Genomic DNA, 57,669 nt, shown 5'->3' on the forward strand with positions numbered 1-57,669 from the left:
TGGAAAGGCAGACTTGGAGCAAGAGTCTCTCTTCCTGATAAAGGAGTTGTTGTACCTTGCATCCACTTCCTGTGGAAAGTAGACCTCAGGCCTGAGATCCTGGAAGTAACTGAGAGAGAAGAACCCCACTGGTGTGGTGTGACCAGTCACAGCAACTGTACAGCCTGTCAGTCTTTTCTCGCTTCTGTGCTAGCTCAAATCATCCTCCCATAAATATCTTAAGAGAAGAGCACAAGTCTGTCAGCTCCCACTGCATTAGCTTACAGTATCCTTCTATTAGAAATCGTTTCAAGTCACCAGCCCCCAGATAGGAACTGTTGCGCATGAAACCTGTTGCACACAGCCCACCTCCTTGCCTCAGTGACCTAACGGGGGTGGACCCCTTTTCTGTACACGACCCTCTACTACTGTGCATGGCCCAGCCTCCTGCTGTGCACGGCCCACCTCTCTGCCCACATGACATAATGGGGTGGCCCCCTCGCTTGTAACTCATGTGATTATGTATGCCCTATTACTAAACCTATAGATGAGGACCTCACTCACAGCCCTGCCTCCTGCTTCTATCTAATAAATACAGATGCTCTTGGGCATTTGGAGGCCTCCGCTGATCTCCACTCACAGGTGATGTGGCCCCCCGAGTCCAGATGCTCTTCACCAGTTCTTCAGTGTCCTGTCTCTTTAATTCTTGGATCCTGTACCTCACCACAGCATAAGGGACTCCCCACGACGCTGTGGGGCCTCCACAGCCCTACATGCAGTCCAGGAATCTGTGCTTTAATAGCTCTCTGAGATTTCTGTGTGTGTGCTTATGTTTGACGAGCACATGGTCTCTGTAGAGTAGTGGCCCTTGGAGCTCCCTATGCCACCACGTTCTCTGCAGTCACTTCCCTCAGCTGCTTTTGAGTTGTGCATATGCATCACAATTCCTGGTCTGCTAATTATTTCCAGGTAACGTATTCATTTGGTAAAGATTCATCAAGCACTTGTCTTATTCTGGGTACTGTTCTCTATGGACCAGTTTCAGAAAAAAGAATGAAACTTCCTTGGACCGCATGGATAGCACAGCCTAGGTGGAGGTGGGAAGATGAATAAGCAAAGTGCAACATAACAAATGAAGTATTTGACATTATTTATTTCCTTTGAAGTCTATATTATTATTTTATAATAACAGTATTAATTTCCATATGTCTATGATTACCAATTAATTTTCTGGTTTTTCTTCCTTCCTTTCATTTTTTGGTTTTCCTTTCTTCCTTTTTATATTTTTTTTGAGAGGGAGTTTCACTCTTGTTGCCCAGGCTGGAGTGCGATGGCATGATCTCAGCTCACTGCAACCTCTGCCTCCCGGGTTCAAACAATTCTCCTACCTCAGTCTCCCGAGTAGCTGGGATGACAGGCATATGTCACCATGCCCAGCTAATTTTTTGTATTTTTAGTAGAGAAGGGGTTTCTCCATGTTGGTCAGGCTGGTCTCCAACTCCCGACCTCAGGTGATCTGACCGCTTCAGCCTCCAGAAGTGCTGGGATTATCGATGTGAGCCACCGAGCAAGGCTTTATGTCTTTTTTAATATATCTTAGTGACATTCTAAATATTAGTAGAGGAAGTATTTTGCTGAAAAACCAACAATTTTATTTATATAAAAAGTCTTTGTTTTATTCTTTTTTTGCTTTCTTTTTGTTTTTGAGATAGAGTCTTGCTGTGTAGCCCAGGCTGGAATGCAGTGGAGCCATCTCTGCTCACTGCAACCTCTGCCTCCCGGGTTCAAGCGATTCTCCTGCCTCAGCCTCCTGAGGAGCTGGTATTGCATGAGCCCGCCACCATGCCCGGCTAACTTTTGTATTTTAAGTAGAGACAGAGTTTCACCATCTTGGCTGCTCTGGTCTCAAACCCCTGACCTCAAGTGATCCGCCCATCTCGGCTACTAAAGTGCTGGGAATACAGACGTGACCACCGTGCCTGGCCTTTTGTTTTATTGTTGAAAGGTGGGTTTGCCGGCCACAAATTCCCAGTTTGATGTTGGTTTTTTCCTCAGCTGGTGAATGCTGATGTTTCTTCTGGCTACTGTGGCTGACAGGGAGAGATGTCAGCTACATTACAATCCATATGCATGTTAAACGATCTGTGTTTCTTCCATGGCTGCTTTCAAGATCACTGTTTGTCTTTACCGTCTGAAGTTCCAGTGCAGTCTGAGCCAATGTGGATTTCCTTTCATTCATGAGGCTGTGTAGACCTTTACTTAATCGTTTGCCATCACCTCGTTAAATACCTCCTTTTAGTCACTCTCCTTTCATCTTCTAGGAGTTTAATTAGACTGTTAAACCTCATTCAGCCACCGTATAATTGTAGTAGGCAGAATAATGGACCCACAAATATATTCAAACCCTAAGCTCCAGAACCTTTGGTTGCATAATCTCACATAACAAAAGGAACTGCAGACATGGTTAGGGTGTGGACACTGAGAGGGGAGATTATCCTGGATTATTTAGGTGGGCTCAATCTGATAAGGAATTCTTTTTTCTTTTGTCTTTTCAAGTTTTATTTTAGGTTGAAAGGATACACATTCAGGTTTGTTACATGGGTAAATTGCGTATCACGGGTGTTTGGTGTGCAGATAATTTTGTTACTCAGGTAATCAGCACAATACCCGATGGGTAGTTTTTTAATCCTCCCATCTTCCCACCCTCCCCACTAAAGTAGGCCGCCGTGTCTGCTGTTCCCGTGTGTACACAATGTCTAGCTCCCACTTATAGGTGTGAATATGTGGGATTTGGCTTTTGATTCCTGCATTAATTTGCTTAGAATAATGGTCTCCAGCTCCACCCACGTTGGTATGAAGGACGTGATTTCGTTCTTGTTGCTGTGGCTGGGTAGCACACCATGGTGCACACGTACCACATTTTCTTGATCCAGTCCACTGTTGAGGGGCATCTAGGCTGACTCCTTGTCTTTGCTGATTGAACGGTGCTGCACTGATCACGAATTCTTAAAAATGGAGATAACTGAAGAAATGTAGGGCAGACGTAGTGTGGAATTTCATCTGCAGTGATTTCTGATCTAGGGAAATATGATTGTCTCTTTTTAAATTAGTGGATTAAGTGCTAAAATGCATTAAAAGATTTAAATATTCTTGCAATCTTGGGATACATAACTTGGTCAAGAAATTTAATTAGTTTATAGCACACTGATGGACACGGTCTACTGTTTTTCTCATCTATGTTCACCTAATTATTAATAGTGATTTTTCTATTATGTTTCTTTGTTTTTTGTTCCCTAACTGGCTTTAGAATGAGCACTATTCATTTCTAATAAAGTGAATTTTCTAGCTTTCCATATATTGGCCCATTCTCTTGAATATGTTAAATAAGTCCAATAACCTTCCCTGAAGGTTTAGTAGAAATTCCCTGTGAAACAGTCTTGATATGGCTGAACAGTAATAGGATTTTACAACTGTTTTAACTTCTTTGTTTGTAGTATGTATTTTCTTTGATGTAATTTGTTTTTATAAATTCAAAATTGTTTACATCTCCATTATAGCTGCAGTGGCATATTTATCTGTCATAATACTATTTTGTCATAACATATGTTTATCATGTGTATTTATTAGTGTGTTTTGTTATAACATATTTATCTGTCATAACACTGTCTTGCTCCTAATTGACATTGCCTGTTTTTTCCCCTGTTCAAAAGAAACAACTGCCTTTGGTAGGCTGGGTCCTCAGCAGTGGCAGCTGCCCGGTCAGCCTTGGTGAATGGTGAGTCAATTGCTGTGCCCATGCAGGGTCCACCCCAGCCACCGTGATCACTTCGTGCAGGGACCCTATGAGCAAGCCCCGTGCACCTGAGAGTCATCATCCATCAAGACATCTCGCCCACCTGGTTATAGGGAGCCCCAGCCCCTTTGAGATCCTCTGGCGTGTATTCACTTGCAACCTCTGTCTTCACACGCTCTTCACATGGAAAGAGCTCAGTGCACACTTCACTCTTCCACCCCCTAATTCTCCAACTTTAATTTCCCCAAGTTCCAGACTGGCCAGGGAACCCACGTGCCACTGCCCATGATTCATTCATTCAGGCACTACTGGGGCATCATTTCACATCCTTCACCTCCTGTGATTCTGTTTGGGTTTGATTCCTAGTTCCTGGCTCGACAGCCATTTCCAAAGCTGTTCTGGTGTCAGTTCCCAAGCTGACTGCTCTTGCTGTAGATTCTCTTCTTCATACCTGAGTCATGGGCATTTATTTCCTGGAATTTAAAAAAATGTCACTGATATTTTCAATGCAGCATTTTAAAGGACTTGTAGTAGGAGAAATTCTATATTAGCTTAGAGGTATTTGTTTCAAAACACCAGAAAAGTATACTTGAATGGACAACATGCATGGAGGAAGGGGGACAAATCATAGGTGGGCAGTGGGTTTTGACCAAGTGAAAACTCAGGTAAACAACATCTTCATCAAGCCACAGGATTTACTGCCTCCAAGAAACACCCGAGTCCTACTTACTCATAAACCACCCTCCTCACCCTACAGTAGCCACTCTCTTGATTTGTAACACTGTAGATTAGTTCTGCAGTTCTGAGTGAATGGAATCATACGTGGTTTTCATGTCATCGGCCTCATCATCTTTGTTGGGCTCATCATCGTGCTGTGTGTGGTCACAGCCTGTTCACTCCCATGGCCGTCAAGTGCTCCACTTTGTACATGGCTCATCCTCTTGTCCCTTCACTGTCGATGGACATCTGTGTTGTATCTAGGCTTTACAACCTGTGCTGCTATGAATAATTTTTCATATATTTTGGCAAAACACATGCATTTCGACTGGTTTTAACTAAGAGTGCTATTGCTGGGTCATAGGTGAGTGGATGCTTGACTTCTTCTCTCAAAAAACAACTTTCTAGCTGGACGCGGTGGCTCACGCCTGTAATCCCAGCACTTTGGGAAGCCAAGGTGGGTGGATCACCTGAGGTCAGCAGTTTGAGACCAGCCTGACCAACACGGAGAAACCTCGTCTCTTCTGAAAATACAGAATTAGCCAGGCGTGCTGGCACATGCCTGTAATCCCAGCTGCTCATGAGGCTGAGTCAGGAGAATCGCTTGAACCTGGGAGGCAGAGGTTGTGGTGAGCTGAGATTGCATCACTGCACTCCAGCCTGAGCAACAACAATGAAAGTTTGTCTCAATTAAAAAAAAAAAAGTTTCTATTGAGTGATTAAATAGTAGAAGAGGGTAAATCTCTTCTTTTGGAAATTATTCAGCTAGTAAGTTAGGAAGGAATCAGAGACTGAGAGTATAATTCTTTTGCAACACATAATGAATTAACAGATTTAGCCATTGAACAGCAATGGCAATTAGAGTACAGTAAAAATAGATAACCATCAGTAAGTTCTTCTTCCTGATGGAAGAACAATACAGTGCCATAAATAAAGTAGTCAAGAAAAATATCTAGCTTGCCTATAAGCAAATCTCTGCAGTCAACTACCAATTTATAGAAAGTACAGATAAAAATGGTCCACATCAAACTACGCCTTGGGGTGCAGCCAGCAAAATGCAAACTGTGGAAAACTCAGGCAGACAGTATAAATTTCAAGGAGGAACAACAAAAAAAAGAACAAAAATTATATATTCCAAAGTAAAAGTAAACCACAATTTTAGATGATGAAAATATAAAATAGAACAAAGAAGTGATGATCATTAAAGTTAGGCTGTGATTTTCTGTGGGGGAGGGAAGAGTTTATCACTGAGCTGGGGCAGATGATGGGGTTTCTGGGCTGGCTGACAAACTTCTATCTCTCTGGTGGTTAAAGTGTGTTTCCCTTTTATTGAAGGGCAACATTTTCAGACAAGTTTTCTTTTTTGGTACCTGTTTCATTTTATGACAAAAAAGCTAATGAAGCATAAAATAATTTATAGGTCATGGTTATGTTTTGCACAAAGCCTAATCTCCACAACCCTCTCCACACACTGAGCTCCCAAAACAAGTGGCAGCCCCAGGACCCCCTGGCAGGGCCACCTCACTCCTGGGTGTGTTCATGTCACAGAAAGGCAATGTCCCGGGTCTATTCCGTGATGCCTGGAAGAACCTGATAGGACACACTGAGCGGAAGCTTTGCTTGTCACCTGCAGGTTCTTGGCCATCACTGTAGAGGGAGCAGGTCCTCATCTCTCCACAGGTCCAATCACAGCCAGAGCCTCCTCTCTGCATGGGGAGTGAGGCTGGTCCGTTCCCTGAACACAGTGACGGAGATCTCTCCAGAGGTGAAGATGACACCATTCTTCCTCCAACATGGTCCAACTTCATGTTTTTCTGCTTTACTGGAAAGTTGACTCTGGGTGACGTTCAATGCAGAAATCCCAGATAGGAAAGATGGGCAGATCTCAGGGCTGTATGTGATCTGGGACAGGGAGAGCATGGATCATGCTGCCCTTGCACACAGGAGGTGGGTGCTGGGGCTCTGCTTCAGGGTGGAGAGAGGTTATTGCTTATCCTCCAGGTTACAAATAAAAACCATTCTGCCTAGTCTGTCTTGTTCTCCCTGGATCCTGAATTCTAACAGGGACTGTCATTTTGTCAACTCCCTGGGAAGGACTTTTGGACACAAGAAAGTGGATGTGATTTCTAGGTTCACTGTGTTCTGGTTTATTGTGCTGCCAATAAAATACAGTCAAAATACATATTTAATAAATAATAAAATAACCTGTAATGAGTAAATGTCTCTCATGTACTGACACCATCGAGGTTTCCTCCAAGTGTGGGCACAGCTGCAGATACACCTTGTCTCTTTGGTCAGGACACAGGGTCAAGTGAAATAGGAAACCACCACAGTCACTGCAGAAAGGACCCTCATGGAAGAGGTGTGACAGGGAAGGTCTGTGGTCCCAGGGCCACCACATACAGGACTGACTCCCATTCTGGGAAGGACCTTTTTTTATTTTGTATTCACAGTAGTTCTGAACTTGCAGGATGCTGAGACTCAGCACTGGCCAGTTATACTGTTTCTTTCTTTACCATTAAACACTGTGTCAACGAGCCCCTGAATACATTTTTTTTTTCTCTTCCTGGAGAGAGGCAACATAATAGCAGATATGTTGAATCACACAAACCTACTTTCAGCATGTGCTTTCAGAAAAAGCTACTGAAAGATTAATTGCCCCAAAATGAGAGGGATACAAAAGTAAAAAGAAAGATTATATGTCCATGTTCATAGTGGCGTTATTCACAACAGGCAAGAAATGGAAGCAACCTAAATGTCTATCAATAGATGACTAGATCAAGAAAATGTGACTATACGCAGACAATGGCATATTATTCAACATTAAACACAAGAACATTTTGTTATATGCTGCAACATATATTAACCTTGAGGTCATTGCTAAGTGAAATATGCCAATCAAAAAAGCCTCCAAATACTGCATACTTCCATTTATGTGAGGTGTCTCAAACAGTCTAACTTGATGAACGTGAAAGTAGAATGGTGGTTGCCAGGGAAAACTTCTATAGGCAACGAGGCGTTTTTGTGTAATGGGCACCGAGTGTCAGCTTTCAAGGTGAAATGTTCTAGAGATCTGTTGCACCACAATGTGCTTACAGTTAATACTGTTATAGTACTGCATGCTTTTATTCATTTTTTGGGGGGGTTTAGATGACGTCTCACTACTTTCCCCAGGCTGGTCTTGAACTCCAGGCCTCCAGTGATCCTCTTGCCTCAGTCTCCCAAATTGCTGAGATTACAGACATGAGCCACCACACCTGGCCTATGGTACTGTATGCTTAAAAATGGTTATGATAGTAAATTTTTTGTGATGTATTTTTTGCCACAATGAAAAAATGCTTAGCCCTGTTACTAATTTAGAAAAAAAAGTGCATCACTAGTTAAAAATAAGTTAGGATGTGGCCTGTGGTCATTGCTACCCAGGAGGATGATGAGGTGGGAGGGTCACTTGAGCCTATGAGGTGGAGCCTGCAGTAAGCCATGATGGCATCGCTGCACTCCAGACTGGCTTAGAGAACAAGATTCTCTCTCTTTCTCTCTCTCTCTCTCTCTAAACACACACACATGGCCGGGCGTGGTGGCTCACACGTGTAATCCCAGCACTTTGAGAGGCTGAGGCGGGTGGATCACATGAGGTCTGGAGTTTGAGAACAGCCTGGCTAACATGATGAAACCCTGTTTCTAGATAAAAATCAACAGTAACAACAACAAACAAACAAACACACACACACAAACACAAAAACACACAGACACATCCATGAAGCAGCAAAATCAGCACCTCCTGAAACTGCACAAAAGACTCATACACCCCAGCTTGACATCTTGAATCAGTCTGCATTTGGCAGGACCCCAGGTGGCTCCACTGCATGTAAAGCACCACCCCAGATGGTGGTGGAGGGAGATCCTAGGATGGTGACTATGTTCCATAGGTAGAAGCCTCCAGTCCAGATGGGAACTGCCGGAAGGCCCAGGAGGGACATTTCCAGGAAGGTAAAGTGGAATATCCAAAGTCTGTAACTTCTTTAAAGAGTAATACGAATAGAAGAAATATCAGATTTAATGAGTGCTGTCTATAAAACAAACAAAAACAAAGGCAAGTATTAACTACAGGAAGAACAAATTGTTGTTCAGGAAGAGAAAAGTGGTGAAGCGGACATGAGAAAAGTAGTCGTGGAAAAAGAAACAAGGAATGGCTGAACTAGACATAATTCCTATAGAAATACATCGGGAAGATGAAAGCACGGGAAGAGTGCAAGGGAACAGGTGCGACGAACTACTGCATTTGCCACTGTGCTGTGCAACAGTCAGTGGCTGCAACTGAAAACCAAGCAGTGTTAATGAAGGAGTTGTATTTAGACATATGGAAGTAAAAGTTGGAAGACTTAGCTAAAAAGGTGGAAAATGGTTGCCTCTAGGAAGGCAGAAATTGAGAAGATGCAGAGAAGAATCATTTCTCTAGAGAAATCCTTTGCAAATATTTGACGTTTTAAATTATGGGCAATTAAACTTTGATTAACAAAAACTGGAATGAATATGAAAATTTATACCCAGTGAGAACAGAATTCGACAAGTGATGTGTAAGAGTTATTTAAAATATACGACTATTAGTTATATGTCATAAATGCATAAATGTGTGAATGACATCAACCCTGAATAAAAACATAGAAGAAAATGTCAATAAACACATCTCTGGATAAATAGCACATGAATGAATTCCGTACCCCAGCTCCCTTACTGGTTACCTTGGGAACCCAGGCAGTGGGAGGAAACAGGACCAACTAGAGTCCCTCATCCTTCTCTTGCTTCCAGGCAGGTCCTGGATCCACTCCTGCTGCAAGGAGGACTCCCATCTCTACGTTGATTTCACAGGCGTCACCCTCACACTCTCTGCCAGGACTGCCTTACGTGGGTGGGTCTGAGGTTGCCTTGAGCAACAAGTGCAGCACTCATCTGTGAGCCCCAAGACCAGCAGTCAGGAGGCATCAAGAAACAGGGTGGGGAATACCCCACCTCTTACTCATCTACTTTCCTGGTTCATTTATTCTTCATTAATTCAGTCCACACCTCCCCAGCAGTCACTTTACACCAGAACCTGACTGACCCAAATTCTTCAAAGTCAGAAAACCTGGAAGAACTCTCTATCCCCTCCCTGATGTCACACTTCAGCTCTGTGTCATCACATGAAGGCTCCAGCTCTTCAAGGCAGATGTTCCCCCACAGGGTCAGCCCCTGAATGTTGGCGCCAGATGTCCCACCTCCATCATTTCACAGCCCTTTCTGTTCTGCTGTGAATCTGTGGGTCATTGGAAACTAGCAGGGACAGGGGATGAGGACGGGAGACTGTTTTCACGCTGTGTCAAGGCGTTGAGACAGACCTCTCCTCCCTTGAACCTCATGCTTTATCCACTCCCAGACGCATGAAATAAAATACAGACCAGAAATGTCTATTTAAAGAGTAAACATCTATAGCATAAAATTTTGCACACAGAGTAGACATGAAGTAATGCATAAGACTGTGACGGGGGGTGAGGGGACCTCAAGGTGACAAGAAAGCTGGTCCTAGGCTCCTCAGGAGGAGTCATCACCAAGACACTCATGAAGCTCACCTATGACATTCTAATTACTGTACATGTAATATATTAAAATATAATAAGAGTCTGGGCCCAGTGGCTCAGGTTTGTAATCCCAGCACTTTGGGAGGCTGAGATAGGCAGATCACCTGAGGTGGGGAGTTTGAGACCTGCCTGGTTAACATGGCGAAACCCGGTCTCTATGAAAAATACTAGAATTAGTTGGATGTGGTGGTGTGTGTCTGTAATCCCAGCTACTTGGGAGGTTGAGGCACAAGAATTGCTTGAGCTGGGGAGGCAGAGGTTGCAGTGAGCTGAGATCACGCCACTGAACTCCAACCTGGGTGACAGAGTGAGACTTCCTCTCAAAAAAAATAATTATAATAATAGAAAAACAACGGAAATGATGATACCAACTAATATGGCACAGCTGCAAACACCTCATGCCTACTAACAGTTTGCGGCCTCCGACAACAAGAAATAAATGGTGTTATGTTCTCTGCTTCATAGGTCAGGAAACTGAGGCACCAAGAGGGAAAGTGCTGGTGAGATCCAGGCAGGGAGCTGAATCCCAGCCGCCTGGCTGCAGAGTCTAGGCGCCCTAAGTGGAGCCAGTGGGCCCAGGAGCTGACATCAGAGGCTGAAATCCCAGCTGTGCGGCATCCCTGTGGTCTCCTGTCCCAACCACGTGTTGATCCAGGACCTGCAGACTCATGAGCTCTGGAGAAAAGAGAGAAACCGGTGAACGCTCCACTGGGCGCAGAGTATTGTGTTTCTTCCCTGAGGACTTTTCTCTCTTCAGTTGCTCCAAAATCAGATTCTCCCTTTCTCAGAGGGAAAATTAGGCCCTTACATTTTTCTTCCTTCCACCTAGCTTTTCCCAGCCCCTGCCAATTCCCTCCCATCACTCCATCAACATCAGCACCTGCCCTGTGCCCACCACCCAACAGGCAGGGAGTGAAAGGGCCCCAAGACTAAAGGACAAAACGCAAGATGGAACCCAGTGCCCTCCCCTCCTCTCAGGCCTGACCAGTCCTGTCAGAGTGAGAGCCCTCCCCAAAGAGAAGCCCTGACCCTTGCCCTCAGTCCCCAGGCCCTCCTCTCCTGCAGAGGCACCTGCACACCAGGGCAGGCCCTGCCAAACGTGGACTCTGCCCTATACCTGTGGCTCAGCGTTCCTCCCCTCCCAGTCCAGAGCTGGCAGCTCTTAACTGGGGACCTCATCAAGAAGCCTGAGGGTGCCCAGCAGCCTCAGCATGGAAAGACGTGGCTGCCACAGGATCTGCACCTGACCCTTGGACCTCCCCACTTGCCTCAGGAGGCCCAGCCTCCCCTGACCCTCAGCACCACCCAGGCCTGTGATCTACTCTTGAGTCACCACTGCTCCTGCCTGGTCCACTTACCCGTGGAAATGCAGCTCCACCCCAGGGCTGCTGCTTGGTGAGGCTGCGAGGCCTTCCTGCTGTGTCCCTAGCAGGGATTCCACCCAGGACACTGCCCTTGCAACCTGCAAGGGATTTTCTCCATGTGGAGTAGGGGGACCCCTTAGCCTGAGGCTGCCTCTGTCCACCCGCTGCACCTGGGAACTGCCACTGCCACAGCCACCATCTCCCACACAGACCCTCCTGGAGAGGGAGCTCCAAATTTGAGTTCTTGTTTCATTTAATATGCTTTACAACATCAGTATTAGAGGAAATTCTATCAGGATCATAGAGCTGAAATTATATACGTCTTTATGGGACATCAACATTGAAAGCAGGAAGTTTGAGACATTGGCACATGACTTTCATACCCTTTTCCTGGCCAAACCCCCAATGACCTGTGAGGAAACCAATTAAGCTCACAGAAAACCGGAACTGACAATCCCTCTACAGGAGACACCGCAGGTGAGAGCAGGAGCCACTACACACCTGCTCTGCCCCTGCTGCGGGTGCCTCCTGGACGGGGCCCTCTTGCTGCAGGGCAGGGCATGAACCTTCCCATCTGCCCAGGGCTCAGGGGCAAACAGACAATGCAATTAGGTTGAACAATGAGAAACCACCACGCCTACCGCCACGTACACAGAAGTGGGGAAATGATAGAAAGACCCAGAAAGACCCAGGTCTCCTGGACTACCCAGCCCCGCACTGTCCCCTGCACTGCCTCTGTCTTTGCAGAAACACAAAACTTCCTGCTTTCTCTTTTCATCTCCTGTCAAACAACCTGACTGTGGGGGAAATGATCCTGATCGTCCCTTACTCCAAACTTACCAGGCAGTGAGTGACCACCTTGAGCAAGGGAAATAGCCTCAGGGAGGGCAAGGTCAGGCCACAGAGCACAGAACAAAGCCCCAGAAACATGGTCCCCAGGACTGGAGAAGAAAACACTTGAGGTAGGATGAGAACAGGGACCGCAGCTGCCCCGATGAGAGGCTGGGTCCCACTCCTCAAATGATCCACTAACATCTGCTTATCTACTTGTCTATATCATCTGCATGGAAACTCAGGGAGGCCAGGTGGCGAGAACCTGGAAACAGCATGGCCTTGAGTGACCCAGAGTACATGACACCCCCGACGCAGCTCCTGGAGGAGGCGCACGGGGAGCTGCAAAGTGGACAGAGATGGCTGTGTGCCACCAGGACCCTCCATGTTACAAGAGAGCCTCCAAGGGCCTGCACAGGCAGGGCCCCCAGTCCGGGCCTCATGTATCTCTTCCTTGGTGTCTCCCCCACCAAATGGCTGGAGAAACAGGGGAGAGGGATGCAGAGAGGAAGGGACTAGGGGCACCGCCTCCCCTCAGATTCCTCTCCAGTTTCTAGCCCTCCCCAGATCACAGCTGTCTTTACTATTTGCTCCCTCTGAGGCTGTGATCATCCAGGCCCTCAGCACTCCGCATGTGATTCCCAACTCACCCCTCCTGGATGTGCCCTAGTGAGCCCGAGAGACAGAGAGACTGGGATGAGGACAGAGCAGGCACCATCCTGCTTCCCACTGCTCACCTGCAGCAGGAAGAGGCCACAGCTAGACATTCGATGGCATTCCCTGGCCCTCACTTGGGAAGGATTTAGGGGTGTAGATGGAGATGTGGCTCCTGTTCCCCTCCCAAATACCTCAACTTCCAACACCTGTTCCAGAAGCCTGGTAACCTAAATGCCTATCTGTGCAGGAGCAATGAGGGGACCATAGTGCCCACACAGGAGCCCTCCTATCTCCAGCCACTGCCCCTTTTCTCACCTGGACCCTCTGCAGGTGATGCTCTCTTATTGCAATGACAGACACAGAGAAGAATAATAACAGCAGCAACAATAACAATAACAGCACCAATAACAGCACCAATAACAGCAGCAATAATAGCAGTAACAGCAGCAGCAGGAACATGTGGATTGGTTGTCCATTGACTATCGAGCACCAGCACCTTCCCTGAAAAAAGGCACTTGTTACACACTGGGCAGAGAGCCACAGCTGACCCTCTCCAGGGTCACCCAAGGCTCACAAGGGGGCACAGGGTGTGTGCTGTGATTACCACTGTGTTCCATGTAGCAGGTGAGCCTCTGCTCCTCTCCTTGGCGAATCCTGATGGTCACCCAGGTCTGGTAGGTTCCATTCCCATCAGGCAGGATGCCCTCTGACTGCTGGGCATCATGGCTCAAAGCTTCCCTATTCTGATGCCAGGTCAGTGTGATATTTGGGGGATAGAAGCCGGAAGCCGAGCATGTCATGTTGATGTTGCCCTCTGAATCCTCACTGCGGGTGACATTCACCATGGGGGGCACTGGTGAAGAAAGCGTAGAGTCGGTGAAGCCCTGCTCCCCTCTAAGGGAGATGAAGGGAACAGGGCTGGTCCTCTCCACTGTTCCCACTCTGGCTGAAGCACTCACAGACAGTGGACCTTCTGTAAGTCTGTCCTCACCCTGGGGCCCAATTCCTCTAGGGCTGGCAGGAGGATGGGCCTTGGGACTGCAGACTTAAGTTCTGGGATCCCCACAATGATGCTGAGGAGGGGCATGTTAGGGGTGGACTCCTGGGTCTGGGGCCAGGAGGGAGGGAACTCTTCGGGATGGGCAGGGTGGGAGGCAGATGGGGCAGCCCTGGTCCCTGAAGGCTTCCTCTCCTGCCTGCCACCCATCCCAGACTCAGGATTCTGTCAGAGGACCCCCTGCTTTCCCAGATTCCAACACTGGATGGTTCAATCCCAGACCCACTGGCTCTGACAGGAGAGGAAAATCAGGACACAATATACCAACAGGAAACGCCTGCATCCATAGCACTGGGCAGGTTTTCCTGTTCAGAGCTGGGGAGTGAGGCAACTCTAGCAGAACTGTAGGGAGAGGAGAGCCCCTGCCCAGGGTCGGTACCTGTTCTCCCGACGCACACCCGGGATTCCAGATATCCCTGTAGTTTCTGCCGGCAGTCTGCCAGCACAGCGCCAGCTTTCTTTGCATTTTCCTTCAAGACATTTGTGATGTTTATAGGGAAGATCTGAGCTCCAGAGGACTGGGGCACTTTCCATTTCTGAGTGCTCAGGTTTTGGGAGAGGAAGAGCTCCCCATCATAGTAGAAATGCCGGAAGCCCCTGGTGCTGCCGTCTTCATGTATCTCACAGCGTCTAATCTCCTGGAGGGAATGCAAGGCTGCCCCCACCCAGCAGTGACTTCTCCATTTCTTAACCCCTCACCTTCCTGCCCAAGTGAGGAACTCAGCCCAGCCAGGATCCCTCCCTGGGTCTCCTCTGTGCCTCCCTGTGCTGGCTGAGTGCTGGCTCACCTTCCTGCTTAGCTCCACTGATCCCCCTTTCCCACCTCCAGCCCCAGCCAGATCCAGTGGCAAGAGACAGGTCCCTGCTCTCTGCCCCTAAATTTTCTGGAAAAGGCCTCTCCCATCACTCTTGCCCCTCCCTGCCCACTCTTACCTCCTTTCTGTCCCTTTTTATGAGCCAGGATCATCTTGAGGTCCTTCTCATTCTCTCTCAAGTCCTCGATCTCTGTGTTTGAGGTCTCAGCTCTCAGGACTGCTTCTGCCCAGTGTCCCTGGCGCCCTGCAGGGCATTTCTGCCTGTCACAGTGCAGGAAGAGCTGACCATCCAGATGTCCCTCAGCGAGAAATCCTGACTGCACAGATCCATCCTGGGACAGCACTGTGAGGTTATAACGAAGGCTGTGGGGCTCTGGGGAAGAGAAAATCACAGATGAAACTTCTATCTGGAAGTAACTTCACATCGATGCTTAACACACAGGTCTGCTGTCCCGACCTTCCTGAGGAGGCAGGAAATGCACATGGGCAAAGGGACAAGAATGAGGGTTTCATATACAAGGAAAACTGGGAAGCTGGTAGGATAGAGGAGGGGTCTGAGGATTGGAAGAAGGGGGAATGGAGATGGCAAACTTGTAGGCCAGGTGCCAGGGCAGGGTGGCCACAGGCCCCCTAAGGGTATAAGGGGCCACAGGGAGAGGTTCTTCTGCAGGGGTAATGAAGGAACATGAAGGCAGTGGTGGAAGGAAGGTCTTGCCAGAGGGGAGGTGTGGAATGGGAAGGGACTCAGGCTCAGAGCAATCCATGTCCAGTGTGGCTGTGGTGCACAGGTGACAGTGAGATGGAGACAAGGGGAGCTGCCTCGAGAAAAGACTCATCATGGACAAGGTGGGGCAAGGGAGGGGGTGGTCATGAGGCACAAGGGGCAAGAAGGTTGTAGCCCCAGGGAAGTTTATAGTGGGGTCAGTATCCCAGAGGGAAGTAATGGTGTGGGCTTGGGTCCAAGTGGAAGAGTGGCATGACAGCATGACAAGGCCCCAGGACAGCAAGTGCATGAACCCGCTAGTGTCCACTGGGGTGGGTAGGTGGCAGGGTCTCAAACAGTCCATCTTTTCAGCAAATAGTGCTGGGGGAACTGGATGTTCAAATAAAATAAAATGGCATCTTTAATTTGCACTCTATACAAAAATTAACTCAAAATGAATGAAAGACCTAAACTCTAAACTCGAGAACTAAACTTTAAAAAGTCTTAGAAGAAAACATTGGGGATAATCTTCATGACACAGGATTTGACAGAGCTTTCGTGGATATGACACCAAAGCACAGACAGAATAGAAAGAACTGACAAACTGGACTCAAGAAAATTAAAACATCTATGCATTAAAGGGCACGAGTAGAGTGAAAAAGCAATCAACCCCTGAAATGAAATAAATACTGCAAATCACATATCTGATAAGAGATTAGTTTCCAGAATACATAAAGAAGTCTGACAAAAACAACAAAACAGTCAACCCACTCAAAAATGGGCAAAGTAGCCAAGAGAGGCTTTGTGGCGGAAAAATGGACAAAAGGCTTGAATGGCCAATTCTTCAAAGAAAATATACAAATGATCAATAAACACATGAAAAGATGCTCAATATCAGTAGTCATTAGGAAAATGCTAATCAAAACCACAATCAGATACCACTTCAAACCAATGAAGATGACTATTATCTAACACACCCACACACACACACACACACACACACACACATACACACAGAGAGAAAGCTTGGCAAGGAGATAGAGAAACTGAAGCCCCTGTGTAATGCTTCTGGAAATATAAAATGGCACACTTGCAATAGAAGATACTATGGCGATTCCTCTAAAAATTAAAAAATGAAATACCACATGATCCAACAATTCTATTTCTGGGTATATATCTAAAGGAAATAAAAGCAAGAACATGAGGAAATATTTGTACTCCCATTATCATAGTAGCATAATTGACAATATCTAAAAGGTGGAAGTAACCCAAGTGTCCATTGTCTGAGAAATGGATAACCAAGACGTGGTACGCACATACAGTGAGTATTATTTATCATTAAGAGGAATGAAATTATGACCTGGATAAACCTCAAAAATATAATAAGTGAAAGAAGCCAGAAACAAAAAGATAAACATTATATGATTCTACTTAAATGAGGTACCTAGAGTGGTCAAATTCATAGAATCAAAAAGTAGAATGGTGGTTACTAGGGGAGAGAGGTAAGGAGGAATGGGGACATACTGATTAATGGGTACAGAGTTTAGGGTTGCATGAAAATGTGAATGTATCTAATGCCACTGAAGTGTATGTTTAAAAGTGGTTAAAAGAGTAAGATTTATGTAATGCACACTTTACCACAATTAAACATTTAAAGAAGGAATACCAAGCCGATTCAAACTGTTCTGAAAAACAGAGGAGGAGGGAATACTCCCAAACTCATTTTACAAAGCCAGGAATCTGATACCAAAACCAGGCAAAGACACATTAAAAAAAGAAAATGACAGGCTTATATCCCTGATGAACACCGGTGCAAAAACCATCAATGAAATACCAGCAAACAAAATTCAACAATACATTAAAAAGATCAATCTTCATGACCAAGTGGAATGTATTCCAGGTATGCAAGGATGGTTTAACATACCCAAATCAATCGATGTAATACATCATACCAACAGAATAAAGGACAAAACCATACCATCATTTCAATTGATACTGAAAAAGCATTTGACAAATTCAACATCCCTTCATGATAAAAACTCTCAAAAAACAGTATAAAAGGAACAGACTTCAATATAATAAAAACCATATATGACAAACTCACAGCTAGTAATGTACTGAATGGGGGAAAACTGAAAGCCTTTTCTCTAAGATCTGGAGCAAGACAAGGATGACTACTTTTACCATAGTTGTTCAACACAGTACTGCAAGTCCTGGCTAGAGCAATCACACAGGAGAAGGAAATAAAGGACATGGAAATTGGAAAAGAAAAAGTCAAATTATCCTTGTTTGCAGATCATGTGCTCTGATATTTGGAAAAACCTAAAGACTCCAACAAAAAACTATAAGAACTGAAGAACAAATTCAGTCAAGTTGGAGATTCAAATTCAACATCAAAAATCAGTAGCATTTCTACAGGCCAACAGCAAATAATCTGAAAAAGAAATAACAAACTAATCCCATTTACAATAGCTACAAATAAAATAAAATACCTAGGAATAAACTTAACTGAAGAAGTGAAAGATCTCTCCAATAAAAATTATAAAACACTGACGTAAACAATTGAAGTGGACACAAAAAGTGAAAAAGATATTCCATGTTCACGGATTGGAAGAATCAATTTTGTTAAAATATCAATGCTACCTGAAGCAATCTATAGACTTAATGCAATTCCTATCAAACACCAATGACATTGTTCACAGAAACAGAAAACATAATCCTAAAATGTACATGGAACCACAAAAAACCCAGAATAGATAAAGCTCTTCTGAGCAAAAAGAACAAAACTAGAGGAATCACACTATGTAACTTCAATTTATAGTACAGAGCTACAGGAAGCAAAACAGCATGGTAGTGGCATAAAAACAGACACACGGACCAATGAAACAGAACAGAGAACCCAGAAACAAATCCTTACATCTACAGTGAACTTATTTCCAATGAAGGTACCAAGAACACACACTGGGTAAAGGCGAGTGTCTTCAATAAATGGTGCTGGGGAAACTAGATATCTATATGCAAGAATAAAACTATGTCCCTAGTTCTCACCATATACAAATATCAAATCAAAATGGATTAAAGACCTAAACCTATGACCTCAAACTAGGAAACTGTAAGAGAAAACGCTGGGGAAACTCTCTAGGATATTGGACTGGGCAAAGATTTTTTAAGTCATACCCCACAGCCACAGGCAACCAAAGTAAAAATGCATAAATGTGATCATATCAAGTTAAAAAGCTTCTGCACAGCAAAGGAAACCGGCTGGGCGCAGTGGCTTGTGCCTGTAATCCCAGCACTTTGGGAGGCTGAGGCAGGTGGATTGCCTGAGCTCAGGAGTTCGAGACCAGCCTGAGCAACACAGTCTCGTCTTTACTAAAAATACAAAAATTAGCCAAGTGTGGCGGTGTGCGCCTGTAGTCCCAGCTACTCAGGAGTCTGAGACGGGAGAATTGCTTGAACCTGGGAGGAGGAGGTTGCAGTGAGCCGAGACTGTGCCACTGCAGTCCAGCCTGGGCCACAAAGAAAGACACCGTCACCCCCCTCAAAAAAAAAAAAAAAGAAGAAAAGAAAAGAAAAAAAAGGAAGAAAAACCTCCTACACAGCAAATAAAACAATAAACAAAGTGAAAAGACCATCCAAGAGTGGGAGAAAATGTTTCAAACTATTCATTTGACAAAGGATTAGTAAGTGAAACATATAAGGAGCTCAGACAACTCTATAGGAAAAAAACATCTAATAATCCAAGTTAAAAATGAGCAAAAAATCAGAATAGTCATTTCTCAAAAGAAGACATGCAAATGGCAAGCATGTATATGAAAAGGTGCTCAGCATCACTGGTCATCAGATACATGCATCAAAACTACCATGAGATGTCATCCCACCCCAGATAAAATGGCTGTTATCCAGAAGACAGGCAATAAGGAATGCTGGCAAGGATTCCTTAAGAGAACCCCTGAACACTGTTGGCGGGAGTATAAACTAGTACACCACTATGGGAAACAATGTGGAGGTTCCCAAAGACTAACATAATAGAACTGTCATATGCTGCAGCACTCCCATTGTAAGGCATATACCTCAAAGAAAGGAAACTGGGATATTAAAGAGTGATCTACTTTTCCATGTTTACTGAGGCACTATTCAAAATAGCCAAGATCTGCAAGCAACCTAAGTGTCCAACAACAGGCGAATGGATAAAGAAAACGTGGTGTACATGTGTATGCGGAGTACTATTCAGCCGTCCTGTCATTCGCAAAGACCCGGAGATCATTATGTTACGTGAAATAAGCCAGGAACAGACAGACAAACTTTGAGTGTTTTCACTTATTTTCGGGAGCCAAAAACTAAAACATTTGAACTCATGGGGAAAGAGAATGGAATGATGACTACCAGACGCTGAGAAAGGTAGTGGGGAGTGGGGGAGTGGGATGGTTAATGGGTACAAAAATATAGTTAGAATGAATAAGATCTCGTTGATAGCACAGTAGGGAAGTCAACAATAATGTATTGTATATGTAAAAATACTGAAAGAGCATAATGGGATTGGGATTGTTTGTAGCACAAAGAAAGGATAAATGCTTGTTGTGATAGATACCCCATTTACCCTAATGTGATGATTACATATTGCATGCCTGTGTTAAAACATCCCATGTACTTCATAAATATATACACATATATGTAGTACATACTCAAACAAAAGTTAAAAACTAAAAAGAAAAAAAAGCAGGAGTTGGGAGTACTGGCCAGAGAGAGAAAACCAAGGTAGATGGGGAGTCTCCAAGCCTGAGGAAGGGCCTGCCAAAAGTAGTGCTGGAGGGGAAACAGTCACCCCAGAGCAGGTAAAACAAAGATTTTAGGTATGTGGTGTAGGGAGTGAGAGCCCACTGGGGTCAAGGAACCGAAAGAAAAGAATGAAGGTCAAGGAACAGTTGGACCAAAAGCCTGTTTTAGATCTGGGTTGGGAGGGGAGATGGGCAGAGCAAGAACTGGAAGGCAGTGTGAGCGTGGGGCAGTAGTGACTGTGGAGGAACTTGGGTTGGGGTGAGGACAGGAGGGGAGGGTGCTCTGTGTGAGGTGGGTTTTGGGAAAGATGAGAACTTGCTGAGGGCCCAAGGCAGGTGAGCAAGAGGTAGGAGCAACACAAGGTCCCCAGGTGGAGAGGGGCGGAGGGACCAGGGAAGGATGGTCCAGCACCTGTGGGCTGGAGGGTGGTGTCATCCAGAGGGTGAGGCTGAGGATAAAGGAGAGGGGAAGGGGCTACCGTGAGGCAGGGCCCAGAGCAGGCACCTGCACTGGAGGGGAGGGGGAATCTGCGCTGCTCTGCGTCCTGCCTAAGACTCAACTGTCATTGGCACCAGGGCTCCTCTTGGGTGGTCTGGAGGGGAGTGGGATGGAGGCCTCCCCCCTCCCCCCCGCTACCTCCCGCCTCCCCCCTCCCCCCCCGCCACCCCCGCCTCCCCCCTCCCTCCCGCCTCCATCCCCGCCTCGCCTCCCCCCCACCTCCCCCCGCTCCCCCGCGCTCTCCCTCCCCTCGCCAAAAGGCAGCACGAGAAAGTGAGGGTCAGGGACAGTTGGGAGTGGGAGGCATAGGGGCAGCACTGAGTGAAGGCTGCTTGTAGGAAAGGCCCATAAGGGAGGCAGGAGAAACCTGCTGTGGTGGAAATGGTTCAGAGAACTGCAGACAGGAAGGGGTAGCAGGGAGCAGGGAGGGCAACAGGACCCAGGGGACCCTGAGATGGGCAGGGGAGGAGGGGCAGGGAATCTGGTGTCCTTAGATCACTGGTCATTCGTAGGGGTGGGATGCCAGAGTGGAGAAGACCCCCTCACCCCAGCCCCGTCCTCCCCGGGAGTAGGAGGCCAGGGGAGAATGAGCTGGGAATGACAGAAGTCGCGGGAAGAATCCTCTGCCCGGAGCCTGCAGCCTCAAATCCCCTTTCCCCTCAGCCACCCCCACAGTCCCCACAGCAGCAGAAAGCACCACCAGCTCCAGGTCCCGAGAAAGGAGGGCCCCAAATACAGGAGCTACGGCCCGGGAGCTGAGAACCCGCCGGCTCCGGAGAGAGGACAGGGCTTCAGGGACCTGAGAGCCGCCCCCAGCACTGGGAGATGTAGCTGCCTCAGTGGCCGAGCTGGGAGGACTCTCAAATGTCATTCGAAGGAGCAGCCCGGGGTGGGGGGCGCAGCCCGAGACCCCAGGGGTCTCAGAAGGGCTGGTTGTCCGAAGTGAGAGGAGGCGGAGGCGAGGAGACGAGAGCGAGTGCAGGACAGGAAAAGGCAGGCGCGGGCGATGCCCGGTCCCGAGGAGGACAGAAAAGAGACGGGAAAGCAGGGCCGAGGTGTGGCGGCCACGGGCCGCGTCCAGCTCCCCGCAACCCCGACCCCGCACCTGAGCCCCGCCCGGACCGCGCCGCACTCGCGCCTACTCACCGGGACCCCCGGAAACGCCCGCCACTCCCGCTCCACGGAGGGCCGCCAGAAACCCCACTCACCAGCCTCTGCTCCCGGGCGTGCAAAAGGGAAGGCGGGGGCCAGAAACAGCAGGAGCCGACCCAACCCCATGGCCCCGACGTCACCACCCTCTCAGCTGCTGAAGCAGACGTGACTGAGCGGAGCTGGGGAGAAGGCCGCGCTGATATTTAAGCACAACCACCGCTCCTCCAATGAAAATGAAGGCGGGAACTTGGGCACAGCTTTGTCCACACGTGGGCGGAGAGGGCGGGGCCACGCTTGGAAATTTCCCAGGGCTTGAGACTTGGGAACTGTAGCCGGCGGAACCTGGGACCCAGACGGATGGGAGCGAAAGGGAGCGCAGCCAAAAGCGGGGACCAGCTGTGAGTAGCTGAGAGTACAGCTCCAACCTGAAGAGCACGGCCAGGGCCCTGCCGCCCTCCCTGCGTCGCGACCACCCATCCCCGCACCCCCACCCTAAGGAACGCGGGCCTCACCAAGCCCCTTTCGCTGGTCGCCTCATCCGACCGGCTCTCATTGGCTTGTTCCTTCCAGGACAGACGACGCGTGATTATTCTCCTAACACACTACCTCAGCCGCGCACAGCGCTACTAGCAATGAGACCAATGAGCAGATTTGCAGACCTGTTTCCAGATCTCAGCCACCTCTGCCTCTGAGCAGCACCTGCCCCAGGAGAACCGCTCAGACGACAAACTCTTAGACTTTTCAGCTTTAGAATCTCCTTCTCTTCCTTTTAACTCAAAGCCAGGTCCCCTTTCACTCCCTAATATCCTGCATGTTTCTGAGGTCTCTCAGGGCCGCCTCTCTATTCAGTCCCTGGGTGATCACAGGGCCAACGAGGCAGCTCCCCATGGTTCACTGTAACACCAAGCTCTCTCCAGACTCCTTTCTCCAGCCTGCCTTAGGACATCTGTACCTCTAGGACCACAGTCCCCTCCGATGTGACAAATCCACAATGACTCTCTACACGTCTCCCACCACATCATCCTCTCTTCCTCCCTGGTTTCTCTTAAGAGCATCACCATCCTTGGTCCTTTCTGATCTCCTCTTTCCCCTTCATCTCCAGGAGTCAAAGGCAGCTCCTCCAACCCTATTTCAATCCCACAGCCACTGCCTTAGTCTAGGCTTTTCCCTCCCTTCAGCCTGGATTACTTCACAGGCTTCCCAAACACTGTGCCTGCCCCAGTTGTAACCAGAGTGCCCCAAACCATCCACAGCACCCCTCTGCTGATTGTCACACATGATGCTTCCACTCTACCATGGAAACCATAGCTGCCAAAACCTGCTCTCTGACACCACCCCCATTTCTCTGGTGACATCTCCCTAGGGTTTCAGTAAAAGTGGGCTACTGAGCTGTGCACTGTAAAAGGATAAATTATGTGGCATATGAATTCTCAGTTCTCAATAATAATAACGCTGCCCAGAAAGCCTCTTTCTACTGTGAGAATTGCCTTGTCCTCAGCACACATCTCAGTCTTTGGGACGTCTAGCCAGTGGTCTTCAAACCTAGCTACTGCAGAGAACCACATGGAGAGTTTTAACATCCATGTTTCTAGGCCACAGCCCAAACCAGTTAAATCAGTAAACCTAGGTTGGACCTAAACCTTAGTATCTTTCAAAGTTCCCTAGGTGATTCCAGTGTGTAGTCAAGTTTTAGAACTGATCTAGCTCATGGTTTCAACCTTCCTGATGGTACTGACTGTGCCCCGTCTTGAATCTTTTTTTTTTTTCCCTCACTCTGTCACCCAAGTGGAATGCAGTGGCGTGATTATAGCTCACTGCATCCTCCAATGCCTGGGCTCAAGCAATCCACTCACCACAGCCTTCTGAGTAGCTGGGACTACAGGCAAGGTTCACCACACCCAGCTGTCATCTGCCATCTTCTACCCTCCCCCATTAGACTATGAACCCTCCAGGATCAGGAACTGTGTCCATTTCTTCTTTGTCAGCCTCACAAACATCTTTTTAAGTTGAACTATACCTGTCATTACTATTTCTCTATGATCCCTAGCCTACACTTTTCTGTGGATGAAAATGTAATGTATTAGAGAATTTTAACCATTTTAGTTTTCCCATTAACATTCACTAATAATTTATTTTGATCTTCATAATTTATTGAGCACTGCAGGGACCAGGGTTCTTTCCCCACCTTAGAGAGATTATTTTCACTGCTAAATATTGAGATTATTTTCGGTGCTAAAGATCATAAGCCTAGTGACAGACAGAGGGAGATGGACCCAACTCTCCTGACACAGGTCCCAAGCTCTTCCCTCCACAGTGTCTACCCTCCCCCCAGGACTTCCTGTGTGTTCCAGCTCCAGCAAAGGGTCTCATTCAGCTCACCCCCCCCGCAAAAAGACTTTTCGCAGTTCTATAATAATAAATATGCAAGGTTTGTTCCAAGGCATTTAGAAGTGGTTGTTTGGAGACGTGAAGCTAGTCCTGTCCTGGGCTAGGGGAGGCGGAGATGGTCTTGAGCTCCCGGTGAGTCGCTTCTCATCGCCCAGGCCTGGCATCCCCTCCCCCACCAAGCCTCCCAGGTCTTCTATCCGAAGCCCTCCCTTTCCACTCCCCCTCCAGCCCCCTCTGCTCTGCCCCACCAACTACATTTTCTCCCACAGCACTTGCCTTAGACTCCCGGACTCACGAGCACAGAAGTGACTTCCTCCTCGCAGACTTTAGTCGCCATTGCTGGATTGGGAAAACAAAGAGAAAGGGCTCAGCGCGGTGGCTTACATAACGCAGGGCGGAGCCGCGCTCGGCTCCCGCAAGCTTTTTTTTTTTTGAGACGGACCTTCTCTCTTCTTGCCCAGGCTGGAGTGCAATGGCCGATCTCGGCTCACCGCGACCTTCGCCTCCCGGGTTCAAGCGATTCTCCTGCCTCAGCCTCCCAAATAGTTGGGTTTACAGGCATCAGCCACCAAGTCCAGCTAATTTTGTATTTTTAGTAGAGACGGGGTTTCTCCATGTTGGTCAGGCTGGTCTCCAACTCCCGACCTCAGGTGATCCGCCCGCCTCGATCTCCCAAAGTGTTGGGATTACAGGCCTGAGCCACCGCGCCCCGCCTTGCCCGTAAGCTTTTTGAATTCTGCTGCCGCAGTTCACTGCGAAGACTGGGATCACCCGTCACCCCGCCCTGGTCTATGGAAAATGAAGCGTGTCTGTTGATATAGAAACGAACTAATGTCGCTGTGGGCTGGGGAGGGCCGAGCTGCCTTTAGGGTTCTGGTTTCCAGCTTTGGGGCACTCACACCTGCCGCTGTGAAAATGCAGACCCGCGGAGCAGGAATTCCGAGTCCTGGCTGGAGCGCGATCTGGAATCCGACTCGCTTGAATTCTGACCCGGTGGATTCGGATCCATGTGAGTAGGGAAATGCACCTCAGCCCCTCCCACGGGGTCCCACGGATTCTTGGATCCGAAAACGCTTCCTGCTGCTCAGTCACCCCAGGAAGGCAGCGCCCACCTCTGGGCTGTTCTGATGTAAACAGGCTCCGCCGCCCGCAGGAAAACCCACAACTAAGGGGCCAGAAAAAAGCCTCTCAGGGTCTCGCCACTTCAGTGAGGATCCTAATTTACACCCTCCATCAAAGACTGCAGTGACCTTCACTGAAATGATACAAGAACCCCGGGGCCCAGGGCGCTGCGGCTCACAGAATGCGGAGACAGCGCCGCCTCGCGTCCGTTCCCTGACCTGCCCCAGGAGGACGCGGTCACGTGTGTTGGCCTCGAGGCTGGAATACACGGGGATCAAGAGCAGGGAGTGGAGAAAGGAGGGAAGGATTGCGGGGGCGGCGGGGCGTGTTGAAGAAAGGAGCGAAGACAGAGGAAGGAAAGGGGAGAGAAAAAGTAAAGGAGTGATACAATTTAAAACACATAGTTTTATTATGTCTTTTATTTTTGCTCTTTGTCTAGTTCTACTTATGAACATTTTTACCGTAGCTTTCTCTCTCTGAGTCTGTAAATACACGGCTATTATTTCAGAGCCTGAGAAGATGAGTGGCAGACAGCATGACCCTCTTCCTCCAGATGTGTCAGGGTGTGTCTCCTGGGTCCAAGAACAGGGTTTTTGTTTTGTTTTGTTTTACATAAGCAAAGTACAAATCTCAAAGAGGGTAATATTTTTATTTTTATTTTTTTTGAGAAGGAGTCTCACTCTGTTGTCCAGGCTGGAGTGCAATGGCATGGTCTTGGCTCTCTGCAACCTCCGCCTCCCAGGTACAAGCAATTCTCCTGCCTCAGCCTCCCGAGTAGCTGGGATTACAGGCTCCCGCCACCGCACTCGGCTAATTTTTGTATTTTTAGTAGAGGCGGGGTTTCACCACGTTGGCCAGGCTGGTCTGGAACTGCAGACCTCGTGATCCTCCCGCGTCGGCCTCCCAAAGTGCTGGGATTACAGGCATCAGCCACCGCCCCTGGCCAGAGGATAATATTTTCAAATCATCTTATTGGAACATACTTTGCATACAAGAAACTGCATCTATTTAAAATGTTCAACTTGTTGAATTTTGGCTGTTGTGCATACCCACATCTGCACTACCACAGTGAAGATAAAGAACATTTATTTATTTATTTATTTATTTTTGAGAGAGAGTCTTGGTCTGTTGCCAGGCTGGAGTACAGTGGCACAATCTCGGCTCACTGCAACCTCTGCCTCCCTGGTTCAAGTGATTCCCCTGCCTCAGCCTCCCAAGTAGCTGGGATTATAAACGTGCATCACCACGACCGGCTAATTTTTTTTTTTTTAATATATATTTTAGTAGAGACAGGGTTTCACCATGTTGATCTCGTGATCCGCCTGCTTTGGCCTCCCATAGTGCTGGGATTATAGGCTGAGCCTCTGCACCCTTAGGTTAAAGAACATTTCAATCTTCTCCCAAAGAACAGCTACACGATAAAATTCTATGCAGTCATTAAAAAGAGTAAGATCCATTTTAAGTATTGCTATGAAAAGATGTGCCCAACATACTTTTAACCTTTTCTAAAAGGTTAAGGAGGCCGGTGCTGTGGCTCAGGCCTGTAATCCCAGCACTTTGGAAGGCCAAGGTGGCCGGATCACCTGAGGTCAGGAGTTCAAGACCAGCCTGGCCAACATGGTGAAACCCTGTCTCTATTGAAAATACAAAAATTACCCGGGTGTGGTGGTTGGCGCCTGTAGTCCCAGGTACTCAGGATGCTGAGGCAGGAGAATCTCTTAAAATCCGGAGGTGGAAGTTGCAGTGAGCTGAGATTGTTCCACTGCACTTCAGCCTGGGCAAAAATGCCACTAATATCATTTACATGATGTTAATATATATTTTAAGTAGGGAAAAACCTGGAAGATTCCTCACAAAAGTTTTCACAGTGACTCCAGAGACTGGGATAACTTTGTGACTTCCATTTTCTTTGACATGTTGGAATTTTATCTTTTAGTATAGACTTGGATTTGGGTGGGTTGTAGTGATTCATAACTATAATCCCAGCTATTTGGGAATCGGAGTTAGGAGGACTGCTTGAGCCCAGAGATCCAGGCTACAATGAGCTATGATTGTGCCATTGTACTCCAGCCTGGGTGACAGGAGGATACTCTGTCCCCAAAACAGAAAAATAAATAAAAATTTAAAATAAAAACGATAAACTTGGATTTATGCGAAGGTTAAGGAAGAGAATATTTCAGTTTGAAAATATAAAGCTAAGCCCACACCGAAATAGTTATATATATATATATTTTTTTTTGGTGGAGTCTTGCACTGTTGCCCAGGCTGTAGTGTAGTGGCATGATCTTGGCTCACTGCAATCTCTGCCTCCTGGGTTCAAGCAGTTCTTCTGTCTCAGCCACCTGAGTAGCTGGGACTACAGGCCTACGCCACCACGCCCAGCTAATTTGTTTGTATTTTTAGTGGAGATGGGGTTGGCCAGGATGGTCTGGATCTCCTGGCCTTGTGATCTGCCCGCCTCAGCCTCCCAAACTGCTGGGATTACAGGCGTGAGCCACCACGCATGGCCAGTTACAGAGTTTTAGAAACCAAAATTTTCTAGCTGCATTGGCTCAGGTCAAGCATCCTGACGCTTGAAGAAGCGAGGCTAGTGTGTTGGAGTCCAGCCTGGGCAGCATAGAGCGCGCTCTTCTATTGAAAAAAAAAAAATTAAACACACACACACACACGCACGCACACACACACAGAATGTTCATTGAAACCCAGCATGAGGAAGAAGCAGCTTCTCTGCTCCTTCTGGAATCTCCGCCTGGTTCAGCCCACCTGCCTCCACTCTTGCCTCCACCATGTCCATCAGGGTGACCCAGAAGTCCTACAAGGTGTCCACCTCTGGCCCCTGGGCCTTCAGCAGCTGCTCCTACATGAGTGGGCCTGGTGCCCGCATCAGCTTCTCGAACTTCCCCCGAGTGGGCAGCAGCAGCTTCCGGGGTGGCCTGGGCACAGGCTATGCTGGGGTCAGCGGCATGGGCATGGGAGGCATCACCGCCGTCACCATCAACCAGAGCCTGCTGAACCCCCTTAACCTGGAAGTGGACCCCAACATCCAGGCCGTGCGTACCCAGGAGAAGGAGCAGATCAAGACCCTCAACAACAAGTTTGTCCCCTTCATCGACAAGGTGTGGTTCCTGGAGCAGCAGAACAAGATGCTGGAGACCAAGTGGAGCCTCCTGCAGCAGCAGGAAATGGCTAGGAGCAACATGGACAACATGTTTGAGAGCTACATCAACAACCTGAGGCGGCAGCTGGAGACGCTGGGCCAGGAGAAGCTGAAGCTGGAGGCAGAGCTTGGCAACATGCAGAGGCTGGCGGAAGACTTCAAGAACAAGTATGAGGAAGAGATCAATAAGCGTACGGAGATGGAGAATGAATTTGTCCTCATCAAGAAGGATGTGGATGAAGCTTACATGAACAAGGTAGAACTGGAGTCTCGCCTGGAAGGACTGACTGATGAGATCAACTTCCTCAGGCAGCTATATGAAGAGGAGATCCGGGAGCTGCAGTCCCAGATCTCCGACATGTCTGTGGTGCTGTCTGTGGACAACAGCTGCTCCCTGGACATGGACAGCATCATCGCTGAGGTCAAGGCGCAGTATGAGGAGATCGCCAACTGCAGCCCGGCTGAGGCGGAGAGCATATACCAGATCAAGTATAAGGAGCTGCAGATGCTGACTGGGAAGCACGGGGATGACCTGCGGCATATGAAGACTGAGATCTCCGAGATGAACCGGAACATCAGCCAGCTCCAGGCTGAGATTGAGGGCCTCAAAGGCCAGAGGGCTTCCCTGGAGGCCGCCATTGCAGATGTTGATCAGCGTGGGGACCTGGCACTCAAGGATGCTTGTGCCAAGCAGCAGGAGCTGGAGATCACCCTGCAGTGGGCCAAGCAGGACATGGCATGGCAGCTGCATGAGTACCAGGAGCTGATGAACGTCAAACTGGCCCTGGACATCGAGATCACCACCTACCGCAAGCTACTGGAGGATGAGAGCTGACTGGGGTCTGGGATGCAGAACATGAGTATCCATACGAAGACCACCAGCGGCTATGTAGGTGGTCTGAGCTCTGCCTATGGGGGCCTCACAAGCCCTGGCCTCAGCTACAGCCTGGGCTCCAGCTTTGGCTCTGGCATGGGCCCCAGCTCTGTCAGCTGCACCAGCTCCACCAAGGCCATGGTTGTGAAGAAGATTGAGACCCGCGATGGGAAACTGGTGTCCGAGTCCTCTGACATCCTGCCCAAGTGAACAGCTGCAACAGTCCCTCCCTGCCTGCCCCTCTTGAGGCTGCCCTAGAACCCAGGAGGGAGGCCCCTATGCAGGGGAGCACAGGGAACAGGAGACCCACCCGAGGCTCAGCCCCAGCCCTCAGCCCCACCCATGGGGAGTTTACTGCCTGGGGACCCCCCTTGTTCATGCCTCCAGCTGCAAAACAATTCAATTGCTTTTTCTTTTTTTTGGTCCAAAATAAAATCTCAGCTAGCTCGGAAAAAACAAACAAACAAAAAAACCCAGCATGAGAAACTGTTTCAAGAGGATCCTTCATATTTTCATGTCATTGAAACTGTCTTAAAGTGCCTTTGAAAGAGATATTTTCAGTGGAATAGAGAGATGTGTCACAATATTTACAAAAGAGGTTGGTTGTAATAAAAGGAAAATGTAAATCGGGTGGGGGCACAGGGGTCCATCCCTGTTCCATTTATTCTCAAAGAGCATTTGAAACCTGCGTTGCCATAGTGTCCTTGGGTGTAGACAAAGTCGCGTTGTTTGTACTTGGATGTATTGATCTTATTTTGCAAACGGTCAAAGACTTTCGGAAATCAGGCTGACTTTTAGACTGAAAGTCTCAAGAATGTTCGCTCTGGCAGTGAGCCTGTAAGAATCCTGGCCATCTGGACGATGCTGTCTCTGCTTCCACCTAGTGGCAGTGGCTGGAAGGACAGGGCACAGTGATAAGGCGCGGGTGGGTCTGAAGCCAAGGTGAAACCGCCTCTGCAAAATCACCCTTAAGGAAATGATGACAGTGAAAGATATCAAACCTAACTGACCCCATCTTGCTTCTAACCTCTAAGCTGCCCTTGTTCATTTTCGGGCATAGGCAGAAATAGCCTTGGGAAGGAATTTTTAGTTTTAAAGGAAACTTTTTTTTTTTTTTTTTTGACATGGAGTTTCACTCTTGTCGTTCAGGTTGAAGTGCAATGGTGCGATCTCAGCTCTCGGAAACCTCTGCCTCCCGGGTTCAAGCAATTCTCCTGCCTCAGCCTCCCTAGTAGCTGGGATTACAGGCATGTGCCACCAAACCTTGTTATTTTGTATTTTTAGTAGAGATGGGGTTTCTCCATGTTGGTCAGGCTGGTTTGGAACTCCTGATCTCAGGTGATCTGCCTGCCTCAGCCTCCCAAAGTGCTGGAATTACAGGTGTGAGCCACTGCGTCTGGTGGGAAACTGTTCTGGTAAAACAAATGAAATGCCACCAGCCATTGAGTTAGGATGAGAGGGGCTGGAATTCTAAATATTACCCGCCATTATTTCAGAGGTCATAAGATTTGCAACATCCCCAGTTACTCTTGAAGGTAACATTACTATTGTGAACCTCAGATCGGTCTTTTAAGATGTCTTTTCAGGTTTTTGCATTTCTAACAACTGGAGGGCCCCATCTGGACCTGCCAACCAGTTCTGTGGCCCCCACGCAGGAACTGAGTCAGCTTAAGAGAATAGCCGCCACTCACTATGATTTCATACTCAAGCCAACCAATCGGTACTCCCGATTCACTGGTCCTCCTATTCACCAAATTATTCTTAGAAACTGATCAGAGTTTTCTGGAAGACTGATTTGGGTAATAATAAAACTCTGGCCTCCTGCACAGCCGGCTCTGCATGAATTATTCTTTTTCTGTGGCAATTCCACTGTCTTGATAAATTGGCTTTGTCTAGGCAGCCGGCAAGGTGAACCCATTGGGCTGTTACAATGGGAGTCCAGGCCAGTGTGCAGGATGTGCTTTGCTGTAGCGGGGTCAGGGCAGCGGAGGGGAGGTGAGGACACTCATGGAATGAATGGCAGAGGAAGAAGGAGCACAAGGGAGGACTCAAAGCCCCAGACCTCTCCTTCCTTCCCTCCCTGTTAGGGTTGGAGGGGACCAGCGTGGTCCCAGGTGGGGCGACCGGTAGAGTGCAGAAAACGCCCTGGTTGCAAAGGGGCCTCACGCGCCCCACACAAGGGTCCCGGCTCTCAGCTGCTGCTGATGAGTTCAAACTGGGAGGAGACTCAGCTATGTTCTTTGCAAACTAGACTCATTAGCTCACACTCTGGCAGGTTCCTCAAATCCATCCTGATGAAGCATGAAAACCAAAAGCCAAATTCTGCCTCTCACTTTTCTGACAGCTGAAAGATCCTCCGCTCCCCATTCCTCCAATGCTCCCTTACCCCCACCCTTCCACTTTGTCTCCACTTCCTCATCCTTTTCCCTCTCTGGACCCCACTCCTGAGTACCTCCTGCTCCAGAGGACTTCCCCTCATGGAGTACAGACTCCTCACCTCCAGGAAACAGAGACAAAGGCCACTGAGAGAAACCTGAGGGATGCCTGTGACTCCGCCCCCAAGGTCAGCCTCTCCCTCAGGGCTAGCTCTGGCTGTGTGTGTATTTGTTTTTCATTTTGTTTCATATATTTGCTTTTGAGGCAGGGTCTCACTGTGATGGTCAAGCTAGAGCAGTGGCCCAATCACAGCTCACTGCCGGCTCCAACTTCTGGACTCAGGCAATCCTCCCAACTCAGCTTCTCCAGTAGCTGGGACTACAGACTGGAGCCACCACACCCAGTGTATTTATTTTATTTATTTATTTTTGTAGAGACTGGGTCTTGCTTTTTTACCCAGGCTGGTCTCAAACTCCTGCCTTCAAGCAATTCTCAAGCCTCAGTCTCCCAAAGTGCTGAGATTACAGGCATAAACCACAACACGTGGCCCCTGTGTGTGTACACAGAAAGTCAAAGTGCTAAACCTGGCACCTAGGAAACATCCCCACCTTGGCCTTGCTTGCAAGAGTTGGTATTTTGTGCATCTGTGCTTTTATTTCAGGAGCTGGAACAATTATATTAATCACAACAGCACAGTGACAAGGCCCTTACTCCCAGAAAGCTTAAGGGACACTGTTTTATGGAGGAGGTGAGATTGCAGGAGCCCCTCACTCCAAGTCTCCTGATCCTTCCAACTCAAAGGGATGCTGACAAAAAGTGCAGGACACTCCACTTCCTCCTGGGACCAGACAGGGAAGCCAGAGCCACTGTGGATGTCAAATTCCAGCAAAGAAACAGCAGTATGGCAAAGTCTCCACATCACTTTTTAAAGCTCATGCAATGGCTCAAAGAGAATCAACATCAAAAAACTGAATTCCTAGCTCAGGTGAGATCACCCAAGTTGCCTGTGAGGTGTCGTGGAACCTGCAGGTGGAAAGGGCATCTTTATTTAGAGCTGCAGCCCAATTGCTCCTGCATCTTGGGGCCCCACGAAGGGACCCTCTCACTTCAACATTGCACAGTGAGGCCATTTCTGGGGAGAAATGTAGACTCTCCTTGGACTCCTGAGGTTTTGACACTTTGTGGACTTTGTGGACTTTGACATCATCATTAAACATCTTACAGTGATGTAATTTGCTTTGAACATCAATGTAGAATGGGCAGCTCTTCCTGAAGCAAGAAACAAGGGACCGGTGACCTGCACTGTCACTCCCTCCTTGGTGCTCTCATGCAATGAAATCGTGAGCTGACAAATCTATGGCTAGGTGAACAGTAAACTCCATTTCAGCAAATGTTTCAGATGTTCCTTCTTGCCTAGTAGTGTTCTAGCTTTACTCCAGTCTTAATATTTTCAAATGTATATTTTCCTTGATGTTGATTTTTAAATAATTCAAATGTATTTACTACACTGGGTTTGTTGTAGTAAGACACTTCGAATGTTGCTGTAGAATTAAAGTAAGCAAAGAAATGTGTGGTTCTCCATGAAGTTACAGCTAACACCATCTTAAAAACTGATTAACCCAAATCCAATCACTTCTCAGTCCTCTACTGCCTCCTCTCTGGAGCCATCCTCTCCCAGACAGTAAACCAGAGGGCCTCCCAGCTGGGCTGCCTGCTGCCTCTCACTCAGCTGTCCATCACCCACACAACAGGCAGAGAGAGCCTTTCAAATGGGAATTAGAGCTCATCCTCACCACCATGTCCCACAGACACTCCAGCCTCTTCCCTTCTTAGCACAGTGAAACCCCAGTCTCTCAGTATTTCCTGTCAGCCCCTCCTCACAGGGTCCCTCTGGCCACTTTGGCCTCATCCCACCCTTCTCAGCCCAGCTAACTCATCTCCACTAACACTGCTCAATCCTGTCTCAGGCACCTCCCCCTGGAACTCCCCATGTGCACCAGTTCCCCAGGGATCCAAAGTGCTTGCCCCTTTCACCATTCAGGTCTCTGCTCAAACGACCAGTTGTCAAGCTCTCAGGCACATCTTGGTCAACAAAATGTATCTCCTACCATCCTCACCACCATCAGTCTTCTAGCCCAAGCATATTCCTCCATAACAATGATCACTGATACTAGAATTGTTTTTATTTGTGGTCTGTATCACTGCAACATGTTCTTTGAGGCAGGGACCTTGTCTAGTCACCACTTGGATTTCCAGCATCTAGAAGTCCAAGTACAGAGAAGGGGCTGAATAAATGGGTGAATATAATTGGCACACTGCTTTTGAGAAGCAATTTGATAATATGTATGAAAAGGCTTAAAATATTCATGCCCTTTGACCTAATGACTTCTATTTGAGAAATCTGTGATTTTAAAACAAAATGCAAAATATAGAAAGATCTTTATGTATAGGATGTTAATTATTATAATGAAAAAAAAACATACAAAAGAAGAGTGGCTAGGTCCTTTGTTTGGAAATAGCCTACAGCTGGTGAAAGCAGAGGGTAAGAAGATTTTGTAATATGATATAAAATATATTTTACTGGAAGAACGAGCACAAAGTTGATCTATTCAGATCTTTTGCTCATTTTGAAATCAAATTATTTTTACTTTTATTATGCTGTTGAGTTGTTTGAGCTCCTTATATATTCTGGTAATAGTTCCCTTGTCAGCAGACTAGTTTGCAAATATTTTCCCTCATTTTGTGGGTTGCTTTTTACTTTTTTGATTGTTTGTTTTGCTGTGCAGAAGCTGTTTAGCTTGATGTAATTGCAATGGTCTGTTTTTGCTTTAATTGCCTGTGCTTTTGAGGTCTTACACGAAAACTTTTTGCCCAGACCAATGTGCTGGAGTGTTCTCCACATTTTCTAGCAGTTACATAGCTTCAGGTCTTAGATTCAAGTCTTTCTTCCATTTTCATTTGATTTTTTAATATGGTGAGAGATAGGGATCTGGTTTCATTTCCTTCTATATAATTATCCAGTTTTCCCAGCAGGAATTGTTGAAGAGACTGTCTTTTCCCTATTGCATGTTTTCGGCACAATTGTTGAAGAGACATTGGTTGTAAATGCATACATTTATCTCTGGGTTCTCTATTCTGCTCCGTTGGTCTATGTGTCTGGTGTGTGTGTGTGTGTGTGTGTGTGTGCGTGCGCCCACACCACTACCATGCTGTTTTTCTTAACATAGCTTTGTAGTCAATTTTGAAGTTAGGTAGTGTGATGCCTCCAGCTTTGTTCTTTTTGCTTAGCATTGCTTTGGCTCTTTGGAGTCTTTTGTAATTCAACATAAATTTTAGAATTTTTTTTCTATTTCTGCGAAATATGTCATTGGTATTCTGACAAGGATGGCATTGAATCTGTAAACTCCTTAGGGCAGTGTTGTCATTTTAACAATATTAATTCTTCCAAATACATGAGCATGGACTATGTTTCCAAATTTTGGTGTCCTTTCCTATTTCTTTCATCAGAGTTTTACAGTTCTTTTTCTATTAATTTTTTATTTCTTTGGTTAGATGGATTCCTAGGTATTTCACATTTTTTTGTAGCTATTGTAATCACTTTCTTGATTTCTGTTTCAGATTGTACACTGTTGGCATACACAAATGCTATTGATTTTTGTATGTTGATTTTGTATCCTGCAGCTTTACAAAATAAGTTTGCCGTTTCTAAGAGTCTTTTGGTGGATCCTTTCCCAGGTATAAAGTCATGTTGTTTGTAAACAAGGCTAACTTGATGTTTTTCTTTCCAATGTGGATTCTCTTTATTTCTTTCTCCTGCCTAATTGCTCTGGCCGGGACACCCAGTATTATGTTGAATGAAAGTGATGAAAGTAGATATCCTTGTATTGTTATAGATCTTAGAGGAGAAGCTTTCAGCTTTCCCCCATTTAGTATTAGCTATGTGTTTGTCATATATGGCCTTTATTATTTCTAGATATGACTCTTCTATACCTATTTGGGTGAGGGTTTTTATCATACAGGAGTGTTGAATCTTTTTTTTTTGTCTGAGGTGGGAGTCTCACTTTGTTGCCCAGGCTGGAGTACAGTGGCATGATATTGGCTTGCTGCAACTTCTGCCTCCTGGGTTCAAGTGATTCTCATGCCTCAGCCTCCTGAGTAGCTGGCATTACAGGTGTGTGCCACCACATCTGGCTAATTTTTATATTTTTGGTAGAGGCAGGGCTTTGACCTGTTGGCCAGGTGGGTCTCGAACTCCTGACCTCAAGTGATCCACCCACCTCAGCCTCCCAAAGTGCTTGGATTACAGGCGTGAGCCACTGTGCCAGGCTAGGAATGTTAAATCTTATCAAATGCTTTTTCAGAATGTATTGAAACAATCATATCATTTTTGTTCTTGATTCTGTCAATGTGATGTATCATGTTCTTTGATTTGCATATGTTGAGCCATCTCTGCGTTCCTGGGTTGAATTCCACTTGACTGTGGTGTATAACCTTTTAGATGCATTGTTGGATTTGGTTTATTAGTATTTTCTTGAGGATTTTTGCATCCATATTCATAGTGATATTGGCCTGTAGCTTTCTTTTTTGCTGTGTTCTAGTCTGGTTTGGTATCATGGTAATTCTGGTTTCATACAATGAGTTCAGAAGTATTTTCTTCTCTTTAATATTTTTGAGTGTTTGAGTAAGGTTTTTTAAATCTTTGGTGAAATTTAGCAGTGAATTCATCAGGTATCAGGCTTTTCTTTGATGGGAGACTTTTTATTATGGCTCTGATCTCATTACTCATGACTGGTTTGTTGGGGTTCTCTGTTTCTTCATTGTTCAATCTTGGTAGGTTGTATGTAATCAGGTAGGTTGTATGTATTTATCCATTCAAAATAGGTTTTCCAATTTCTTGGCATTGTTCTTCTTAATAGCCTTTAAAGATTAATTGTATTTCTGAGGTCTCAGTTGTTATGCCTCCATTTTTGTTTATGGTTTTATTTATTTGAGTTTTCTCTCTTTCCTCTTAGTCTAGCTAAAAGTTTGTTGATATTGTTAATTTTTTTAAAAAAACAATTTTTTGTTTTATTGATCTGCTGTTGTCTCAATTTCCTTTATTTCTGCTCTGATCTTTATCGTATCTTTTCCCCTAGTAATTTTGGCTTTTTGTCATGCTTTTCTAGTTCCTTGAGATGCACTGTTACATTGTTTCTTTGAAGTCTCCCTATTTTTTTTGATATAGGCATTTATTCCCATGAGATATCCTCTTACTACTGCTTTTACCATATCCCATAGATTTTTCATGTTGTATTTCCATTTTAATTTATTTCAAGAAATATTTAACTTCCTCATTGACCCATTGGTCATACAGGAGCATGTTGTTTGATTTCTATGTGTTTGTACAGTTTCCAAGGTTCCTTTTGTTAGTGATTTCTGGTTTTATTCCATTGTGGTCAGAAAAGACATTTTACATGATTTCTATTTTTTTGAATTTGTACATACTTGTTTTGCATCCTAGGTTATGATCTATTCTGGAAAATCTTCCATGTGGTGATAAAAATAGTGTGTATTCTGTAGCAGTTGGGTGAAATGTTATATAATGTCAGTTAGCCCTGTTAGATCTAGTGTGTCATTTAATTTCACCTTTTCTTTGTTATTTTTCTGTCTTGATGATCTGTTTATTCCTGCATTTGGGGTGTTAAAGTCCCATACTAGGGCCAGGCATGGTGGCTCATGCTTGCAATCACAACACTTTGGGAGAGTGAAGTGGATGGATCACTTGAGCCCAGGAGTTTGAGAACAGCCTGGAGAATGGCAAAACTCCATCTCTATTAAAAATACAAAAATTAGCTGTGCATGGTGGCACATGCCTATAGTCCCAGCTACCCAGGAGGCTGAAGTGGGTGGAATGCTTGAGTCTGAGAGGTTGAAGTTACAGTGAGCTATGATCATGCCACTGCACTTCGGCTTGGGTGATAGAGCAAGACCCTGTCTCAGAAATAAATAAATATGTAAAGTCCCGTATTATTCTTGTATTCCAGCCTATCTCTCCCTTTAGATCTATTAACATTTGCTTCATGTCCCTTGGAGCTCCAGTTTTGGGTACACCAATATTTATAGTTGTTATATTCTCTTATTGAATTGACCCTTTTATCATTATATAGTGACCCTTCTTGTATTTATTTATTTTTTTTTACAATCGTTGTAGTCTATCTTATCTGATCTATAGTCTTTCTGCTCTTCTTTTGGTTTCAAAATGCATGAAACATCTCCTTCCACCTCTTCACTGTCATTCTATGTGTGTCTTTATAGGTGAAGTGGATGTCTTGAAGGCAGCATAGAGTTGGGTATTGTTTCTTTATCCATTCAGTAGCTTCATGCCTTTAAATTGAAGAGCTGAGACCAATTTAACACATTCAGTGTTATTATTGATAAGTAAATACTTATTATTGCCATTTTATGGCTTGGTTTCTGGTTGTTTTGAGACTCCTCTCTTCCTTTCTTCATTTGTGCTTAAGTAATTATCTCTGATAGTATCTTTTAATTTGTTGCTTTTTATTTTTAGTGAATCTGTTATAGGTTTTTTCACTGTGGTTACTATGAGTCTCACAAAAAGAGTTTTATGGATGTAACAAAGTTATTTTCAAAAGATGACTATTTATCTTAGATCACAAAGAAAAGAACAGAAACCAAGACAAAAAAAAATCAATCCCGAAAATATTCTACAAATTCTCCCTGCCACATTTTGACTTTTAGTTTTCTCAATTTACATAGTTTTATGTTACTTCTTAACAAGTGGTTGTGCTATTATCATTTTTGGTACTTGTCTTTTAACCTTCATTTGTTGTGAGTGAATTGAACATCACAAACATAGTAATAGAGTATTCTAGCTTTTTTCATGTACTTAATTTTATCAGTGGGTTTCACACCTTGAAAAATTTTCTTTTGCACATTAAGTGGGTTTTTTTTTTTTCTTTCAGATTGAAGAAAAGCCTTTACCACTTTTTGCAAGATGGGCTTGGTGGTGGTGGGTTTTCTTGGCTTCTGTATGTCTGGGGAAGATTTTATCTTGCCTTCGTATTTGAATGATAATTTTGCTGAATACAATATTCTTAGATAGCAGTTTTTTACTTTGAGTACTTTGAAAATGTCATTCTATTCCTCCTAGCCTGTATGATTTATGTTTAGAAATTGGTTGCCAGATGAATTGGAACACCTTTATATGTTTATCGCTTCTTGTATCTCACTGGTTTTAGGATTGTCTCTTTGCCCTTGACCTTTGAGAGTTTGATTATTATATGTCTTGGTGTAGTCTTATTTGGGTTGAATCTATTTGGTGTTTAACATTTTCTTGTACCTGGATATTTATATGAATATCTTTTTTGAGTTTTTGAATGTTTTCTGTTATTATATTTTTGAATAAGCTTTCTACACCTTGCTCTTGCTCAACTCCCTCTTAAACACCAATAATTCTTACATTTGGTCTTTTGAGAATTTTTTTATATCTTGTGGGTGGTCTTCATCCCCTTTCTTTCTTTTTTTTTTTTTAATGTCCACTGATGATATATCTTTAAATAGCCAGTCTTCGATCTCACTGATTCCTTTCTCTAATTGTTTTTTTGCATTTATTGTTCATTTCCAAGATTTCAGTTTGATTTTTAAATTATTACAATCTCTGTGTGAAATTTTTGATAAACTTCTGAATTGCTTTTCTTCATTATCTTGTAGGTCACTGAGTTTCCTTAAAATTGCTATTTTGAAGTCTTGGACAGAGAGTTCACAAATCACTATCCTATTAGAGTCAGTCACTGAATTTTTCCTTTGTCCTTTTTGGGAGGTCATACTTTCCTGTTTGCTATTGTTTACTGTGGTTATGTGTCGTTGCATTGAATGATTAGTTATTTATTTCAGTTTTCCCTGTCTGGCTTGTTTTGATTTGTATGGAATATATTTGCTTGGTAAATCTTCACAACTAGGTCACTGCCTCCTTTTTGGCTCTAGGAGACACCTCAAGCTAGTTTCACCTGGGATCTAGTACATGGTCAGAGTGCTGCCTATCCCACACTGGGGAAGTCCCAAAGGGATTATCTTCCCAGTGTGGAAAAGCTGGCTAGAGGGTAGTACCCAGGGGACCTACAGCATGGTGGAGTTGAACAGCCACTCTGACTTGGCATCTCTGTTCACTAGGTTACAGAGATCCTGGGGTTGGGGATAATAGACATGTCTGTTTGTTTCTGCCTGTTCTGAGAATATGTCTCCCTTCAGGCAATTACTATGCTACCTATGGGTTAAGGGAAGGAGAGTTCTCCTGCCAGGGAACCCAAGAAGGCAGGGAAGCTCACCTCAATTCCACTTTCTCCAGTACAGAAACCACGAGTTCAAGAGAAAATTTGCATGTAGTTGGTGCTTAGAAGAATTGGGGGTGGAGCATTGTGGGTGTGGTGATACGATTCTACCATCTGCTCAGTCTTTTTCTACTTCTCTGTGGTCCTAGGAACTGTCTTATCCTGATACTTGAGTTCTGAGTTGTTGCTGGTATAGATCTTGGCACTGTATATATGTTTTTGTTTTTTGTGTAGGGACAGAAACCAGCTTGCCCTATGACACCATTTCAGTACCATTTGAACTCAAATTATACATTTTTTAATGCTTACAATTTTAAAATGTTAAAGTTAAATAATAAAAATAAGTAGTAAAAAATACTAGCTAACTGAATCCAATGGCACATTAAAAAGATAATATGCCATGACAAGTGGGATTTAACCCAGGGAATGTGACTGGTTCTGCATACATGATACAGCACATCAACAGAATGAAGGACAAAACCATATGATCATCTCAATAGATGCAGAAAAAAATCTGATAAAATGCAGCATACTTTCTGTTACAGTTTGGATATTTGTTTCTCCAAGTCTCATGTTGAAATGTGATCCCCAGTGTTGGAGGTGGGGCCTGGTGGAAGGCATTTGGGTCATGGGGGCAGATTCATCATGTATGGCTTAGTGTTGTCCTTGAAATAATAAATGAGTTCTCCCTCTATTTGTTCATGTGAGAACCAATTATTAAAAAGAAACTGGCACTGCCTCCTCTTTCTCTTGCTTCCTCTCTTGCCATATGACATACCTGCTTCACTTTCAATTCAGTAAAGTTGCAGCATACAAAATCAAATTAAAGAGAACATTAAAAAAGGAGACGTATTCTATGCTCATGGATTGGAAGAATTAATATTGTTTCAGTGACAACACTGTCCTAAGAAATTTGCTGATTCAATGTAATCCCTATCAAAATACCAATGACGTTCTTCACAACAATAGAAAAAAATCCTAAAGTCTTTGTGGAACCACAAGGGACCCTGAAGAGCCAAAAGAATGCTAAGCAAAGACAACAAAGCTGGAAGCATCACACTTTTTCACCTCAAAATTTACTACAAAGCTACAGTAACCAAAACAGCATGGCACTGGTATATAAAACAGACACATAGACCAATGGAACAGAACAGAGAACCCAGAAATAAATCCACACATTTACAGCCAACTGATTTTTGACAAAGTCTTCAAGAACATTCAATGAAGAAAGGACAATCTTTTCAATAAATGATGCTGGGAAAGCTGAATAACCACGCAAAGAAGAATGAAGTGACACCCCTATCTCTCATCATGTAAAAAGAACCAAATCAAGATGGATTAAAGACTTAATTCTAAGACCTGAAACTATGAACCTACTAGAAGAAAACAATGGATAAACTCTCTAGGACATTGGTTTGGGCAAAGATTTTTTATGTAGAACACCAAAGATCAGGTGCAAAAGCAAAAATAGACAAATGAGGCTATATTAAATTAAAAAGCTTCTGCATAGCAAGGAAGACAATCAACAGCATGAAGAGACAACCTGTTGAATGAGAGAAATTATTTGCAAACTAGTCATTCAAAAAGGGACGCATATCCAGATATACATGGCACTCAAACAACTTAACAAAATATATATATATATATATTTTTTAAGACAGAGTCTTGCTCTGTTGCCAGGCTGGAGTGCAGTGAGTAGCTGGGATTACAGGCACATGCTACCACTCCCAGCTAGTTTTTGTATTTTTGGTAGAGACAAGTTTTCACCACGTTGGCCAGGGGTCTCGATTTCCTGACCTCATGATCCACCCACCTTGGCCTCCCAAAGTTCTAGGATTACAGGCATGAGCTACTGTGCCTGGCCAACAATAAAATAATTGTAATAATAACCCCATTAAAGGGAGGGCAGAGGATCTGAATAGATATTTGTCAGTAGAAGACATACAAATGGCTAAGAGATATATGAAATATGCTCAAGATCATTAAACATCAGGAAAATACAAATCAAAACCATGAGATATGCTCTTATCAGAATTAGAATAGTTATTATCAAGAAGACAAAAAAATAAGATGCTGGAAGGGATGTGGAGAAAAGGAAACTCATATGTGCTCCTGGTGGGAATGTAAATTGTGCCATCATTATGGAAAACACTATGGAGATTCCTCAAACCTAAAAGTAGGACTACCTTATGATCCAACAATTCCACTGCTGGGTATTTATCCAAAGAAAAGGAAATTATTATCAAAGGGGTAACTATACCTTCACGTTTATTACAGCTCCATTCACACTAACAAAGATATAGAATCAGCCTAAGTGTTCATCAATAGATGAATTGTAAAGAAAATGTGTTATGTATACACAGTGGATTGCTATTCAGCCATAAACATGAAATCCTGGCATTTTGCAACATGGACAGAAGTGAAGGTCAGTATGTTAAGTGAAATAGACCAGGCAAAGAAAGACAAATATACATGTTCTCACTCATATGTGAGAACTGAAGAAAAAGTTTATCTTATGGAGGTAGAAAGTAGAATAAATAGTTACCAGAGGCTTGAAAGGATGTGTGTGGGGGCTGGGAGATAAAACGAGCTAGCCTCATGGGTACAAATGTACAGTTAAATAGAAGGAATAAATTCTAACTTTTGATAGCACAGCAGGCTGGTTATAGTTAACAACAATGTATTGTATAGTTCACAATAGCTAGAAGAGTGGATTTGAAATTCACCCAACACAAAGAAATGATACATGCTTGAGGTGATGAATATTCTAAATATCCTGACTTGATCATTATATATTCTACACATGCATTAAAAAATTATGTGTACCCCCAAATATGTACAAATATTATGTGCCAGTAATTTTTTAAAAAACCCAACAAGCTCAATACAATAAGAGGTATTTTAAAATGATACAAAAGTTATTTGTGTGACAATTTGGCAAATATTTCCTTTTTTTAACATCAATTTTTTTCTCCTATGAGTATAAAGAGAAGTGGTTCCTTTTCTGAGAGAGAATCTTTTTCCCAGTTAAAAATACAGAATCTGAATCACCAAGGTAAATAGGACTTTGGAGAACTACATAGCACTGGATCTTGCTGTCCTGGGAAGGCCAGACTCAGAGAGGGCTCACCTTCCAGGGAAAACTAAACTTTGGCTCTCCTGTTTTGGTGTTGTTCTTATTGCAAGACCAACATTGCAGAACATCAACAGAGTCCAGCCAAACGATTGTATTCTCTTCTATTTCTTACAATATGCACTGCCAAGGATGGCGCAGACTGTTATGGGCTAAATTGTGTCCTCTACCCATATGTTGAGGTCCTATGGTGACAAGATAGAGGGAGAAGACTGCCATCTATAAGCCAAAGAGAGAGCCCTCAGAAGCAATCAGCCCTGCAATACATTGATCTTGGACCTGTAGCCTCCAATACTGGGAGATAACACATTTCTATTGTTTAGCTGACCCAGTGTGTGCCACTTTATTATGGAAGTCTTAGCAAATTAAAACAGAGATAGCACCTTTTCTACCCCACCCGGTATATGAAAATGAGATTTTTCAAGAGTATGAATTATGTAGAATTCCAAAGCATAGAAAGGATAGATTGAAAATTGACAACGGCAGATGATGTAGAGTTTGGGTAGATGTAGGCTGGTTTACAGTTCTCTGTGGGTCCCATGGTCACCACACGAAGGTGGAGATGTTCTCATTCCTTTTCATTTTCACTCAGAGCAAAACGTGTGGGTACAAACTAATATATTATCAGAAGATATATTTAACTGATTTGAGATATTAAGGGAGAAAGTCTTGCTGTACTTTTATAGAAAGATGAATGCTAATTATCATCACTAAGGGGCTTTTAGGCAGGGCGTTGCTGGTATTATGTTTTCCTCCTGCGTTAAGGTGCGTGTTCCTAAAAAGCCCTCTCTACCAGTAAATGGCATCACTTAAATTTTTCTCTTGTCTGTCCACCCATTGGTCTTCACTTTATTTCAGTAAGGTTACCAGAATGTTTGTGTTTATCCAGCATTCACAGATGAATTTAAAAGTTCCTAGTAGTGGAAAACCTCTCCTGAGGTCACACAGCAACCGAGTGTGGTGAAGCAATGATAGGCACATGGCAACCTTGGTCCGTACTCCAGTTCTCTAGGTGCCATGGGAATTGCAGCCTTTGGTTCATTTTCCATTTTTTTAAATCTGAATGAGTGAAGGAAAACACATGTTGACAATAAAGTACCAGAGACCTAAGTCTGTTCCTTAAACCTACAGGGTTGGGGCATGGAGTGAGACAGGCTGCCACTGATTCTCTCAATTCCAGCTTCATTGTCAGTCACACAGCTGAAAGCAGGAAGAAGCTTTCTCTTCTGCACTTGGAACAACAGGATAAATATGTCAGAGAGTCTCACATCTACCATTGAAAAGACAAGAGTCCCTTCCATCCCTTGAATCATGCCCATTTTTCTAATTACATGTGTTTTCCTGCAACACGTAACTATATCTCTTCCCTTCAAACACCAATTATCACAGTACAAACATAATAACAGCACAAAGGAGTTACTACTGAGCCTGAAGCTCTGATGGAAGCTCAGAGTTGAGACTGTTTTATACTTAGGTACTTGTGAGTCATTGCAGAGTTTTGCCTGACTCCACCATGACTCGATTTGATCAAGGTCTATATGCTATGGGACCTCTCTAGTTCCTCAACAGAAATTACAATGAATGCCATGTCTAGCTCCTAGGGTGCCTGATGGCAATGAGCGGCAGCTCCTCTTAAATTTTTCTCTGCTTGTCGGGCAGCACTTTGAGGGTGACCAAGGCCTCATAGACTTCATTACTGCTGGGCCACATGGCCCAGGGCTCCTGGGCACAATGAATCTGTGGTCTTGGATTCACCTCTGACATTTATGACATTTGTTTTTGGACTTTCACAAGTGGTCTTTGGTTGAGATGGAAGGAAAAGATGCAGGGTCACAAAACTTCTCTCTGCCCAGGGACCACCCCCCCTCCCCACCCTCACTTTCACTCAGTGATGACATGGTCATTTCACTAAATTTCTGAGGACATGGCCAACAGAAACAACAACACAGGGAAGTGCCTTATGCAGAGTTCCATGGAAGGCTGGCTGGAGCCCTTCAGACCATTTACCTATGCCTGTTGGGATTTCTCTAGCATGAAATGCTCCAGAGGCAGTCATACCATAAGCTTGGATCCTCCAACCCATTGAGTGGAAGGGTTGTAGCCCTGGCTAAATGAGCACTGAATTCTAGAGAGACCAAGAGACCATCTAAGTTCTGAATCCTGAGTCATGAATCCTGGAAGTTGGCTTCTGGCCAGGGAGCAGGTGTCACTGACTCTGATCCACAGAAGCAGCCCCATGGCTCAAGTTGCTAGCCCATCCATTTACTCAACCAGATTTTTCAAATAAGTATGTTTTCCTCCTTTTCCCGTTGTACTCAGTGGAAGGAATGGTCTAAATTACCTAACCAGCAATTCCTGGAAACCAAGCCACCATGTATATACAATCTTTTTTTGAGACAGAATCTCGCTCTTGTTACCCAGGCTGTAGTACAATGGTGCGATCTCGGCTCACTACAACCTCCACCTCCTGGGTTCAAGCGACTCTCCTGCCTCAGCCTCCCGAGTAGCTGGGATTACAGGTACATGCCACCACGCCCAGCTAATTTTTTGTATTTTTAGTAGAGATGGGGTTTCACTATGTTGGCCTGGCTGGTTGTGAACTCCTGACCTCAGGCAATCCACCCACCTTGGCCTCCCAAAGTGCTGGGATTATAGGCGTGAGCCATCCTGCCCAGCCACATGTATATACAATCTTATATGTTAATGTCGCATACGAGAAAGAAAATACAGAGGTATCAGTAGTGGCCACCTAAGCAGTGTAACATAGAGGTAATAAAAATAAATAGTTGGGTAGCATCTATCTATGCCATGATTAAAATACATATCAATAAATTATAACTTCTAAGAGAATAATCTCTAAATTGTAACTTGTAAGAGAATAATCTCTATATGTAATACATGACTATGATGCTGATAGGCAAATCTCGGAGTACTGTCTGAAGACACTTCTCATCACCTTCACCTCATGAGCCAGATAGTGTGAAATGAGAAGCAGAGATTTGAAATGTGTGGCAAGCTTCTTGCAAAGCAGTAGAGTAACATTCTACATGAGCAAATTAAAGCAATCTCCTCACAAATGACACTGGATGCACGGTGTGGGATGTGTGTCCTTAACTATAATGGAGTTAATGCTTTAAGTAGGTAATCTTCTTACATGAACAGGATTCTAAATGACTTATTAACTGTCAATTAGCCAGAAGTTGTTCTCATTGCTAAAAGGGAGACCCTGCCATGAACCAGAATTTCCCAGGTGGAGGTTACTTGCAGACATCAACTTCTAACAGGGTAAATGTCCTGTTTTTTTAGTCCTGGGAAACTGACTTTCAAAAGTGGTCTCTGGCTGAGGGATCCCATCGTGAGTGGGGGATTTGCCAAGTCACTTCTCCCTGTTCCTGCTGGGTTTGGGAATGGTGAACCAAGTGAAGACACAAACTCTGAGAGGGAACCAGGGTTCTCAGATGCTGGAACTCCTCTCCTCCATGACCTTCTCTTCTGCTATGCCTGGGTCCTATGTCCTGTCATCCCTTAGGCCTCCTTCTGGCCCAGAATCAGGCCCTCCTTTTTTTTTTTTCTGGTGGTGGCATGTTCCTTTAATCCCAGCTACTCAGGAGGCTGAGGCTGGAAGATCGCTTGAACCCGGGAGGCAGAGGTTGCAGTGAGCCGAGATCACACCATTGCACTCCAGCCAGGGCAACAAGAGCGAAACTCTGCCTAAAAAAAAAAAAGAAAAATTATGATAAACATCCCTTTACTCTGACTCCTGACTTTCTGGTTTCCCTTCATCTCCACTGACATCAGGACGTTCCTGAGCATCATAAAAGTCCTGCAATTATAGCCATTTAGAACTATTGAAAAACACAGGCACTCTCTTCCAAACCAGTATTTGTTAAAGCTGCAGAAGAGTATTTTTTGGTTTCCTGGGAGACAGAGAGGATGAAGGGGGCACTCACACACAGAACATCTATTCCAACTCTCCTGTCCTCATCAGCCTTTTGTTCCTTCCTATACATTATACCAAAACATTTCTCACATCTAATCCTATTTAGTTAGGCATGACTAAGTCAAATTTAAAAGTAACTCAACATTTAGAACCACTCTGAGTGTGGAAAATCTCAAATTGTTTTTCCCCTGCTCTCACACTATAACAACTATCAACATAGAAGACTTCTCTGATGAAATACAGGGAATTTCTACAACAAACAAGCAATTGGTTCTGTGATGGACACCAGCTAGGTGTCCTCTAACTCAATTCTAACACTGTCTCCCTATATACAGCATCACATCCCATGGGTTGAGGGCTCAGTCCCTATGACTGTCCCCCTCCCACTCCTGATGTCAGTCTCAAGCCTCAGGTTATTTTGCTTGTGTTTCTAACTGACTTGCTATAAATCAGGGTTCCCACAACTCACTTCTCAGGTTTGATTAATTTGCTAGAATGGCTCACAGAACTCAGAGAAACACTCACATACATTTACCAGTTTATTTTAAAAGATATTTTAAAAGATACAAATAAAGAGCCACATGAACAGATACATAGGGCAAGTTCAGAAGGGTCCCCAGTGCAGGAGCTTCTGTCCCATTGGGTTGGGATGCACCACCCTCCCTGGCACATGGGTAAGTTCTTGTTCACCTTCCTCTAAGCCTCCCTGTGTTCAACTATCCAGAAGCTCTCCAAACTCTGCCCTTTTGGGTTTTGATGGAAACTATATTTTGTATGCATAATTCATTAAATCATTGACTATCAGCTTAACCTTCAGCCTCTCTCCCCTCTCTCCCAATGATATGATCCTTATCTAGAAAAACCTAAAGACTACACCAAAGAACTATTAGATCTGATAAATACATTTAGTAAAGTTGTAGAATGCAAAGTCAACATACAAAAATCAATGTAATGTCTATACATTAGTAATGAAGTAACTGAGAAAGAAATAAGCAATTCCATTTACAACAGCTAGAAAAAAATACCTAGGAATAAGTTTAAGCAAGGAAGTCGAAGATCTCTTAAAAAGAAATCTATTCAACATTGATGAAAGAAAGAAGAGGATTCAAACAAACAGAAAGATATTCCATGCTCATGAAGCAGAATTAATATTAGTAAAATGACCATACTTCCCAAAGCAATCTAGAGATTCAAGGAACTCTCAATAAAAATACCAATGTTATTTTTCACAGAATTAGAAAAAATAATTCTAATATTCCTGTGGAATCAAAAAATAAAAAAAGCTGAAATAGCCAGAACAATCCTGAGCAAAAAGAACAAAGCCAGATGCAAAATATATTACAAGGCTATAATAACTAAAACAGAATGGTATTGGTATAAAAACAGACATGTCAATCAATGGAACATAATAGAGAATCCAGAAATAAGTCCATATGTTTATAGCCAACTGACTTTTAACAAAGGTGTCAAGAACACACAAAAATGGATATCCATATGCAAAAGAATAAAATTAGATCCCTATCACTAACCCTATATAGAAACCAACTCAAGTTGAATTACATACTTAAATGTAGGACCTGAAACTATAAAACAACTAGAAGAACACCTAGGAGAAACATTCTAGGACACTGGTCTGGGCAAAGAGTTTATGGTTAAGACTTCAAAAATACAGAACACACAAACCAAAAGAGACAACAGGACTATAATAAACTAAAAAGCTTCTGCACAGCAAAGAAAATAATCAGCAGAGTGAAGAGGTAATTGTTGAATGGGAGAAAGTATTTTCAAATCATTTATCTGATGAGGGACTAATATCTAGAATATATAAGAAACTCAAACAACCCAAGAATTAAAAAACAAAATAATCTCATTTAAAAGTGAGCAAAGGGCATGAAAGGCATTTCTCAAAAGAAGACATACAAATGGCCAACAGGAATATATAAAAAAAAAAAAAAAAAAAAAACTCAACATGACTAACCATCAGAGAAATGCAAATCATAACCGCAATGAGATGTATTCTTACCCCAGATAGAATAGACACAACTAAAAAGACAAAAACAAAACAAACAAACAAACAAAACCAGATGCTGGTGATGTGGAGAAAAGGGAACTCTTACACACAGTTGATAGGAGTTTAAATTAGTAAGGCCACTATAGAAAACAGTAAGGAGAGTTTAAAAACATCGAAATACAGAACCACTACATCATCCAGCAATTTGGGGTGGGGTGGCAAAACCCTGGAGTTCAGGGGTCAGAGTTGGCAGAGAGCAGGGCCTGGGGGCACTTGGGTAGCTGCAGGAGAATAAAAGAGGCAGATGCCTGGGTGCCAGAGTATGGAAGTGAGGGAGTTGCAGAGCTGTCCCCAGAGGGCAAGAATTAATAGAAGAATTCTTGAGACCTCTTGGGAATAGGGAGAGTTCAAGTCCTCAGGATCCAGGGCAAGGGGTCAGAAGCTTGGGCCAGGCTCATTGCTGAGCTCTTTGTAACCCACAACCATCTTCAGACTCCAACCTAAGTCATGCACACATCCTCCAAGAACAACATCCCCTTAGCTCCAGCAAAGGGGCCTGCTCTTTGCCTGTGACCCTGTGGCCCCTGGGCCTGGCATGGTGTCTCCTGCTGTCAAAGGCAATGAGAGGCAGCCGTTCAGCAAGCTGAGTGCTGTGACCCCAGGCCTTGTGGGGCTGGATTCTGATACGACAGTAAGGTCCAAGCTCAGAAAGTATGGCCCTGGAACTATTACCCTGAGCCCCTTAGCGCCTGGCCTCAGCTATCTTTTCTTCAGGACCCTAGGGACTTCCTTCTGCTCTACACACCACACACACACACACACACCCCTTCTAAGAGGATGCTTCCCATTTTTCTCTCCTCCCTGACTCACTCTTCTTCCTTCTTTTTCTTCTTCTTCCTTTCCTCCTCCTCCCCCTCCTCTCCTCCTCCTCCTCCCCCTCCTCTCCTCCTACTCCTCTTCTTCCTTTTTCTTTCCTTCTTCTTTTTACAAAGAAAAATGTTTAATTGACTCACAGTTCCAGTGTTGGGTATGATTCTTTCTTCTCTTATGATCCATTTATTCTCCCTTCTGCTCCCCGGAGCCTCCCTTCTTCCTGGACCGAGGCTGCTCTCCCTGGACCCCAGGGTTGGCACTTACAGGCTGATTGTTGGGATGAGCAGCCTCCACCTGAAGGAGCAGCGGCGGGAACAGGGGAGGGGACAGGAGGCCAAGGTCCTATCCTGGAGGCTGAGGGACTAGGTCTTGCGATAGCAAGGGTTTGGGGGTGGGTCAACCCCAGACCTGCTGTTTTGCCTCTCTCTGCCCTGAGACGAAAAGTCCATTCACTCAAGTTGCAGGAGAAAACGGTCATATCAACATGGATTTTGGGAAGCTGGATGGACTCAGAGACTGGGAGCCTCCCTTGTGTGCGGAACCCTGTCCAGGTTCTGGGAGCAGAGCGGGAGCCTGCAAGGACCTGGCTGGGTAGAAAGGGGATAGGGTTCTCTGTCCTCGGTCCTGTTGCCACACGGGGACGCCGCCGCGCTGCTCTAGTATTCTGACTGAGCACTCTCCGCGACAGGGCTGCGGGCTGAGTGGGGCTGAACCTGAGGTCATCCACGAGGGGATGGAGGTTTCTCGTGGATTTCCATCTCTGGAATCCACAGGACTCAGGCTAGATTTGCTTGTAACGTGAGGCAATTGCTGAGTAGCAGGATCTGGCTCTAGAATTCTTTTTTTTTTTTTTAAAGAAAGAAAGAAAGAAAAAAAAGAATGAAGAAGAGGAAGAAAAAGGAAGAAGAATTCTTATGGTGAATACAGTTCTCATACAATCCAACCAGAATGAGAGTCCAGGGCCTGAGTTGACTGTCCTGGGCACACTCAGCTTTGATGGAGTTGCCAAAAATGTAACTTTGACACTTGCGGAAATTTCAATGATTGTTGAAAGCTTCAAATACTTGTGTACAATTTCATTTCTGGTGTCTCTGGCTGTGCTTTGAAAGGGCAGAAAGAGCCATGGAAGAGGCTGAAAGGCTCCTCTGGGAACTCTCAAGTCCCTTTTCATAGCAGTAACAATTCAGAAGTGACTGGGCAGTGAGAACTAAAGCTAGGAGAGTGTGAGGGATGAGGGGCAGAGAGAAGGGCCAGGGAGCAGGAAGTGAGGAAAAGGGGCAAGGGAAAGAATTCTAAAGCAGAGGAGGAGCCTAGCAGGGGGTTCTTTGCATTTGTATTTAGTACATTTTGTGGGACTTCCTAAAAAGTAATGGCCTCTTTATGATTAAAAAATAAGGGATACAAAAATACCAAGTGTCCAAATAAAATATGCACACTGCTTAGATGTGCATAGTTCACGAAAACAGGCAGTGCTTGAGCGTCGGTGAAGAGCATTGGGACTGCATGGCGCACTCGCAAGTTTGAGATGATGACTGCAGGTTTCCCGTTGCAATATACAGTAAGAAACTCTGCTTCTTTGTATTCAGAAGATGTTCTGGACTCACACAGGGAAATTTGAACTAGGGAATGAAGACAATTTTAAATGCAACAACCCAGAGTCACAGATCCATAGTCGGGGAAAGTAAAATTTAGGAGCTTTGAGAGTTTAATTGTAATGCTGTTTTGACACAGGTCTTTTACAGATTGGAATCCTAATCATTCAGGGATTACCAGTATTGTGCTACCTACTGTATTAATAAACACAAAGGAAACTGGTCTCTATGAGAATCTCTATCTGGTGCCTTCAGAAAAAAACTTCACCAGGTGTAGAGAGAAAAAAACCCTGTCTCTACACCTCCATTCCCAGGGCGAGCTCACTCTCTGGCATCAAGTTCCCCGTGGTGAGCTTCCTTGTACAAGAGTCCGAGGGGAGAGGTAAGGAGTGGGAGGCAGGGAGTCCAGTTCAGGGTCGGGGATTCCAGGACGAGAAGTGAAGGGGAAGGGGCTGGGCGCAGCCTGGGCTTCTCTCCCTGGTTTCCACAGACATATCCTTGGCCGGGACTCGGGCAGACCGTGTGACAAAGAGGCCTGGTGTAGGAGAAGAGGGATCAGGACAAAGTCCCAGGTTCCGGGAGTAGCTCTCAGAGTCTCAGGCTCCCAGAGCCGGGTCTCCATTGGGGAGGCGCAGAGTTGGGGATTCCCCACTCCCCTGAGTTTCACTTCTCCCAATGTGTGTCGGGCCCTTCTTCCAGGATACTCATGACGGGTCCTTAGTTCCCACTCCCATTGGGTGTTGCGTTTCTGGAGAAGCCAATCAGCGTCGCCGCGGTCCTCGTTAGCGGCCAGTCACCCACCCATTCTCCCCAACGCCGAGGATGGGGTCCTGGCGCCCCGAACCCTCCTCCTGCTGCTCTCGGGGGTCCTGGCCCTGACCGAGACCCGGGGGGTGGTGAGTGCGGGGTCGGGAGGGAAACGGCCTCTGCGGGGAGGAGCGAGGGGCCCGCCCGGCGGGGGCGCAGGACCGGGGGAGCCGCGCCGGGAGGAAGGTCGGGCAGGTCTCAGCCCCTCCTCGCCTCCAGGCTTCCACTCCTTGAGGTATTTCTACACCCCTGTGTCCCGGCCCGGCCGGGGGGAACTCCGCATCATCTCTGGGCTGCGTGGACGACACGCAGTTCCAGAGGTTCTACAGCGACGCTGCGAATCCGAGAGCGCCGTGGGTGGAGCAGGAGGGGCCGGAGTATTGGGACCTGCAGAAACGGAGAGTCAAGGCCCAGGCACAGACTTTCCGAGTGAACTTGCAGACCCTGCGCGGCTACTACAACCAGAGCGAGGCGGGTGAGTGACCCCGGCCCAGTGCGCAGATCACGACCCCTCCCGATCCCCGACGGACGGCCCGGGTCGCCCAAAGTCTCCGGGTCCGATATCCACCCCGAGGCTGCGGGACCCGCCCAGACCCTGGACGCAGGAGAGCCCCAGGCGCCTTTACTCGGAGTCATTTTCAGTTTAGGCCGAAATCCCCGCGGGTTGGTCTGGGCGGGGGCGGGGTTTGGTGGGCGGGGCTGATGGTGGTGGGGCGGGGCCGGGGTCTCGGCGGCTCAGATCGCGCAGCCCAAGTGGGAGGCGGCCCGTGAGGCGGAGAGGCTGCGCGCCTACTTGGAGGGCAAGTGCGTGGAGTGGCTCTGCAGACACCTGGAGAACAGGAAGGAGACACTGCAGCGCGCGGGTACTAGGGGCAGTGGGGAGCCTTCCCCATCTCCTCTAGATCTCCTGGACTGGCCTCCCAAGAGGAAGGGAGGGAAACGGGATCAGCGCTAGAATATCGGCCTCCCTTGAATGGAAAATGGCATGAGTTTTCCTGAGTTTCCTCTGAGGGCCCCGTCTGCTCTCTAGGACAATTAAGGGATGATGTCTCCGAGGAAATGGAGGGGAAGACAGTCCCTGGAATACTGGTCAGCGGTCCCCTTTAACCCCTGCAGCAGCCTTGGGCACCGTGACTTTTTCTCTCAGACTTTATTCTCTGCCTCACACTCAATGTGTTTATTTAAAGTTCTGATTCCAGCTTTTCTGAGTCCTTCTGTCTCCACTTAAGTCAGGACCAGAAGTCGCTATTCCTCCTTCAGAGGCTACAACTTTCCAAGGAATAGGAAATTGGATCCATCATGAAGGACTGTTCCTCCCTGAAGAGAGAAACCTGATGATGTGCTGCAATGTGCTGGGGGGTGGGGGAGGGTTGGTGTGGGAGGAGGGTTGGAGATGGGACACCACAAGCAGCCCTGCTGAGAAAATCACAGACAGCCTCGATGTCAATGTGAGGGGACCTTGTGCTGTAGCTGCCACAAAACAGCACTTGGCCTGAGTCTATGTTAACAAAGATACTGTCTTTAGAATAGGAGGTGCTGTACAGTGATCATTCCTTCAACTGACCTTTGTTGTCTGCCAGACAGGACAGAATGATTCTGCATCTGGGGAACACTATTGAAGTAAAATCAGAAAAATCTCTTACCTTGTGGAGCATGTGTTTCAGTGGGAAGAGGCAGATGATAGATACACTATAAGCAGAGTAAGGAAGGAAAGTGCTAGAAGGTGGGAAGCACTGTGAGGCAGGTGATCCAGAGTGTGGGCAGTGAGGACAGGGAAGGTGGTCGTTGTACAAAAGTGGTCAGTGTGTGCCTTGTTACAAAGGTGACCTTTGAGGAAAGATTTGAGGGACATGAGGATGTCTGGGGAAGTTCTTTCTAAGCAGGGGACCTCTGGTGCAAATGCACTAGGGCAGGGAGCTGTCTGTGTTCCCAGAAGAGCAAGGAGGCCAGAAGGGCTGGACAAAGGGAAGCTAGATGAGGTCAGTGGTATGGCTTCAGGGGATTGGGGTTGGATCTGATCTTTGCTCTGAGTGGGATGAAGAGTTAGAGGACAGTTTTGAGAAGAGGGCCATGATATGACTTCTCTTTTATGTGTGTATGTATGTATGTATGTATTTATTCTCTTTTATTATTATTATACTTTAAGTTCTGGGGTACATGTGCAGAACGTGCAGGTTTGTTACATCAGTATACACGTGCCATGGTGGTTTGCTGCGTCCATCACCCTGTCATCTACATTAGGTAATTCTCTTAATTCTATCCCTCCCCTATTACCCCACTCCCTGCTACCCCTTCCTTAGACCCCATCCCCTGACAGGCCCTGGTTGTGATTTCCCCTCCTTGTGTAAATGTGTTCTCATTGCTTAACACCCATTTATGAGTGAGAACATGCGGTGTTTGGTTTTCTGTTCTTGTGTCAGTTTGCTGAGAATGATGATTTCTAGCTTCATTCGTGTTCCTGCAAAGGACATGAACTCATCCTTTTTTATGGCTGCATAGTATTCCATGGTGTATATGTGCCACGTTTTCTTTATCCAGTCTATCATTGATGAACATTTGGACTGTTCCAAGTATCTGCTATTGTAAACAGTGCTGCAATAAACATATATGTGCATGTGTCTTTATAATAGAATGATCTATAATTCTTTGGGTATATACCCAGTAATGGGATTGCCAGGTCAAATGGTATTTCTAGTTCTAGATCTTTGAGCAATCGCCACACTATCTTCCACAATGGTTGAACTAATTTACACTCCCAGAAATGGTGTAAAAACGTTCCTATTTCTCCACATCCTCTCCAGTGTTTGTTGTCTCCTGATTTTTTAATGATCGCCATTGTAACTGGTGTGAGCTGGTATCTTAATGTGGTTTCGAGTTGTATTTCTCTAATGACCAGTGATGATGAGCCTTTTTTCATATGTTTGTTGGCTGCATAAATGTCTTCTTTTGAGAAGTGTCTGTTCATATCCTTTGCCCACTTTTTCATGGGACTGTTTGTTTTTTTTTTGTAAGTTTGTTTAAATTCTTTGTCCATTCTGGATATTAACCCTTTGTCAGATGGGTAGATTGCAAAATTTATTCCCATTCTGTTGGTTGCTGATTCACTCTCATGATGGTTTCTTTTGCTGTGCAGAAGCTCTTTAGTTTAATTAGATCCCATTTGTCTATTTTGGCTTTTGTTGCCATTGCTTTTGATGTTTTAGTCATGAAGTCCTTGCCCATGCCTATGTCCTGAATGGTATTCCCTAGGTTTTCTTCTAGGGTTTTTAAGGTGTTAGGTTATGTTTAAATCTTTAATCCATCTGGAGTTAGTTTTTGTATAAGGTGTAAGAAAGGGATCCAGTTTCAGCTTTGTGCATATGGCTAGCCAAGTTTCCTAACACCGTTTATTAAATAGGGAATGCTTTCTCCATTGCTTGTTTTTGTCAGGTTTGTCAAAGATCAGATGGTTGTAGATATGTGGCATTACTTCTGAGGCCTCTGTTCTGTTCTATTGGTCTATATCTCTGTTTTGGTAACAGTGCCATGCTATTTTGATTACTGTAACCTTGTAGTATAGTTTGAAGTCAGGTAGCATGATGCCTCCAGCTTTTTTCTTTTTGCTTAGGATTGTCTTGGCTATGCAGGCTCTTTTTTGGTTCCATATGAAGTTTAAGGTGATTTTTTTTCCAGTTGTGTGAAGAAGGTCAATGGTAGCTTGATGGGGATAGCATTGAATTTATAAATTACTTTGGGCAGTATGGCCATTTTCATGATATTGATTCTTCCTAACCATGAGTATGGAATGTTTTTCCATCTATTTGTGTCCTCTCTTATTTCCTTGAGCAGTGGTTTGTAGTTCTCCTTCAAGCGATCCTTCACATCACTTGTTAGTTGTATTCCTAGGTATTTTATTATCTTTGTAGCAATTGTGAACGTGAGTTCACTCATGATTTGGCTCTCTGTTTGTCTATTATTGGTGTATAGCAATGCTTGTGATTTTGCACATTGATTTTTTTATTCTGAGACTCTGCTGAAGTTGCTTATCAGCTTAAGAAAATTTTGGGCTGAGACGATGGGGTCTTCTAAATATACAATCCTGTCATCTGCAAATAGAGACAATTTGACTTCCTCTTTTCCTAATTGAATACCCTTTATTTCTTTTTCTTGCCTAATTGCCCTGGCTAGAACTTCCAATACTATGTTGAATAGGAGTGGTGAGAGAGGGGATCCTTGTCTTGTGTGGGACTTCAAAGGGAATGCTTTCAGTTTTTCCCCATTCAGTATGATATTGGCTGTGGGTTTGTCATAAATAGCTCTTATTATTTTGAGATATTTTCCATCAATACCTAGTTTATTGAAAATTTTTAGCATAAAGGGTTGTTGAATTTTGTCAAAGGCCTTCTCTGCATCAATCATGGTTTTCGTCTTTTGTTCTGTTTATGTGATGGATCACTTTTATTGATTTGCATATGTTGAACCAGCATTTCATCCCAGGGATGAAACCAACTTGATTGTGATGGATAAGATTTTTGATGTGTTGTTGGATTCAGTTTGCCAGTATTTTATTGAGGATTTTTCACATCAATGTTCATCAGGGATATTGGCCTGAAATTTTCTTTTTTAGTTGTGTCTCTACCAGGTTTGGTATCAGGATGATATTGGCCTCATAAAATGAGTTAGGGAGGATTCCCTCTTTTTCTACTGTTTGGAATAGTTTCAGAAGGAATGGTACCAGTTCCCTTTTTACCTCTGGTAGAATTCACCTGTGTTGCTGCCTCAATTTCAGACCTTGTTATTGGTCTATTCAGGGATTTGACTTCTTCCTGGTTTAGACTTGGAAGGGTGTAAGTGTCCAGGAATTTACCCATTTCTTCTAGATTTTCTGGCTTATCTGCACGGAAGTGTTTACAGTATTCTCTGATGTAGTTTGTATTTCTGTGGGATTGGTGGTGATATTCCCTTTATCATTTTTTATTGCATCTGTTTGCTTCTTATCTCTCTTCTTCTTTATTATTCTGGCTAGCGGTCTATCTATTTTGTTGATCTTTTCAAAAAACCAGCTCCTTGATTCATTGATTTTTTTTGAAGGGTTTTTCGTGTCTCTATTTCCTTCACTTCTGCTCTGAT

At 45.1% G+C, this 57,669-nt stretch overlaps 1 protein-coding gene and 2 pseudogenes across 1 annotated transcript; 2 read left to right on the plus strand and 1 right to left on the minus strand.

The window, feature by feature from the left end:
- Window positions 1-9,932: 9,932 nt before the first annotated feature.
- Window positions 9,933-24,592, minus strand: MICB (MHC class I polypeptide-related sequence B). Its single transcript, XM_064380584.1, is given in 6 exon segments — window positions 9,933-10,779; window positions 13,272-13,457; window positions 13,561-13,809; window positions 14,393-14,668; window positions 14,947-15,201; window positions 22,017-24,592. Coding segments are annotated over 6 exon segments (1,164 nt in total). The 5' UTR covers window positions 22,087-24,592; the 3' UTR covers window positions 9,933-10,651.
- A 157-nt stretch (window positions 24,593-24,749) lies between these two features.
- On the plus strand, window positions 24,750-30,189 carry LOC105728053 (keratin, type II cytoskeletal 8-like; annotated as a pseudogene).
- A 19,694-nt stretch (window positions 30,190-49,883) lies between these two features.
- LOC105728049 (uncharacterized) overlaps window positions 49,884-57,669 on the plus strand; it is a 12,838-nt pseudogene continuing 5,052 nt past the window's right edge.

The sequence above is a fragment of the Aotus nancymaae genome, unplaced genomic scaffold, assembly GCF_030222135.1.
Source record: "Aotus nancymaae isolate 86718 unplaced genomic scaffold, 86718_ANA_hifiasm-v0.15.2.pri h1tg000027l, whole genome shotgun sequence".
NCBI classification, from domain to species: Eukaryota; Metazoa; Chordata; class Mammalia; order Primates; family Aotidae; genus Aotus; species Aotus nancymaae.